This window comes from Pinus tabuliformis, chromosome 4_2, assembly GCF_031772625.1.
Source record: "Pinus tabuliformis cultivar Carrire ecotype Pingquan chromosome 4_2, CPIR1, whole genome shotgun sequence".
Lineage (NCBI taxonomy): Eukaryota > Viridiplantae > Streptophyta > Pinopsida > Pinales > Pinaceae > Pinus > Pinus tabuliformis.
The window spans coordinates 1,074,711,425-1,074,783,513 of NC_142304.1; the positions used below are offsets into that span (position 1 = coordinate 1,074,711,425).

A 72,089-nucleotide genomic window follows, 5' to 3' on the forward strand; every position below is an offset into this window, starting at 1 on the left:
GTATTACTGTTCAGATCAATCTATGCAAGTATGTGGTCCTTTATCGTTTCAAGTATCATTACATTGGTGATGTGCATAACTTGTGAATTTTGGGACTCTTTATGCTTGTTTTTGGTCTTTGAAGTTTAGTAGTCTTTTGTGGTCTCAAAAATTTCTTTGGGTTCTTTTAAAAAGAAAAAGACAAAAACATAGTTCTTGCCTTTCTTTTTCTTTCAGTTTTGTTTTTGGTTTCTTTGTTGTTTTTGAGCAATTGTGAACTTTTTTCGGTTGGTTTTGCTTGGTTTCAAGGGAAGCTTTTCATTGAATGTATGCCCTCTTTGTAGTCAAGTTGGCCTATTGATCTTGTAAAGAAACACATTTTCTTATTATATGAGCATTCATAGGATCTTGCATCATCATTATAGTTTGCATTAGGTTAGTTTGCACTGTAAGCATTTTTAGTCTTTTTGTTAGATTTTGAGTGTGTGGAGTGTATTTTTGAAAAAGAAAAAGAAATATTTTGCTTATATAATTTTTTTGTAGAACCAAGTAGAAATATCTTTTCATCGAAGAAAATAGTTGCATTTTCATATAGCTAAGTTTCTATTGATTTATTTTGCGTCAAAACACCATAAGTTTCACTCTCATTGTACCTGTGACTTAAAGAACAACCCTTTAAAATCAAGCTCTTAAAAGAAAAGAAATAGAACTTTTTAAATTTATCATTAATTACACCAACAAGTCTAGCTCCTTAGGGCCTTGCAATAGGTGAGTGGAGAGTTAACTCTCCAAGACCACTCAAACTATTAAACATAGATGTTGAATAATGAGTGAAATCCATTGTTGTTAGAAAGACCAGGAAAGCTCCATGACCTGAAGTCAAGCACGAGGGAGAGTGAAGGCAAGGAAGAGATATACCCCCTCTCCTACTTGTTGGAGCGTGCCTCGAGACTGCTTCGCCTGGATTTTGATACGAATTGGTGCCCGTAGTTGCTATTCCTAGGGATCATATAGGTGGTTGTAGAGGGGAATCCCGTGATACCTGAGGCAGACATTTCATCACATTCATTAGTACTTTTGTAGGGTACCCTTGCGAAACTGGGTGCTTGCACTGGAAAAGGATTTTTTTCTGGAGATCAACGTAATTATTTCTATTAACTTCGTTGGTAGGCGTGGGTCATCATTATCCCAGATTATTTTCGGAAGATCTTTGATTTCACTTTATTGTATTTTGGTGTCTAGTCCTCATTACCCACAGTGGAAATACTTGGAAGTAGCTTGATTGACTGTATATTTTAGGGACTTTGTTATAGAGTGATCTTTGCTCCTAGTTGGCCTAGCTTTATAAAATTTGTGAGTCTTTAATTAGTTCTCTTAAAAATAATTAAAAGTGGTTGATTAACCAGTTCATTGGTCTAGGAGGCTTCGTGGGATTTCACCTATGAGTGTTGAACCTTCTTCAAAAAGGCGTAGGAGAAATTCTACTGGTGATTTCTAATCAGTGGCAGTTGGAGAGGAACACGCCAGTCCTTTCTAGAGTCCTCTTCCAATCGGGAGACATTATAGAGGTTGAAGAAATCCCTGTCTCCTTTGACTCCTTCTTATCATATTCCTCCCGATTATCTGGATGTTTTATTATATGTCGGGACTCCGACCCATAGGACTTCGAGCCCTGGTGTATTTCGATATTTTCGTTCGATGGCCATTGTTGGAAGCATGGTTTCAACTATGAGTGCTACTAGTGTACAAACTCATTTATTAGTACAAGGAGGAGGTACAATTTCCATACCTTCAATCACTCATACACTGCAATTTTTTGCTCTACCTCCATTCCATCTTCGAGTAGGGGTACCCAAGATTTTTCCTCTGGCACTGGTTCTTTCCCCTATGGAATGCCTACCAACACAATTCCTTCAGTTCCATTAAGTTTTCCATCAACTGCTTCCACGTCTATGACTTCCATGGCAAGTGGGTCAGCTTATTTTTAGGGTTTCCCTTTTGGGAGTGGTCATATACCACATTCTAACCAAAACTTAGGATCAATACCTTTTCCCTCCACGGGTCAAAGTTATAATCCTTTCCAAGGATGGACTAACCCAGCTGTTAGCGGACTTGGAGCAAGGAATCAGTTCTTTTTCAGCCAACAAGGAAATATGCCGTATTCCTCTGTGAGTTCATTCCAGAGTTTTTATCCCTATGCTAATAGATGGAACCCTTACCAAGGGATCGCTCCTCCATTCAAAACATCTCTAGGGGTCAATTTCACTGGATATGGAAATTTTTCGGCAGGAGTTGGAAAAACTCTGATTTTTTCTGGGCCATAAGGTTTCCCTTATGGTTCAGTTTTTTTTTTTGCGAATTAATTCAGGTAACTTGGTGCCTTCACAAATCCAGGGCATTCTTTTCAGAATGTTGGAAATTTTGCCCAGACCGGGTGGAATCCTCAAGGTCCTCAGCGCTTACCTTTCCTGGAAACTTTAAACTTGCCAAATCTATTAAAATTGACTAATGATCGGATCCGATACTACCTGGCCTGGCCTCCGGTTCCAACCAAACTTCCATCGGACATACCCAAATTCGAAGGGAAGACCGGTGAAGATCCTGGTGACCATATAACCACTTTCCACTTATGGTGTTCATTGAACTCTCTGATAGATGATTCAATCATGTTGAGACTATTCCAACGTACCCTAACTAGGAATGCGACTAAATGGTACATCGAAATCCTAGGGAGAATCTTTGCTTCGTTTGGTGATTTGGCTACCATATTTTAAAACCATTTTTAGTTGCCTGTTCGTTATGATGCTAGAACTAAGCTATTAGCTAATTTCCACCAGGACTAGGCAACCCACATTTCGGATCATATCCAGGAATGGAGGAGAAGGAAGAGGCTCATTAAAGACGATATTCCGCAAGAATTCCTTCTTGAATGGTTTCTCAAATCTTTGCAACCTAAAATTTCTAAGGATGTATCACTCTCCGGTGTATTCACCAAAGAACAAGCTATTTTTAGAGCCCAACAACTAGAACTTATATATTCTCAATCTGGGGTTCTTCAGAAAATTTTGCTTGATGCTCCTAGATCTAAGGTTGATCTAGCCAAGCCAAAGCCAGGTCCCCATGCTGATGGGCTAGTCGGATCGATTGATCATAGCAAAACTAACATGCTAAATCAATTGCAACAATTGTCTTTACAAATTGCTTCTTCTATGCAGGCATCTCCATCAGGGCCCATGCCTTCTCAACCTTCATCTATAAATGTCGTTCAAACTTCTAACCCCAAAGGATGTTAATATAGGTTGTCATTGATGTCAATACGGCAGTGTTTGTGATGGAAAATTCTTGTGACATGTGTGTGTTACACAGTAATTTGTCACTGTCTCCCTGTCAGTCTCCCTACTGTGTCAGGAGTTCAAAATAATCAAGCTCATGCTCTCTAAACTGGCCAAATGAACCACTTTGCCAAAGTTTTCATCATCAGCGCGACTGTTATTAAAATAACCGCGTTGGCTGGCGCTTCATAACAGAACTCATGCGCTGCCAGCGCGGAAGCACACGGGTTTTCCGCGCTAGTCGAATTTCATGAGCCAACGTAGTCTCTGTTTGTATTAAGTCACGCTGACATGGGCCTGTCTATTATTACTTTGCGATGTCAGCGCTCCAGTCCAGTTATGCACTCGCGCTAATCCTGTTTGGGCGAATTTGTTCCAACAGCCAGCCTTCCAGATGACTCCAGACCTGGTTGTTAGCCTTGCAAATATCGCCCTACATTCTATGGCATGTCTGTTCGTCGTATGAAACCACCTTCCTTGAAGATAAGCTCGTCCTCCCACCATTCATGGAGACTCCTTCTCCTATTTAAACCTCTACCATTGCTATGAGCAGCTAGTTTGGATTGTGTGGAGTATATAGTACTCAGATTGCTGCTAATAGGTAGTTGGTGTGATAAGTGTGGGATTGCTAGATAGCTTAAGGAAGGTTGTGAAGTGTTGCTTGTGTGAGAGAGAGTTCTTGTCTTGGGAGATCTATCTCTAAGGGTGAATGCTTAAGAGACTTGCTGGCTGGACCCTCTCGAGAAGGATCCGACGTCAGAACATTTGGTTGTACTCTTCTCTGTTATTGATTAATAATAGATGACTACTATTATGGTTCCATTCTCATTTGTATCTGTAATGGTTAATGTGAATTACATCCTTTCTGACTGATGTATAATTGCTTTTATTAGATTTCACGCTTGTGTTTGTCTTTCTCTTCGTGTGTGCAGGTATCTAATCGCGGAGATCGTGGAAGATCGTGACCAGCCAGAGCGAAGGAGCGAGAGCGACATCTCTTCATCAAACAATAGCGTTGGAATCCAAGTAGGTGTCCATTTCCTACCTTTTAATTGCAATTAGGAGCTTGCATAGTAGCATTGACTGATTGTTGCTAGACCCGTTCTGGGCTAGTAGGGATCGCCTCTATTCGTAGAGGGGATTTACCTCTCCAACAATTTGGCGACTCCACTGGGGAGCTTGCTTTTGTCTCTTTTTGTTCATTCTTGTTTGAGTTTGATTTGTTCCTCTCTTTTCAAGATCAGGGGTTAGTCCGCTGTTTTTAACCTTCCTGGTTCGATCTGGGAAGTGACTTAATTGTTTGAAGAGTCATTGCCTTGGTTTGGGAGTTTTTTGCTTGTTTGTGCTTGTTTTTTAGCCTCAACGCGTTTTTAATTGAAACAATCGCGCTGACATCGCCTGCCTGTTTCTTGGGTCTCGCGGTCATCGCGCTTTCTCATTAAACAGTCGCGACGGTTCTGAAATCGAACCAGCGCGGATAACCCGTGTCCTTCCGCGCTGACAGCGCATTGTTGCTACGCGTGACCTCTCGTCAGCGCATTGTTGTTGAGTTCTACCCGCGCTGATCCTGTAGAATTCAATTTGTTTCAATTGGCCTCCTGAGCCTGTTGGTTTGACTGCCCCTTGCTCTTTCCACTTGGTTTATGGCTTGTTTTTCATTGTTTGAACTGTGAGACACTTGCTTGCGAAGTCTTGTCGGGCGGATTTTGTTTTGTGTCCGGTGACCTAGTGTTATCATCCCGTTTTCGCTGGATTGATTTTGTTTTATCACTCGTTCACAAAGATTCGTTGCTACTTGCCTTTGCTTTTGCGAAAACCTTCCTCTTTTGCTTTCTTTGCTTGGTTGTTTAGGTGATTGTCAGCGAACCAGTCCTTGGATTGTTTCGATTACTTCTCGCTACCCAGACACAGATTACAATTGCTTGGGTTCAACCAGCTCTTTTCACGCTTGTTGTGTTTTTCATTGAGTGGATTTGTTTCTCTTTACTCGGTGTTGCTGTCTCTCAAAATTCATTTTAAATGCATTGTGCCATTGAAAAAGAAATCGAACTAATATCTTTCGCATTCAATAGTTAATGAAAAGAAGAGCATTTCATTGATTTGTGTTCTCAAAAGAAAAGTCTCATTTCTTTGCCATTAGCTACATTAGATTGTTTGCTTGTTTGAGTTTGTTTTGTTTGATTGAAAACTCTTAACCCTCTCATAGTTAGAATTCATCGAATGAAATGGTGTTCTTTGGCATATAGCTTGCATCTAGGTAATTGTGAGAGATCACACGATAAGGCCTGAAATTGAAACTTAAATTCAAGATCAACCATAAAATAAACTGAATAAACCTAAAAACGCATTGGAACTTAACGCAAACATCTAGAGGTCTAGGTTAGAGACGTGTTCCAGCGTCTTTAAACATAGTCACTATTGTTTCACATTACGGTTGGGTGATTCCTCCTTTTGTGACTCGGTAGTGGTCTAACACGGACTATGCTCCCACGTACCGTCGCGTATATAGGGAGACCCCACTAGGCTTTTATCCTTGATCCATAGGAAGTCGAGTCTGCCACCTTGTGAACCGTAACGCACCGAACACAGCATTCGGGAAGATTGACTTCAGTACGGAAAGTCCTTGGTTCTCATAAGATTGCCAAGGTGTATAAGCAGTTTTACGGATTGCTTGGTAAACCCTTTACCTAGAGTCTCCAGAGCAGTCACTTTTGATCCTTTTCGGACTCTCTAAAAGAAAAGGTGCCAGTGAGCGTCTTGTCACTTCGTGCTCATTAAACATTCGAAGGAGATTGGAGTCATCTTTTCGTCCTTTTCTCGACTCTTGAAACATGAAAAGGTCAAGTTTAGTTCCTGTGTCTTAAAAATTTATTTGGCCATGATAACACTACCTGGTTAGATCTTGTGTGCGTTAGCTTGATGGAAGAGAATCTCGTCCCTACGACCCTAGAAGCCTTCGATGGAAGAGAATCTCGTCCCTATGGTATCCTCCAACGCTTGCCCATTTCTTTAGAAGGGAAGACCGTAGAGGTGGAGGTCGAAGTTGTTGACGCTAATCTCACCTACAACCTCCTCCTCGGACGTAGCTGGACATACGCCATGCAAGCCGTGGCTTCCTCCCTGTTCCGTGTCGTTCGTTTCCCTCACCAGGGGAAGATTGTCACGGTGGACCAGCTCTCCTTTTTCGCTTCTTCTTCTGAAGGTAATGTGCCATTCGTGGAGCATACCTCCAAGTCATTAGTGAGTGTGGGTGCCGGACTTTTCAAAGATCCCGCTTTAATGGGAGTCTTTCCCCTCCCACCTCCGAATCTCGCCCCTATCAACATGATCTCAGTACGTTCTGATCCGTGGGTTCTTCCTCCCGCGAATCAGGAAGACTCTTGGGGTGATATGATGCCGTTGAGTCCTGCCGAGCTCAACTACGTCGAGATTGTCACTGCATCGGCTCCCCCTGATGAACCTGCTCTTCCAAGCAGTGTTCCCGATTCATATGATCATTTCCCTTGGCTAGGTGATGAGGCTACTTCGTATCCGTTGAAGGAAATATTTCCTTCCGATGAAGCCATCATAGAGACCATGTCTCTCGAAGAGCTCCCTTGGTCAGATCACCACCATCGCTCTTCATTTCTCCCTCCACATTCGGAAATGGTCGCATGTCTCGAGTGGTTTGCTTCCTGTGTCCCATCCCCGCCCCTCCAAACACTTGTTCAGCTGTATCAAGTGTCTTCTGAGGGCAATATGGGCAACATCACGCAAACCCAACCCATCGACATCTCTGTCAAACCAGGGGTTGTCGAATACATTTACATTGGAGTCATGTGTACTCCAGAGGAGGTTCAACTCTATACTGCTCTATTTCGCGAATTCCGTGATGTCTTCGCATGGTCCTACGAAGAAATGCCCGGCATCGACCTTAGTATCGTGGTGCATGAAATACCGACATACCCAGGGGCTAAGCCTGTCCGTCAGCGCCTACGCCCAGTGCACCCTCGAAAGGCTGCAGCCATCAAGGCTGAAGTCGAAAAACTTCTTAAAGCTGGTTTCATTTACGCCATTCCCCTTATGGATTGGGTGTCTAATATAGTCCCTGTGAATAAAAAGCAGGGCACTATCCGGGTCTGTGTTGATTACCACGATATCAATCGTGCCTGTCCGAAAGATAACTTCCCTACGCCCTTCCTCGATCAGCTTATTGATGAATGCACAGGAAGTGAGATTTATTCGTTTATGGACGACTTCTCTGGCTATAACCAGATCAACATAGCCCCTGCAGACCAGCATAAGACATCTTTCATTTGTCCTTGGGGAACCTTTGCCTATAAGAAGCTCCCTTTCGGTCTCAAGAATGCCGGCGCCACTTTCCAACGTGTAATGTCTTACGCCTTTCATGTTATACGTCACATTGTACAACCATACATGGATGACCTTCTGGCTCATTCAGTCAAGCGTCAGGACCATCCCTCTCATCTACGCGAAATTTTTCTCCGCTGTCGACACTACTGCATTCGACTCAACCCTCACAAGTGTGTCTTCTGCGTAGAATCAGGCCGACTGCTCGGGTTCATCGTCTCCCGAGAAGGCATCCGTCTGGATCCCCTCAAAGTCGAGGCCATCTTGAATCTTCCTCCCCCTGCCTCTTTGCAGCAATTGCAGAGCTTGCAGGGCAAAGCTAATTTCCTTAGACGATTCATTCCGAATTATGCCGAGGTGGCTAAGGGTTTCACACGGTTATTAAAGCGAGACACACCCTTTCGTTGGGATGCTATCGCCCAGGAGTCTTTCGAGCGACTCAAAGACCTCCTTGTCTCGGCTCCGCTCTTAAGACCTCCGAACTACCACCGTGATTATACTCTCTATCTAGCTGCCGCTGACACCACCATCGGCATGGTTCTAGTGCAGGATGATGATGACGGCAACGAGCACGTTATCTATTACCTTAGTCGCAACCTTCTGGATACGGAAACTCGCTACGCGTATGTCGAGAAGTTGGCATTGGCAGCTGTCTGCGCCGTCCAACGTTTCCGGCATTATATCCTGTTGCGCACCACGACCGTGATTTCTGACTGCAACCCAATGACCTACATTTTGTCGCGTCAGCTGCTGGGGGGAAAATACTCGAAATGGATCGTAATCCTCCAAGAGTTCGACTTGGAATTTACTGCAGCCGAGTCCAAGAAGTCTCTGGTCTTTGCTGAACTGCTCTGTTCCTTGCCATCTCATTCTGCACCACCTCATTCGGAGGAGCATATCCCGGATGAAACATTGTTTCTCATCAGTGCCCTCGACCCGTGGTATGGAGACATTATAGTATATTTGCAGACCTCTTCCTTCCGTCCCAATGTATCGAAAGATGCTCGACGTCGGATTCGTCACCAATCTCAACCCTATCGCATTCTTGGCGATACCTTGTACCGCCTCGGCGCTGACTCTGTTCTCTGCCGATGTTTGACTCTCGAGGAGGCTGAGCGGGTGTTGAATGACTGCCACTCCGGTGCTTGTGGCGGCCACATGTCCGGATATGCTACCGCCCAGAAAATTCTTCGTGCTAGTTACTTCTGGCCTTCTATCTTCAAAGATTGCATCCTTGCCGTCCGTGCATGCCATGAATGCCAGGTTTACCACCGGAAAATGCGTGCACCTCCTGCACCACTGCACCTTGTTGTTACCATAGGTCCATTTGCCAAATGGGGCATCGATTATACATCCTGTAACCCTCGTTCGACTGGGGGGCATGGGTATATCATCGTTGCCATGGATTATTTCAACAAGTGGGCTGAAGCGATGCCTACACTGAACGAAGACGGTTACACAGCGGTGCAGTTTTTGTTTAATCATGTCATTACTCGGTTCGGGGTCCCTCAAGCTATCGTCACGGATCACGGAAAACATTTCCGTAATCACATGATGACGGAATTGACAACCCAGCTAGGCTTGCGTCAAGATAGTTCGACACCGTACTATCCCCAATCCAACGGTCAAGTTGAGGCCGTGAACAAAGTCTTGATCACTATGCTTCAACGTACCATCAATACACACAAGTCTAACTGGCATATGATGTTATTCCCCGCCTTGTGGGCCTACCGGACCTCTGTGAAGGACGCCACCGGTTTCACCCCTTTTCAGTTGGTTTATGGACTGGAGGCCACCCTTCCTGTTGAGTGTGAGATTCCTTCGTTGAAATTAGCTGTCGAGTTGCTTCCCAACACCACTCCGGTGGAGGAACGACTTCTTTACCTAGAACGGTTAGACGAGACCCGTCGTTTAGCTTCTCTGGCTATCGAAGCGCAAAAGAAGAGAGTTAAGGCTCACTTCGACAATAATATTCAACCTCGTTCCTTCGTTGAGGGAGATCTAGTACTGCTCTATGATCAAGCTAAGGATAAGCTGGGGGCAGGAAAACTCGAATCCATGTGGCTAGGTCCCTATATTGTGAAGAGAGTTTTACAGAAAGGGGCATATGAGCTGATTGACTATGAAGGAAATCCTCTTGACAAGCCCCGCAACGGGCTTTATTTGAAGAAATATTATGCATGATCTCGTGCACCTAGTTTGTACATACGTGTGTTTTTAGCAGGTGTGTGATGTGTGTATGATTTCATGTTTTGCTTTGGTGTGAAGGCGTGCTTGCCTCTTATTATGTTTTCTATTTCTTGTGCAGATGTCTAGTGCACCTTATGTTGGTTTCGCTGATGGTGCTTCCCGTAGCACTTGCAATTTGTCGTCTGCGGCGTGGGCGATCTACGATCCTCACGGAGAGTTGTTGGATCTTCAAGGTGTGTGCTTGGGACGTACCACTAACAATGTTGCCGAGTACAGTGCTGTGATTGAATTATTAGCTGAGGCAGTTGATCTCGGCATCCGTGCATTGGTGGTGAACCTCGACTCCCAACTTGTCGTCCATCAGCTCAACGGGCGTTATTCCGTCAGAGACCAACACATCCTAAGGTTGTATCTACGTGTAAGATTGTTAGAAAGGAATTTTGATTACATCACATATCAACACATTCCGAGACGATTAAACACATTGACTGATGCATTGGCAAACCATGTATTAGACAGACATTTGCGTAATAGATAAACATCATACAAGAAGACATAGAAAGCATAATAAGACCATAGAATAGAGCATATGTAAATAAAATCTTTTTCCAAGCATAGTTTGCATGCGTGCTGTGTGTGCTTTTAAGCTTGCATTTAAAAAATTAAAATATGTGGGTCGTGTGTTATGCAATTGATACATGAGATTACATTTGTATTAAACATTTGCATAGCATATAAAAACATCATCATATGTAAAAAGATCCACCCAAAATCGGTATGTATATATATCGTGTGGCGCACTAAGGCGCTAAAAAATAAGTTTATATGTCCAAGATAAGGTCGATGTCCTCAGTACATCTGAGACACGTGTCTCTCAAAAACAGCAGTGGAAATAAAACCTAGGAGACTACTGTGGTAGGTTATGCTCTCTATAGCATACTACCGCCCGTGCCACCCGCCTCAAAAGGCGGTGCATCCTGGGCTCTACCCCCACTGTGTGAATCTGGGATGCTATGGGGACCTCTTCGATCCCCTGGTAATCTGGGACTCCTTCCAGTAAGCCCTCGAGGTTCTGCACTACAATCTCGGGCGTGTTGACTCCTGGAGGAGCCAGGGCCAAGACTCCGTCGCCCTGTGCCTCTCTCCTCGCCTCTGGAGCCAAGCCAAGGGGTCTCACTAGTCCTACATCTGCATATCATAGCATTAATCATCAAGGCATGTACATGAAAAATCAAAAACATTACAAAACATAAAAAATTAAAAAAGAGATCGAGTGGCTTATCACCATCGTCCCACTGCTCTCCCGCAGGTAGTGGCATGTCTGGGTCACCTCTGAAATCAATCCCGGTATATGGCCAGTCCTCTACAAAGATAACCTGGCGATCCAGCCACTCTCGGAAATAATTCCCCCATGCCACTGGGCGGTCGCCACCTCCTCGCGGCATGATATGGCCCCACCGACTGGCCCTCGTCTCTCGGGGACCCCTGGGTGGATCAAGGGCCATGTCCTGCAGCTGTAACGCCGGCACCCCCTCCAGCATGAGCGGGACTAGAATGGACCCATAATCAAACTGCTTCGACTCCCCGCGTCGGTAGTTGCTCAATTGTCTCTTCATGCTAGTAGTTACCGCTGCCGCCCAGTTGAATATGGTGGGCTGAAGACATTCGAGAGCCAATAGTAGGTGGGTCTTTGAGGCCTCATGATTGGCCAAACAGCCCGCTGCCCGGGTCACCATAAAAAGTATGCTCCGAAGGACGATGTCCTCCACTGACGGAATGGATACCTTTCCACTCCGTGTTTTGCGTGCTCGAGGGCACACCCGAGCCATCAATATATCCAAGGTCTCACCACTGGGTCGCTGCCCCTCCAGAATGGGCATCTCTCTCCGGTAGGATAATCCAGTCAAGAAATAAATATCCGTGGAATCGAACTCGATGTCACGGCTTCGGATTGTGAATTTGCCATCAACTGGGTTCCAGGCTCTGATCAGGAGCTCCAGAAGATCGGGTTGCACTCGTAGGCACGAAGTGAGGAAGAATTTGAGAAATCCGCATGCCCGCATGGCATTGCGGCTCCCAGCATCGGCATAAGCAGCAATATCCTCGTTATCATGGGCTCTCTCTTGCCACACAAATGCCATCGTGCCCTGCATGGCCATTAAAAAACATTAGAAGCCTGACTATGAAAGTTTGTACATTCAAAATTGCAAAAATAAAACTTTACGGCGTCAGCGCGGCTGTTTTTAAAACAGTCGCGCTGACCATGGCAGTCCTTTGTTTTTTCCGCTGGGTCAGCGCGGAAGCACACGTGTTTTCCGCGCTGACCCGAAGGTGGCGTGTGTAAAAATAAATCGATCAGCGTGGACCCGATAGCGATTCCCGCGCTGACCGAGAGCGCATCAACGCTCCAAAAATCCGCCCAAATGGCCAAATCCCACCATGAAAAAGCTAAAAAAGGGACTCAAAATGGAGCGCAGGGAGAGGAGAACCTACCTGGAACAAGTTGCAGGATGAACGGTGCCCGAACGAGATGGAATTCGCTCCGTCAACTTCGCAGCTTCACAACGTTCTCCACAGCTCAAAAATTAACAATGGTAAGAATAGTTCTTTTACCCCCCTATTTATGGTAAAAAATCTATATTTGACTATGGTAGCTCATAAATGTGGGTTTTTGTTAAATTTTTGCCATATATTTCATGCTTATGTCGCTATACTATGATTTACTATGTTTTTTAACATGTCGAACAGGTTTTATGTGGGTAGTGTTCTTGTGCAGATTTTCGTCTCGGTGGAGTCATAATAGCCCTGTACACACTTGGTCTCGCAACGTCGTTTATAAGCTCTTTTTCGACAGAAAGAAAGAAAAAGATGGCCGAGCCCTCCTCTCGGTTCGTTAAAAGGATCAGGGGCGGTCGCTTTTAAAGATCTTTTTTCGACCGTTTAACTTAAAAAGATTACCGGGTGTTTGTCGTTTCGCACTCGTTATCGGCCCCAAAATGACGTACTTCCGACCGCTTTTTTACTTTTTCGGGTCGAAGTCACTATTTACGAAAAGTACTCCTCGATCATACTGGTCGGGTGGTTCTTTCGAGCATTATTTTATACTTTTTCGGGCTCGAGAGACACAACTCTACGAAAAAGGACCCCCCCTGGAGTTTTCTTTTCCGCTGTCTTTTCAGACTCTCTAAACAAGAAAAGACGCCGAGTTTTTCCTTTGTCAGAATCGTTAAAACTTAATGACATCAGGCATTGTCGAAATGACACTCTCCAAGCATATGCTATCCCCGTCAAGCTTGTCATCCAAAAATAATCGGGGTACCTGCCAGAAATGGTGGGGAAAATGGAACTGTAATAACTGTCGTGTCGGTAGTATGTCGCTCTTGAACATGGCACTGGTCTGCATTCGTTTCTGGGTGGGGATTTCTCATCCTGCTTCACACTAGCCTCCGTGGGTTCGGGTTATCCTATTTGGCCTCTCATGTGCTCATTGCCTTGTCACCATACCCTCTGCTCATTTGATTTCAGATACTGCCAAATCCACTGTCGTGCCGCCGATATGTTCAAGAGAAGTTGACCTCTGCAACAGTGCAACCTCCTCTACTATCTCACACAAAACATTTTACCTCTGGCTCGTGTCGATGATGTGGGAAACATTATGGCCCACCTTCGATCAAGGCACTTCCTGTCGACTTCAGCTCATTATCCAAGAAGGTGACTTAGAGACTCCCTTCAGGTGCCTTAGAGCCTGCATGCCTCAATGGCAGGTTCTTCGTGTTCGACGCGAGGTTTTCATCATTGGCCTCCGATCGAATAATTCTGCGGGTGTTTGACACCAGCTCATTGATTCACACACCGCGGATTGTACCTATAGTACCTTGAGGACCATTGTCATTATTGGTGGTACCTCTCGCGTCTGTTAACAATTTTCATCATGGACTGGTAATCAGACGATGTTCATGCATGTTCGACTCCAGCTCATGTATTCACATGCTTGGACTTGTACTTTGTTCGGGTCGGGACGGAGCGCAAGACCCTGGATCTCTGTCTGTTATGATCCAGGCTGCGATTTTGTGGATGATCATGATCATTACATGACTCATTGATGGATGGCTGCGCCCATACCTGAGTCTTCATGGATGGCTGCGACCATACCTTATCATCACTATGGTCTCTTTAGCTGGGTGGCTGCGTCCATTCCACAGACCTTCTTCGCATGTCTTTTGGATGGCTGCGCCCATGCCTAGACTGCATGTACTTGATTATCAGAGATATTCGGTCCTTCCTGGTGGTGTTCCAGTTCAGCGAGTTTTGTAAAGCATTTCACCCCTCCCACTCTCTCAGGCTTCATGCTTTAGGGGGCATCTGTTACACAGTAATTTGTCACTGTCTCCCTGTCAGTCTCCCTACTGTGTCAGGAGTTCAAAATAATCAAGCTCATGCTCTCTAAACTGGCCAAATGACCCACTTTGCCAAAGTTTTCATCATCAGCACGACTGTTATTAAAATAACCGCTGACTGGCGCTTCATAACGGAACTCATGCGCTGCCAGCACGGAAGCACACGGGTTTTCCGCGCTGGTCGAATTTCATGAGCCAACGCAGTCTCTGTTTGTATTAAGTCGCGCTGACATGGGTCTGTCTATTATTACTTTGCGATGTCAGCGCTCCAGTCCAGTTATGCACTCGCGCTGATCCTGTTTGGGCGAATTTGTTCCAATAGCCAGCCTTCCAGATGACTCTAGACCTGGTTTTTAGCCTTGCAAATATCGCCCTACCTTCTATGGCATGTTTGTTCGTCATATGAAACCACCTTCCTCGAAGATAAGCTCATCCTACCACCATTCATGGAGACTCCTTCTCCTATTTAAACCTCTACCATTGCTATGAGCAACTAGTTTGGATTGTGTGGAGTATATAGTACTCAGATTGCTGCTAATAGGTAGTTGGTGTGATAAGTGTGGGATTGCTAGATAGCTTAAGGAAGGTTGTGAAGTGTTGCTTGTATGAGAGAGAGTTCTTGTCTTGGGAGATCTATCTCTAAGGGTGAATGCTTAAGAGACTTGCTGGCTGGACCCTCTCGAGAAGGATCCGACGTCAGAACATTTGGTTGTACTCTTCTCTGTTATTGATTAATAATAGATGACTACTATTATGGTTCCATTCTCATTTGTCTCTGTAATGGTTAATGTGAATTACATCCTTTCTAACTGATGTATAATTTCTTTTATTAGATTTCACGCTTGTGTTTGTCTTTCTCTTCGTGTGTGCAGGTATCTAATCGCGGAGATTGTGGAAGATCGTGACCGGCCAGAGCGAAGGAGCGAGAGCGGCATCTCTTCATCAAACAATAGCGTTGGAATCCAAGTAGGTGTCCATTTCCTACCTTTTAATTGCAATTAGGAACTTGCATAGTAGCATTGACTGATTATTGCTAGACCCGTTCTGGGCTAGAGGGATCGCCTCTATCCGTAGAGGGGATCTACCTCTCCAACAATGTGGTTTCCCATTGATGCCCATTGATCATAATACTGCTCATGGAGGATCCAAGGATTGAATATAAACATAATAGAATTAGTGGAACCGAGGAGGAAAGATATCAGAAGCCATCAGAAGAGATAGAGAAAGAGTAAAGAGGAGAAGCCATCGTGAAGCCAAAAATTGAGAGGAAGAGTTCATCAGAAGCCATCAAATAAGTAGGTTACGGAGCAACAGAAGCAGGTTATCGCATATGCCCAAGGGTAAGTTATCGGAAGAACAAAGAGCAATAGCGATATCAGAGGAGTAAAGAAGAAAACATCGGAGGAGCCATATTGCAAGTATCACATGTAATATATGCCCAAGAAGAACCGATAGGAAGAAAAAAACGGAGGAGCATAAACAGAGCTATCAGAGTAGTGTATCAGAAGTCATAGGAGTGAAGAGAAGCCATAGGAGCGACAAGCCAAGACAAAGCAGATCTATCGCATATGCCAAGAGTAAGAGCCATATCAGAGATATCGCATGAAATATTGGAGCAGCTAACATAACGGAGGAGTTAACATTGCATTAGAGGAATTATATCGGCGGGTTATTGACGACTTTATCATGTGTCATGTTGTATCCCTCGACTGCGATATGTATTGCGGACCCAGAAACAGGTTATGGTAACCGCCCTATTGTAATATCGCATCCGCGTGTATCAGAACCTTCACATCACAAGTCTTAAAGGAATGTCACACTAAAACTGCGATTGCGATAAACCCCCGAATCGCCGACTGGGATAGCATTGCGGACCTGCTGCACCATTATAGCTTGACTTAATAAAATACTGCATCCGCAGTAATTGCAAGTTTCAAAGGGATGTCAAACCACTGATTGCAATAAGGTTGTGGACCCGACATGTTTATTAACAACTGCTTAAGATCATATCACATCCGCTTCGTCAGAAGTAGTGGAATCACTATGCTATGTGCAGACCTCTGAAAGTTGCGATTACAATTAATGTGGGACCTCTATTAATGTGGATTTTCATAAAGTTGCAATTGCGGGAGTCTTATAAAATTACGATTGTGATAAAGTGGTGGACCCAACGGGTTTATCAAAACATTTTAATATAATATCGCATCTAGTAGGGGGAATCGAGCATCAACTATGTTATGGGTACGACTTGTAAAAGACCTCTGAATGTTGCAATTGCGATTAATGTGATAACATGCCATGTGGGACCTCCTTGTGGATATAGCCTCTCTTATATGGGTTGCATGAATAATCAAGTTTGTGTATAAAATACTCTTCGATATATACTTTTAATATACAAGTCGGCCCCCCTCCAATAGACGTGTCCTTTGGTCATTGGTGAAACTCGTATAAAAACGAGTTAAAATGCTTCAGTTCTAAGAATTGATCTCGTGCATCTAACAGAGAGAAGAAGTAATAGTTCACAACTCGTGAACTTGAAGGAATAGAGGAAGTTGAAGGTCAAGTGAACGAAAGAAGAATTCGAAAGGTCGAGAAGCCAAAGGTCTAGTAGACGATGAAGGTACAAAAGAAGTCGAAGATCGAGTGAGAAAAAGGTAAGCAGTAGGAAAAAAGTAAGCTGTAGGTCCAACAGGACAGAAGGAAGCCGAAGGTCCAACAGGACAGAAGGAAGCCGAAGGTCCAGCAGGACAGAAGGAAGCTGAAGGTCCAGCAGGACAGGAGGAAGCTGAAGGACGAAGCAATTTTGTTGATTGGGTTAATCTTTGAAAGGCTCAGACCTGTGATAAATTAATCTATGGAAGAAGTACATAACGCAATTTGAAGAACAATTTTGTGAAAGGAAATAAAGTTTCATTTGTCATCGTTTGAAGGGAGCAGTAGACAGCACCAACATTGAAGTGTTTGTGAGTTTGTTTCTTGGAAGTAAGATATCGCGACAGTAAGAGGTAACTTTGCAGACTTTGTGTGGGCAATATGAAGAGTTGTGAAGACTCCTTCATATGAAGACAGGTTGTCATTAATGATGTAGCATGGAGACTACAGTGAAGCTGTAGATTGACAAAACTCAGTGAAGAAGATTTTGGGAGCAGATAATTACTACCAAACATATTGTTGAGCCTCAAAATTACTCTTTCCCTAGCAACTCTTCTCATTCCTTTTCTTTGTTTTTTTTCATAAGAAAGATGCATTCTCATCACCAATGATGGTATATATTGTCTTGAGGAGGATATTTAGTGATTTGCATGTTATGCTTTTATGTTTTGTTGTTTGAATAGATTTTTGTATATTAGCTACGGAATGCAGTCTATTCTGCAGCTAATCAGCTATTCCGCAGCTACCTTCATGCTCTAGTAGGTCCCAAGTGTCAGAAGGAGAAACTAGCTACATGGGTAGCTTGTAAATCATCGTGACATGGACCCTGTCCTATTCATTTAGCCCAGGTCGACAAAGAAGATGGCATAAGACTACAGTCATTAGATAAGTCAAACATAGAGAGACTGAAGGTAACAGGACTCTGTTTCGTGGTTAATTAATATGTTTCACAGTGATGGGAAGCGTTATCCAGAGCAACTACTTGTACCTACGGACTCCAACAACCACCTGTATAAATGAATCCAACAGCCACCATGTCTTGGATTTATGTCTCCAGCAGCCGAGGAAGAAATTCTGCATATTTGTCTTCTACGTGTTTGGCTGTAGCATGCTTTTCTCCACAAACAATTATATGATTTTTCTTATAAATACCTGTGTAAAGGACTGAAGAAGTTAGTAGTAATAGTAATAGTTTTATTGTGAAATACAAGTTCTAGACTCTATAATTTCTGGGCATTTTGTGTCCCTATTTTAATATGAAAAGACCGCATGTTTCAATAAAAATCCGAAGGAGTTTTCTTGGAGTTGATTGAGCAAGCATAGCCTAATCAGTTGCAGAGGGCCCTTGCACTAAAGAATGTTTCATACCATTTTATTTTTCTTCTTCTTGTTAACTGTAAATTCATCATTTTCTTTCACAGTGTTTATAATAATTTTCTTACTAACAATGTTTATAATGCAATTTCCATCATTTTCTTATTAACATTGTTTATAATTTAGAGCAGTTTCCGTTTGCTTGATCTCTTTTTAGTTTTTATCAGTAGTTTAGAAGATAGAACTCAATGGTGTAATCTTGTTTCTTCAATTAAAAACTGTAAGACCCTATCCTAGGGTCATCTAACAAATCTATTTCTATGGAATTTAAATGCAATAAGAGGCAATAATTTACTTTCTTACAAGACTTTTAAACAATGAAAATTTTACCATTTACATTCTAATCCTTATAACTTATAGTGAACATTTCATTTCGATAAATTTACATGAGTAATCTATATAGGAATACCTGTACCAGTGGCTGGTGGAGATGCCTTTGATTTGCTGCTCCTGCTGAATGCTCCTCTTGACAAGCCCAACTGGATTTACCTCCTAGCCAACTAGGAAATAATTCTTAGCCCAGGAAACCTCCACATGTTCCCTAGCCCTCCAAGCCCAAGTCCAACCAGATGTAGTGTGTGTCCAAGATGAATAATCCAAACCAAGATGAACAATATTTCCCTCCTCTCAACAAACCCAAGAAACCTCCACAGGTTCCTTAGGTCTTCAAAATCACAACATCCTAAAATCACAACCAACCCCCAAAATCCAAGCAAGACCCAACATCCCCCCTTTTCTCCCTTCCTCCTTCCCTTTTTATGCCCTTCCTCTCTTCTCCAGCTCAACCACCTTTCATTAATGTCATTAATTTCTCCTTCATCCTTATAGTTGACTTCTCTTCTCCCAAGTAAATCTGAGAGTACATTTGGAAATGTGATATAAATATAAAATTGGGAAATTAAATGGAGAGGATCATGTCTTCTCCAAGTAAATGTGAGAGCACATTTGGGAATGTGAGATAGATATATATATATATATATATATATATATATATAGGGAAATTAAATGGAGAGGACCATGTTTTCTCCCAAGTAAATGTGAGAGTACATTTGGGAATGTGAGATATATATATATCTATATATATATATATATATATATATATATATATATAGATATTGATTGATAATTAAATGGAGAGGACCATGTCTTCTCCCAAGTAAATGTGAGAGCACATCTGGGAATGTGTGGTGAATATTTATATATATATATATAATTTTAAATAATGGAAGGAGACCATATCCTCCCTAAGGTTCAACTTGAGATAACAAGTTGGGAATTTGAATAATAGCAACAATGAATTTTATATTAGTAAATAAATTTATAGTTTCCAAAATGAAGGTATTCACCAATACTTCTCAATATTTTCAGGTGATGTAAGCATTAATAAAATTTGCATGATAAGATTTAAGTGGGGCATTACATACACCCCTCCTTCAGAAAACTTTGTCTCGAAGTTAGAGTGAAAAGATACAAGGAGTTCGAAGGCAAAACAAAATAAAGAGAGTTGTAGTAGTAAAATTGATAAGTCAGACAATGACATTACTTTTCCCTAAGAGTCTCCAACTGCTTTATATCCTCCTATCCATCATGACCTACTTTCGTTCCCACCCTATCCATCCTCTGCTGCTTTATCAGTGGCAACAACCATAGTAACCACTGATAAAACTGACATGGTCTAAGCGTCGACTATATCGACCTAACTTCCCCAGCAAGCAATTGGCAATCATCATCACACGTCTAGGGGAGCGTGTCCACCATTGCCCTCCCACAATTCCAGGTTTTGGAGGATACACGGTGGGAAATGCCTCCACCCCTCCTTCACAACTATGGTCAATGCCCTAACACAGACCACACTACAGAGCTGGTTGGACTTGTCATCGAATAATCTAGTCAGGTAGTCTCGCCACCTGTCATTTTCATTTTACTCATGTCATATGAGTACATATCAAGCAGATACCAAATGTAATAGAATAATGTACATTATACCTTCCTCATGAGATGTCTCGACTTTCCCTCAATGGAAGAATAGATTTCGGCTATCATATAGTTCTTTCCCCCTGTGGGTTAGCTCTCATTCATGCATTTATATAACAACAAGACATATAATCCTCATGTTATTAAGTCTAGTATCCACATGTCAATCTTGCAGTTCATACTGGAAATAAATCATAAATTCACTAAGTCATTCGTTTAAACCAATCGTATCCACTTGAGCCATATATGAAACAAAATAATTCTGATAAGTCACGCACTAGATAATTCACCATTAAGTGAGTTATACATTTAGGTCATACATCAAACATTTCCATCATCAATATCAAATCTAACAATTGATTTATATAAGTAGTTTCACGTGTCCAACCAAATGCATCAATATTACATAATGTTCATAAATAATAACATGGGGCTAAAAAATAGAGTCCTAGCATGGGTAGTTATCTAAGTCAAAATGGGCATCATAGATGCTCATGTGACAACCTTGTGAAACCCCTCGATAACAATTAGAGTTGAAACAGATTCAACTGTCCACCATGGAAAATAGCATTGGAACCCGGATATGCTATAAGGTGGTACCAAAACCAAAGTATTGGCAAGCAACTGATTAGTGCACTATCAATTCCACTAGAAGGTGCTAGTATAAGTTTCATGCATATAAATACCTTAGTGAAAAAGTCTCACTCTTCCAATTTGTTGGCTTTTCATCTTCCAAACCAATTAGTTAACTTGAAAATATAAGACTCAAAACTTCAGAAACTGTTTCCCTCATGATTTTCATACTTTATTTTTTGTAAATTGAGAGAAATGTCCTCTAAATGTCAAAGGTTTTATATATTTAATCATTGTTTACTAGTACTAAAACAATTTCATGATATATATTGCAGCTCACAATATGACCAGAAAAATGAGAAATAAATAAACGAATGGAATAATTGCCTTTTCCTTGCTGCTATTAGTATTTCCTTTCTAAATGGCACTGCATTTCTAAAGATGCCTACTCCTTTCACAAGTGGCTAGTGACCACAAAAGTTGTGAAGAAAGTTGAGGGTCCTTTTATCCAAAAGTAGAGACACATTATTTTTCATGGCATATTTATTCAACACTAGAATAAGGGTAGAAGTGTATTCTAATATTTCCACTGGTCTTTTATTGACTAAATAAGCTTCCATTCTAAAATCCAAAATTCTCTACGAATTGATCTTCTCATTTAATTTAAGATTATTAAAAACAACTATCACAGTAAGCCTTGCACAAGTCCATGGTATTCAATCTATGTTTTCACTAGAAAATTCTACCACTCATAGAATAATCATTAACGCGACATATAGGATATTTCAACACATCCTAATCTGAATTCCCATGCTTCATAGATGTTTACTTCTCAAACTCGAGATTTGTTATTATGACTTCCTCCATGAAGAATGACAAATATACTATCTGAAAGATAATCCTACTATCCGAATGGAAATCTACTGTATCTTAAATAAGAATAATGATAATATGCTATGAACAGAATTAAAAGCCACCCTCATATGTAAAATATAACTGACTGCATTCTTTATATTGGGACACATTTTGGGTATAAATTACTGGCTCAAAAACTGCAATTTTCAGTGCAAATATTGTTCACACCATCCATATATTTAATAGACACTAAGGTTGGCAAAAAACAAAGACCTCAGGTACAGATTAGTGGGAACAAAACTGCAATTTTCAATGTAAATATAGTTCATATCATTCTTCAATCAAAATTCTGAGACCATTACAGAGTTTGTTCAAAACTTTCAAGTGACACATCCTTCAACCAAACTTAATCATTGTGATGTGGCAAACTTAACAATACAATTAATGAACTTGGGTTGCATGTTGCAATAGAATAGCTACATCTTCACAAACCAATCATCATAGCTTGACCATAGATCCCTCTGAATGTCGGAAGAGTGACCTTGCCCATAACCATCGATCTATCTGCAACCTGCTGATTTTCCTATCATTAATTCTTTGGTTCATGTGCCAAAGTCATCCAATCATAATCATATAGTTTCCATGCATCTTCTCGGATAACAGAGATATAACGAATCATCAGAGTCATTGGATCAACATCCTTCATCAATCTGCTCATTTTAAGATGAGACAATATCACACTACAATTACATCAACAAAATTCCAATCACCAAACCCAACAATACACATTCACGGGAACTCTCTCTCAAATGCTCTTCCTGTTTAACAACAACTTCTGAACAATAATATTTTCAACTGACAAACATCAATAGCAGTATCATACGTACATCAATAGTACCTTTATATTACTAAAATCACAAGTACTTCTGATTGTTTGAAGATGCTTAGAGACTTTGATCTGAATTTTGCTTTGGAATGATCTACTATGTTCCTTTTGAATTGTTTGCTTCGAGTCTGATTTTGATAAGGTGTCTGCAACACTGGTTCAGAGTTCTAGCCCTTATTAGCACTATTCCTAACATTTTCTACCTCACTCTAGATATTCCAAAGAGAACCCAAGCAATAGATCAATTTAAGTTATGCCAAGTTACTTCTTAGCCACAAATTTAAATTTTTAGAACATACTATCATAGGCTAGATCAATGACAAAAAAAAAAAAACATTGTTGGTGCTCTATTTAAGTGTTGTGTCCATTTTACCTGCCTACCTACACCTCATTTCTGTTTGTTGGGTTAGTGTTTGTCATGTAAACTGCTACAACTAAATTTCTCTCAAAACAGGGCTAAACTAATCCATTAGAATGATACTTAAATGTGAAAAACTACTTTAGCTCCCTCTTGTCAACCCTTGATCACATGCTTAAGTGTTTTAGAGTCATGCCATTGCTAGCTACGAGATACTGGAGGAGGATTGAAGATTACCAGAGCCAATACCCAGATATGGACTTGACACTGGACATCCATTCACCACTCTCAAATCGTGCATCATGAATCTGGCCCAATTCGTGCTATCTGTTCTTGACCTTATGTTTCACAATGGTGGCTCAGAAATTTTATGCAAAAAATAGTGAAAAAAAGTTTCTAGCGGACTATATCCTTGACACCTAAAAAAAGACTCCTAGGAAAAAAAAAGGCCTGATTAATTTTCCATCTGTCCATTTATAAATCGAATTTAGAACAAAGAGAAATCACTGCAGAATATTTCAAGTCCAACAAAATGATCAAACATTCTAATAGATGGCCCCATGGAATGCAGGCCATGGTTTTAGATGCCAAAGCTAAGATTCTACAATATTGTTATTTTTTGATAGATACAACTGTCATTGAATCATGGATCGCCCAGCTAGCTTGAGAATTTCGTAGTTGAAGAAAAAATATAATTTTAAAAAGATGGCATAAAATGAAATGGAGCTTAATTTCAGCACTACTGATTAGTTGAAAACAAGAGCTGTAAAACAATGCCATATTCGGCAATGGCCTTGAGATCTGTACCAAATCTGGTGACAGGTGGAAAGAAAAGCCAGAGTGCTGTTATGTAGATGAATGCGAGAGTAATAGGGATTGCAATGAAATTGGGTACTTTTACGTATGGAGACACTTTTCTTCTCAAACCAATTTCAATTGTCAAGCATAATCCGTGTAGAGTAAAGAAAGTTGTAACCTCCCAACTGGCTTTGGTCTCTGTCATGTAATAGAATATTAACTCATGCATTAGTCCAGAAACTACAAACACAAACAACACTGCAACTGCTCGGGCCCAAAGAGGGATCTTCCCTCCAACTTCCTTTGGCTAGTTCTTTTCATTAATTTTCTTGTATAACTTGATGTGGACCTTCCAGCAGAAATACAAGACAAGATCATAAACAGATGGGCGGAAAATTTTGGTAACGATAAGGTTCCACCTCTTACCCTAGAAATCTTGCAGGGATCTCGAAAGATAGGGTTTGTTGAATTGGGGCTCTAATTGCACCCCAAGACAAACATTTGCAAGAGCAGCAAGGAATACCTGTACGATATCCAAAGCTAAGTAAATATGCAAACAGTAAAGCAATACTATAAAACTAGGGGAAAACGAATTCCTGAATGAATATGAATATATAACTACTGATAACAAACATGCTTCCAGAGCTACGTTTCTCAATGTTTTGAATTTGCTTGCTGAGTTGGGTTTGGACCCAAACTCATGAATCTCTATAGGGAGAATGGAGACAGCCATGAAATTCCTTAGATTTAGCATTTTCCATGGCTTTTTTAGAGGACCAACATTGAAAGAAGCATTAGAAGCTTGAAAGCGTTGATCCACATAAACATAAAGGACATAATCCCTCTCATATGCATAGTAGAAACTTGCCATGGCAAAACTATGTACATACCAATGACAGGCAAGACTGCTACAATGCGTGGAAGCCCCCTCGGGAGCTTTGATACAACATAATATGAATAGATTATCCCGCATAAAATGGTACTTGCTATTGCAAAGCTGCTCTTGAGTCTTAAAGCATTCCATGCCAAACATCTTCAAGAACAGGCTCTCCAATAACATCAATGATGGTGGAAGAGCAGATATTCAACGACCTTGAGATTTTATCTGCGGATGCGGATGCACACAACTATAGTTGGTATCCTTGCTGATAAATTCACTGTTATTAGCGTTCTGAAATCATGTGGTATGTTGAAACTCATGGAATTGGGTGTTTAGCTACATGCGCAGGTAATTAAAAATGAACTCCAATCAGATGTCTCAGTTGGGGATGCCATCGTTACCATGTATTCAAAATGTGGAAATATCCGATGTGCACAAGCGGTGTTTGTCAATATGTATCATCAGGATGTCATGTCATGGAATGCTATGATTGCAAGGTATTCTGAGAATGGCCTGAATGAGAACGCTCTAGAATTATTTTGCAAAATGTAAGAAATAGGTGCTATTCCAGACCAGTTCACATTTGCCAGTGCTGTTAAAGCATGTTGTGGTTGTGGTATAGCCCAGACTATAGAACAATAGGGTAAGCAGGTTCATGCCTGTATTGTTAAAACTGGATTCGAATCAGATGTATTTGTTGGCAGTGCCCTGGTAGACATGTATGGGAAATGTGGAACAACGGAAGATGCACAGAATGTGCTCGACAATATGCTTGAACCAAACTTGGTATCATATAATGCAATGGTTGCAGGATTTTAAAGATTGAAGAAGATTTATTGGTATCAAATCTTAATTTCATAGCCAAATGAGTTAGACACTATGAAGTTTATTTTGCAGCTACAATATGTGGTTTTTGGAATGAAGTTTCAGATTAGTGCAGGTTTAGGTCTCAAGTTTTTATGGTATGATTGCATAGCCAGATAGAATAGAATGGGAAAATTTGAAATTGCTCATAGATTCAACTATAAGAGTCTTGTCACCGGTGAATATTTCATGGAAGGTTTCTTGTTTGCTTCTCAAGTAACCATTGGAAGAATTAAAGGTTGAATATTAGGATGGCATCTTCAAAGAAATCTCCTTTAAATTTTTTATTTTTGTAGCACAATATGATGCTCAGAAGTTTTCTCGACTTGATGATATTTCTGGTATAAAGGATAGGTTGAAGAAAAGAGGTTATGCCTGCCACCTGTAAGTGGAATTCCAACTAAGAAAGATGCTGGAATCGAGAAAATGTAACACTTCATAAACTTTGCAAACCTCAACACATAAAGAATATTGAAACATTGCTCCTCATGGATTCTGATCTAGGTAAACTAATGTTCCTCAAGGAAGCCATGTTGTAAAATATGTTTGTTTGTAGTTGACCAAACATATAATTTATTAGACCAGAGCATGCATTTTGGGAGTTGAATATTTTTCTAGATAATGCTGTGTAAAATAAAAAATCAAAGAAACAAAGAATATGGCTACCTGATGTTAGCCATAGGAGAGAATCAAAGAAACGATCATGACCTATCAGATGACAATTATATGCACCCTCAGAAGTCAACGTTTTAAGGATGGTGGAAGAAACACTAGATGCTTTGTTTTTAAATAAATAAATAAACAAATATTGTTATTAATGAAATAATCCAAAAAATAATAAACATAATTTAAATAAAATATATATTATGAATTACGATTATATGTAATGATATAATTAATTTGAATTTTAAAATGTATGAGAGGTTTTTCTAGCAGCTGTGTGAAAAATATAAAACAACAGATGTAGAGGGCCATTATGTGGCTTAAACTATCTTGGGAAAAAACAGTAGGAATGATAGAGGGACTAGCTAATACTAGACCAGACTTGGAGGGGGGCATTGAATCCCCAAAGAAGGGGAAGGTTGTAATGTAACTGATTCCGGGGGATTGAAGCTAAAAAGGGCTATACATATATAACTGAGAATTCCCAATTGATGCGAAAGAGCTGAGTTGGATTGGATTATTATTAATTTAAAAGTTGAATAAACCAGTGATGATAAGAAAAAAAGAGTAACTCACAGAATAGAGTTGTATGTATGTATTATTAATTTGAAAGTTTAATAAACCTGTCAAAAGAAAGGAAGGGTAACCGCAAGATGATAGAAGTGGGAAGTTGGTTCCATTAATGAGTTTGAGCAGCCAATAAATTTATTGGTGGGTTTAATTGACATGTTAAAAACCTTGGATTAAAGCAATGGACGCATAACACAATACAAAGAGACATGCGTACACAGGTAGTTAAGCTGAATCTGAATCTAGAGACATGCGTACATAGGTGGATAGAAATGGTATGGTTAAAATTATGGAGGAGGAAACAGAGCATTAAATGAAAAATTCATTGGTATGGTGGACACATCCAAGGAGGAAACACATGCTCTTAACATAGGAGAACATATCTCCCATTTGACGTGGGTCCCCATTCCCTCCCCGCTACAAAATCTCTTTCCCTACAAAAACTTCCACAGGTTTTTAATTATTTTCTTAATTAATAGTTACAAGCAGGAATCATTTCCTGTGGCTCAAGATGATTTCTGAGGGTCCCAGTGGCAAATCAGTGAATCTGCATTTCCAATCTACAAACGAAACCAGTTCCCAATTCTTGGGCAGTGAATTTGGTAACGCATAAGAGCGTTTGAAGAAATCAAAGAAAACCATTCATGAACAGAATTCCATTGGCTCTTGGGAGGACATCTCCTCCCCAGCAGATTCTCCTTCCCTACAAACACTTCCACAGGTTTTCTTTGTCAATTTTTTTTAATTAATCATTTGAGGCAACAATTATTTTGTGCAGCTGTAGACAGTTCCTAAGGTGCCTCCTGTAGCTGGAGATGGTTCAGATCCACCATCAAGTAGTGGATTGGAAAATCCACACAGGAAATAATTTCCCCACCTAATCAGTAACGGTAGGCCTATGGCCTTTTCATCTTACCAACATGGATCCATCTATTCTTTGAGGAATTAAATTGTATGTATCTGCATTCACTGTCAACTGAGATCATGCTTCTAAGATGCTACTCATTGAGAGACGTGAATGGCTCTGTTTGTATTTGGTTTCAATACCTAAGCTACTTGCTTGCTTTAGAATGCCAAGCTCAATGGAAACTATGAAACAAAGCCACTCTAATTGGGTTATGCCAAAATAAAATATCGCACCCTCTGCATGCTCCATATGACCGAGCATCAAATAGAATATGGTGCTTCTCTCTCTGATCTTTATTTTCAACAAAACCACTAGTCAACATACATATATTTTTGCATAAAGGGTTGTAGGTAGATATCTACGATACTGACTGCACTTTGAAGAATATAATATTTTCTGGAAACATTAGAGATCTAAGCTCTAGTTTATGAGGAATGTTATATAGCACAGGTGTGGATGGGCGGAATTTTTCAGGGATTGAAGAAAAAAATCATGATATATTTCTCCAATCTGATATATTTCTGAATAGCATCTAAATAATGTAATTCCAATTTTGATAAATAAAAGTAAGATTAAAAAAAAAGACCAAAATTGATTTAATTAGATTTGATAAGAAACCACATCCATTAATTTATTTTAGCAAATTTAGTTAATAGACAATTTTGTTTGCTTGGTTATGAATTTAAAGGAATCCTTTAGATTTTGGTGTTCGACAGTTTTAGGAGTCTCCTTAAAAAAAGGAAAGAGTAGGTTGCGAAAACTACTATTTTTGAAAGTAGTCTGTAGAGAGAATAGAAAAGAAAGAACTGCTTTTCATATTGACTTGTCGAGGCTGTCCATGTGTCTCTGCTGAATTTTCTTGCTGAATCTTCCTTAATGAGTTGCGTATTTGACACACATTTTGTCTGTTGTATCAAATAATTTTAACCCACATTTATTAAGCTCTAAAAGGGTAAAAAAAATACAAGATGCAAACCTCAGTCAAAGTTTTTAAAGTTAAAACAAGAAAAAGTTCGAATTACCATTGTTTTGGGTTATTACGAGCTTGCCCCCAAAAGTTTTTGTGAAAGCATTCAAGTAAGACACTTCTAAATAATGACAACTTTCAGGTAAAAGATATCTGCATTGACCTAAAAGAAAACTTCTACGTTTGCAAACTATCAATAAATATTGGCTATGTTTCTACCGTTTACGCTCAAATCTCACAAAATACCCTTACTGTTCTCGAAGACTTATCATAAACATAATGTCTATGAGTTTCAAAAAAATGAACTTAGAAGTTCTGAAATCACTGACGCTAAAAACAACATCTTTGAAGACCTGAAAAGGGGAAAAATCAAAAGCTCAGAGGTTTTTACCAATTTAGGATGCTGTAGTAGTCCCACGCTTCCAACATGTAGGCTTCAAGGTCCAAATTTTGAACCAAGGCTCTGATACCATGTGTAAGACCCTATCCTATGGTCTTCTAACAGATCTATTTCTCTGGAATTTAAATGCAATAAGAGGCAATAATTTACTTTCTTACAAGACTTTTAAATAATGAAAATTTTACCATTTACATTCTAATCCTTATAACTTATAATGAACATTTAATTTTGATAGATTTACATGAGTAATCTATAGAGGAATACCTGTACTGGTGGCTGGTGGAGATGCTTTTGAGTTGCTGCTCATGCTAAATGATCCTCTTGATTAACCCAACTGGATTTACCTCCCACCCAACTAGGAAATAATTCTTAGCCCAGGAAACCTCTACAGGTTCCCTAGCCCTCCGAGCCCAAGTTCAATCAGATGTAGTGTGTGTCCAAGATGAATAATCCAGACCAAGATGAACAATATTTCCCTCCTCTCAACAAACCCAAGAAACCTCCACAGGTTCCTTAGGTCTCCAAGATCACAGCAATCCTAAATTCACAGCCAACCCCCAAAATCCAAACAAGACCCAACACCCCCCCTTTTCTCCCTTCCTCTTTCCCCTTTTATGCCCTTCCTCTCTTCTCCACCTAAACCACCTCCATTAATGTCATTAATTTCTCCTTCATCCTTACAATTGACTTCTCTTCTCCCAAGTAAATCTGAGAGTACATTTGGAAATGGGATACGAATATAAAATTGGGAAATTAAATAGAGAGGACCATGTCTTCTCCCAGGTAAATGTGAGAGTACATTTGGGAATGTGAGATGAATATATATTGATAATTAAATGGAGAGGACCATGTCTTCTCCCAAGTAAATGTGAGAATACATTTGGGAAGGTGATATATATATATATATATATATATATATATATATATATATATATTGATAATTAAATGGAGAGGACCATGTCTTCTCCCAAGTAAATGTGAGAGTACATTTGGGAATGTGAGATATATATATATATATATATATGGAGAGGACCATGTCTTCTCCCAAGTAAATGTGAGAGTACATTTGAGAATGTGAGGTGAATATATATATATATATATATATATATATATATATATATATATATAATTTCAAAAAATGGAAGGAGACCATATCCTCCCTAAGATTCAACTTGATATAACAAGTTGAGAATTTGAATAATAGCAACAATGAATTTTATATTAGTAAATAAATTTATAGTTTCCAAAATGAAGGTATTCACCAATATTTCTCAATATTTTCAGGTGATGTAAACATTAATAAAATTTGCATGATAAGATTTAAGTGGGGCATTACAAAAACTAACCTTGTTTTAGGATGAGAGTAGGATTGAAGAATGATAAGGATACACTGTTGGATAGTTTACTTCATTCAGTATTCTGCTAGTTTAAATTCTCAATTATACTGATCAGCGTCATTTACTGTCTTTGCCATTTCATTTTTAGGTTACTGACTCATGGTGCTAATGAATGTTTATGGAAAACCCTTCAAGTTGATAATTCATCCTTAATTAAGTGGTTGAACATTTCATCTATGCAATGAGTTATTTCTGCATCTCCGTATTTGCTTTCTCTTAGATCAATGAAGTACATACTTACTCAAATGTCATCTCAAGGAGATTTTCTCCCAAAATGGAGAGGCATAGTAACCAAGTATTTCATTTAGTTTTATTTCTGTAATTAGTTAGACATCAATTGCAAATTTCACTTTCAGTTTTAATTCATGATTTGGAAATAATGGTAAAATAGGAATACAAACTTTGTTTTCATTTCTTTCTTAGTTTGCTTCCAAATATTTCTTAGCTCTGTTTTCATTTCTTTCTTAAGCTTTGTTTTCATTTTTAGATTTTGAGCAGTCTTTACGAAAGTTAGATTTAAGTTTTGATAATTACATTGTAAATCATTAGAAATTGAAAGACCAAAAACCCCCCAAAACAACATAAAACACAAAAACAACGAAGTAAGAAGGGTTAGCTAGCACAAACAGTGCACTAGACTTCATCAATTTACGATACTCGGATTGATAATTTATGTAGAGAAATTTAGGACACTAAATTGACTAGACATTTTGGCGCCGTTGCCGGGGAAGTGTAACTAGGTAGTCTTATCTCTTACATTAAAAAAAAAATGATATGAATAGAGAAAGAGACTTTAGGGGTAGATTTATAGCTAGGGGTAGAATTTCAACTCCTACAACACCACCCACTCCACTAGGAACAAGAAGAAACATACCTCCATCTCAAACTCATACTCCCAGCCATAGAACTCATGAAATTCCATGGGAAAAAATCCAGTCAAAAGAACCTCCTACTTCATCTACCAAGTCAGTCCTATGGGAGAAAAGTCTTGAATCTCCAACATCAGGGATAGCCTTTTTCACCTCCACAAGAGAACACATTCTAGTTGAAGAATTAGGAATACATGGTGAGGGAGAAGAAGTAGAACCTCTCTCCCATATCCCATTAACAGAAGAACCAGAAGAGGATAAAGTAACCTTGCAAGTTAAACCTTATACGGACTATGAGGAAACTATAATGGCAGAAGAAGGAGAAGATGGGGAATTCAGTCTATTTGGAGGGGGTAGAGGAAGAGGTAGAGGAAACAATGGGGGAGGTATAGGAAATAATGGAGGAGGCAGAGGAAATAGGGAAATAGATAATTCTTTTGGATTCCCTATAGTGGACGAGGAAACTAATGCCATAATGAAAAATATCTCACCTTCTATCCTCCCAAATTCTATGGGTTGAAAAGTGAAGATCCTGAAACATTCTTATTTGAGTTTTAAGCCTTGTGTAGAACTTATGACTATCTAGAAGACTCTCAAAAACTCAAATTGTTTCCTTCAACACTAAAAGGAGTTGCTTTGAAGTGGTTCATGGGGTTAGTCACTCAGTCCATTAGAACATGGAATGACATGAAAAAAATGTTTTTGGATAGGTATTTGGATTATTGCATGCCTACCAATCACAAAGATGAAGTGTTCAAAATGAGGCAAAGAGAGGATGAAAACTTAGAAGATTTGATTGAGAGATTCAACTATAATTTGAAAAGAGCAAAGATGAACAATTTAGATGAAGAAACCTTGAAATCTCTTTTATTAAAAGCCATTAGAGATGAGTGGATAGATATCCTTAACATAATGGGGAAGGGAGATATCTCTCAACTCCCATTAAATGATATAGGAGAATTATATGTTCATCTCTCAAGAGGGAAATCCAAAACTAGGAAAGCTCCAAGAGATCCTTCTCTTGTGGGAGTAAACAAATCTGCAACGGGATCTGTAAGTAGGGCAGAAATTGGTAATATGCTTGATGAATTTAAAAATGACATTCTAGGGAGCCTTAGTGAGCAATTAGACACCCTTAAAATACAAAACAAGTAGAAAACCGAGGCTGATGCTTTAGCCATTTTTTGTCCAAAATGCAGAAAAAAACATGCTCTAAGGGAATGCCCTTTAGTTGCAAAAATTGTAGAAACTTTTATGATTTGCTCAGAAAGCCATGAGACCAAGGGTTGTCCTTCAATCCCATGTCTTAAGGTTGTCTTTCAAGAGGAAACAATCTCAAATTCTACAGAACCTCTTTGTTTTTTTGCTAGAAGACCTTGGAAGGGGCCACAAAATCAGGGATTTAACAATCAAATGTATCTTCAGCCCCCACCAAACTATAATTCTTGGTAGCAACCTTGGCCTCAACCTCAATCTCAATCTCAATCTTGGGCACAAGGAGTACAAAATCCTTATGGGATATTTTCTCAATATTACCAATATCCTCCATCATATCAAAATTATCGTCCCCCACACATTCCACAACAAAATCAACAGCCACAACTTCAAAATCAGAACACTCAACTTTCATTACCATTTCCACAACAAATTCCACAACAAAACCTGCAACAAAACCAAAGTCCTCAACTCTTACTGCCATTTCAGCAGAAACCAAATCAGTTACTTGCCCAACCATTACCAAACCCCAACAATAAAAACCCCCAGAATGCTTACATGGTAGAAGGATAATAATTTCCAACTTACATGATTACTCCTCTAGATCTTAATGATGATCAACTAAGATCTGGTAGGATATTAGAAAATGAAAGACCTTCTGTAGTTATTCAGGAACAGGACAATTCTGAGGAAGATTCTTTAAAAGTTAATAAAAGTTTTGAGGGAACATCCCTCCAAAACCAAAATATCAGAAAAGAAAAACAAAAAGAATGAGTGAACACAACTCCTATCATTGAGCAACCAACATCTACTTCTACACCTCCCTTTCCTGAAAGACTACAAATTGATAGAGGAGTAGAAAAGCAGATTATGTTGCCCAATTATGATTTTCTAGATGAATTGAAGAATGTCTGTATCAAAATCCCTTTGCTACAAGCCATTAAAGAAATTCCAATTCTAGCCAAAACAATAAAGGAGTTGAGCATAAAGAAACCAGGGAGAAAAGCAAAAGAAACAAAAAGAATTCACCTGGTAGGAAAAATAGCAGACATAATGATGGGAAGAATTTCCATACAAAAATATGTGGATCCAGGAAGTCCACTTTTGAAAACACATATCAATGGAGTTGAAATTCCAAATACATTGATTGACTTAGGGGCAGCGATAAACATCATGAGTAAACAAACTATGGAGCAGCTTAAGCTTCCTAATCTTCTCTACACACCTACCTTACTGCAACTAGTAGATAGATCAGTAATCAAACCAGATGGTGTGTTAGAAGATATTTCAGTATCCTTAGATTCTTGGGAATATACTGTTGATTTCATGATCTTAACTCCCAAGAACAATCTAGGAGGACATCCACTCATATTAGGAACACCTTGGTTGGCCACAACTGATGCTTTTATTAGCTATAGATATGGTGACATGTATATTTATGATGGTAATTCAACAAAGAGATTTACTCTATGTCCTCCAACAAAAGCAATCACAAAAACAGATGATAAAGAATGGATTGATGATGAAGATGATATTCAGCCTCTCTTTACTGTTTCAGAAATTAGTGAAGATAGTCAAATTTTAAATACATTGGAAAATTTTGAAGCATCTTCAAAATATGACCATGAGAAATTTAAAGAAGAATCTAATATTGAATATTTGTCATCTAGGTAGATGTCTCTCTATTCTATGGAAGAGTTTGGTAGCTCTACAATTGAAATCTTTCCAGGTAGGACATTGAACATAAACAAAAACTTGGAGAAACTACAACAAGAAGAGCTAATCAAAACATTACAAAAACATTCTGCTGCATTTGCATGGGAATACACCGAAATGAAAGGCATTGATCCTAAGACTTGTATCCATCACGTCTATATTGAGGAAAAATGTAGACCTATCAGACAACCTCAGAGAAGGATGAATCCAAATCTTAGAGAGATTGTGAAAGAAGAGCTCCAAAATTTACTAAATATAAATTTCATTTACCCAATTTCAGATAGCCAATGGGTTTCTCCTTTGGTAATTGTGCCTAAAAATAATGGTAAATGGAGGGTGTGTATTGATTACTGAGAATTGAATAAAGCAACCCTTAAAGATCATTTTCCTTTGCCTTTTATAGATCAAGTGTTAGATACATTAGCAGGTAAGAATTATTTCTCATTCTTGGATGGTTTTAGTGGCTATAATCAAATTCAGGTAGCATCTGAAGATCAAGATAAGACCACATTTAGTTGTCCATGGGGAACTTGTGCCTACCCAGTACTTCCTTTTGGGTTATGTAATGCACTTGCAACATTCCAAAGAGCAGTATTAGGAATTTTTTTTTTTGATCTGATACATGATTGTGTAGAGGCTTATATGGATGATTTTACAGTCTATGGAAATACATTTGAAGAAGTTTTGGAAAATTTGGAAAAAGTTCTTAAAAGATGTAAAAAAACAAACCTTTCACTATGCCATGAAAAATGTTTTATGATGTTTACATAAGGTATTGTTTTAGGACATCACATTTCAGGAGATGTGATTAAAGCTGACAAATCTAAAGTTGAAGTCAACTCTAAATTATCAATTCCAAATTGCCAAAAGGATGTTAGAAGTTTTCTAGGATTTACAGGATACTATAGAAGATTTATAGAAAACTTCACTAAAATAGCATCCCCACTCTTCAAATTGCTTACCAAAGATTGTGAATTCAATTGGAATTTTGATTGCCAGTTGGCATTTGAAACCTTAAAAACACAAATTTCTGAAGCACCCATTTTAAGAGGTCCAAATTGGAAACTCCCTTTCCATACTTCAACAGATGCTTCAGATACAACTCTGGGAGCTGTACTAGGAAAAAAGATATGATTCCTTATGCCATTTACTATACAAGTAAGAATTTGAATCCCACTGAGTTAAATTATACTGTGATTGAAAAAGAATTTTTAGCTATTGTTCTTGCAATTAACAAGTTCAGACACTATATAACAGGCTATGAAACCTTTGTTCATACAAATCACTTTGCAATTAGATATTTAATGAATAAACCTATTACTAATGGCAAAGTTACAAGATGGATTTTACTTTTGCAAGAATTCAACATCACTGTGCTAGATAGACCTGGAAAACAAAACATAGTTGTTGATTTCTTGTCTAGGATTCAAAATATCAAAGAACATTCTCTGGTTGAAGGTAAGTTTCTTGATGAATATCTTTTTGCAATAACTAGTCAAACTCCTTGGTTTGAAGATATTGCTAACTATTTAGTCACAGGGAAGTTACCTTCACATTTTTTTCCTAGAGAAAAAAGAAAAATTATTCAGCTAAGTGCAAGATATTCATGGATCACTAACGAATTGTATAAAACAGGCCCAGATCTTATGATCAAAAGATGTGTCAGGGAAGTGTTGTGGCCACCAACAACCCCCCTTTTTGTTTGGAATTAGCAATAACACCAAGCAAATGGGGACCCTTAATAAAAATCCAAAAAACATTTTATGAAAATTTTTTGTTTTCAACTCCTTAAAGCTGTATCGCATCGCGAGAAGAGAATGAAACATTTTCCTATGAGCATAATAAATTGCGAAGAAGCGACGCGAAATTCATCCCATCGCATACGTTATGAAGCGCTCTTAAAATGAAAAATCTTAAGAAATCTCCGACGGCTGATATGCGATGTCGCATATCGCAACATCGCGTAAGCAACACACAATGATTGAATGACTAAGCGCGATCTGCGATCTACGATCTGCGATCTGCGATGAATGCGATCTACGATGAATGCGATTTGCGATAAATGCGATCATGAATTTCTGCGATGACACATATTGACGACGCGATCCGTGATGCTGCGATGCGAGTCGCAGAAATCACCCATCGCAAATTTTCCTCGGTGCAGTATTCAAGGAAAGCTGTTCGTAAACCAAAATTGGGCGCGCGCCTAAAAAAAATTAATGAATGTACGCCAAAGTATTCAAGAAGGACAGTTTTGTGTTTTTCGAAGAGTCAGTTCGTTATGGGTGTCATGATTATGCATTCATAAGAGCTTAAAGCTTTCATGTCAATCTTTATTATCATTACTCTTTTCCTTTGCGTAAACTATAAGACAGGAAATAACATAAAGCAATGTGCAGGAAACATCTAAGGAAAAGGGGAAAGCGTAAATGCTCGGAGAACAGAGAAGAGATGCCTTCGTAGACGGATGCCGCATGCAACAGGACCACAGATTCTAGAGTATCACTCAACAGATGATGATGTCAATAGGCCATACAAAACTCAGAGTCAAAGGCGCACAAAAGCAACATGTTCACAAAAGATCCTGAAGCTTATGCCCGGTAAAGGAAAAAGGGCACTAAAGAAGGAAAACGCACCAGAAAAGTCCGAAACAAAGAACGGAGGCAGTTTTCGGTGCAGAAAATTGTTCAGAGAGCAAAGTCCCTAACTTGTTCAGTCATTCGCAAGGCCGAAAATCGAAATAGCAAAAGCAGAATCAGTTTGCGAGAAATTTGGGTTATTACCAAGTGTACACGCAGTAAATACACCCAGCCAGAGAAAGATTCTCGAAAATATCTTCTAGTTTACCAGAAAGTGGTGCCAGCGCTTGTTATTTCTATTTTCATAGCTCAAACGAAAGCAGAAGGCGACTAGCCGACTCTTCCCAGGCGAATGTTGCATGCTTGCAGCACTAAGGAGCAAATACAGAAATGGTTAGGAATTGGATTCAATTTTTAGAAATAGTTTTGCTTTAGCAGAAGGGCGGTCATTTAAAACCATATCCTAAATTTATGTAATTAAGTTAATTAGTTAGCAGTATTTAAACCCTTCTCAGGCATTAGGAGAAGGGTCCAGAAATTTGTCAAAAAACTTGTCCTCAGAACATGCACTTTTGCACCCTTGGAGGGGGTTTTGATGAATGGATGGATCAAGGTTTATTAATGTTTGCATTTGATATCTGCTACTGATGTTGCACTTCTGTACTCTTAGTAGATGTTAGAGCAAGGAGAGATAAATCATTGTTGCTTGAAGCTTATGAGTGGAACCAGTCATAAATGGTACTTTTATCTCTTGACCGTTTCTGTTTATATTCTTAAAGTGATATACATTTTTCAGTTGTTTATATGTTACTGCATGAATTTATGAGTTACCATTTGGCACTTTTGTACGGTGGAGTCATTTATTTATGTTTGATATATGAATAACTTATTATGCGATATGCTGTTCACAACTGTTTTGCCTAACTTTTTATGCAAAGTGGTTTATCTTAATTGATTTCTATTCTTATGATAGCTGAATGATCTTTATTACCAGTTATTGTTTGAAATCTCTTTAGATTGCATAATAGAAGAAATACACCCCGGGTTAGTGTAGATTAGATCTGTTGTTTCTCATTAGATTACAATAGCATAGAGTTAGTTTAAAAGTTTGAATTAAATTAGCTTTAAGTACTCTTAGATACACATCATCCAACTACACCCACACATACACCCTTAGATTGGGAAACTGGTCCCATTATCCCCAGTCGGACCCGCTATACCAAATGGATAAGGAGCTGCCAACCAAGGTCCGAACCGGGTGGGTATCCCCCTTGTTGTGGGTATCCAGCCTCAGGGATCATCCTCTGCACTTTCATTTACTAGCAGCTCAACGATGGCCCAGTCTCCATGGAACAATCCTGGGGCAGTTTTAATGCCTCCACCCCTGAGCCAAATACCGGCCCATCCTGAGAAATGGCTACCCAAATTCAATCCAGAAGCAGGCATGCTAGCTGAAGAGCACATTAACAATTTCATGCTTTCTGTCAATCTCAACGGAGTTACCAACGAGGATGCTGTTGTCCAGATTTTTCCCTATACAATGCAAGGAACAACCGGGTCATGGTACTTTTCATTACCCTCCGGGTCTATCACAAGTTGGGACATTTTTCAAAGTCAATTCCTTACCAAGTTTGGTGATGACAGATCAACGACAACGTTAATTAATGACCTATCCAATCTTAAAGCCGAGGCTAGAGAACCCATCAAAGATTTCAATTTATGGTTCAATAAAATCCTCAACAAAATTCCCACTGCTTCCCAACCCAGCGAAGAAGTACGATGTGAATGGTATATTAAGGCCTTACCATCAAACTTAGCAATCTCCGTGGATAGGGCAAATAAAAAAACCTTAGTTGAAAACCTAACAGAGGCGATAACAGTAGAGAAACACGTAGTAGCCTTGGAAACGAGATCTGCGATAGAGGAACGCAAATCTAAAAAAGTCACCTTCAAGGAAGACTCCAAGAAGAAACAAACGAAAGATCCTTTCGATTTAGAAGGATTGCAAAAAGTATTAAAAACCATGTCCAATGAGATGCTTGACATAAAAAAAAAGTGGCAGAAACTTCTTCAAAAAAGCCCTACAGAGCTTTTAAAAGAGGCCCTTCAATGGATGTGAAACCACCCAACGCTATCTCAAATGTCGAATCCAAAGAAGAGGAAGAAGAAGAGAGAACCACTGAAGGGCAGACCGATGATGAAGAAGTTGTGGAACTACAAGGAATGTGGGATTTCATCCTCCCACAAGAAGAAGATCAAGAAGCATTTCCAGTTAGCACGCGAAGAAAAAATCAAATTGATCCTCCCCAAACTACCCCTAAACAGAAGGGCGCAAACCCTGCAGCAAAAGATAAAGTCGCAACAAAGAGAACAACCGCTAAAGCGACTCAATCTAGCCCAGTCCAACCAGATCAAACACCTCCATCAAGAACACTGATAGTGTCGGATGAAATGGAATACAATATTATCGATGACATGAAAAAGACTAGGGCTAATATCACCCTTTATGAATTGAGAAAATTGAAACATCAACAGAAGATAATGATGAAAGAATTACATGCCGTGCCTACTACATCTTTGCCTACATCTATAGCTTCCCACAACATGGGAAGACCTCCGACCAACACGATCAATAAGATTGATCCAAATGACATCGCCTTGATTGGAGGAAGATCAAGGTCTCACACTCCCCCTTTTCTTCTCACTTATGAAATTTTCAATAAAAATGTGCACAATTGTTTGGTAGATTCTGGGGCTTCAACGAATATTTTACCCAGATCAATATGTGCCAAGTTGAATGTTCAACCACAAAAATCCACAGTGCGCATAGTTCAGCTTGATCGATCTCAAGTCGAAGTGATTGGTGAACTTAATCAAGTGACCATAAGATTTTCTTCTAACCCGAAGGTATGTCAGGTTATTGACATTCTAGTAGCTGATATCCCAGAATTCTATGGCTTAATTCTTAGCAGGGATTGGTCTGAAAAACTCCATGGATACTTCTCAACCGACTGGTCGCACATGTGGTTACCCTACAATGGTAAACCGAATCAAATAAAGGTTGAACGAGAGTTACACCAGAAGTACATAGTAACGGAATTGGAGGGAGAAAATGAAGCAATAGCATACAACAGCAATATCATAGGCAATTACTCGGTAGATTCTTTCCTTGGAAATTTCAATGCTCATACATCACCTTACTTAGAAAATTCAGTTTTGTCCCAAGTCGAAATTTTTTCCCAAACTGATAATTCAAAGTGTGTTAATTTTGTAGACAAACCTGTAAATACATCTTTGTTTTTGAAATTATATTTTGATGGCTCTAAATCTAACGAAGGAGCAGGAGCAGGATGCGTTCTGATTAGTCCAGAAGGAAATAAGACCATGCTTACGTGCAGACTTGAATTCGATTGCACAAACAATACAATGAATATGAGGCCTTGGTGCAAGGCCTATACAAAGCAATCGGGTTGAACGTCAAGTATCTTCAAGTCTTCGGAGACTCTGAGATTGTCGTCAAACAGGTATGTAACACCATACATTGCCTATCAGGTCATTTGAAACACTATCAATCTTTAGTACAAGATCTGACAGAGAATTTCATAGCATTTAATATTTCGTCAATCCCAAGACTCCAAAACGCGAGTGCAGACCTTTTAGCTAACGTAGCCTCTAGACTTATTCCCTCCGAAGATTTTAGTCCAGATAGATTCTCAATAGAATTAATCTTTAGACCGTCCATCCCTGACAACATTAGAAATTGGAGAGTATTCAATGACGATCCTGATATTGTAAATTTCCTCACTTTTGAAGGATCCTACTCCAATCAAATAATTGACGAAGACCATCACGATCGACAAATACAACAAGATAGCACTGATAATGCTATACCTAAATCGGTGGTTAAGTTGGAAGACTTATACGATTTGAAAGTCGGTTTAAAAGGTCTACCAATTCTAAGCTCTACAGTTCAACTCTGAACTACGAATTAGTAAACCTAGGAACCGATGATAAACCACAAAACGTTAATCTAGGCCACGGCCTAGCCCCTGAAGAAAAACTAGCGTACATTTGTCTTTTGAGACAATACAAAAATGTTTTTTCCTGGAATTACGATGAGCTGAAGACATACGACGCTTCTATCATTCAAGATACTATCCCTATGATTGACAACGAAAAACCTGTCCAACAGAAACTCAGAAAAATCCACCCCAATTTAGAAAATTAGATAAAAACTGAGCTAAATAAGTTATTAAAAGCCAGAATAATTTTCCCCGTCAGACATTCCAAATGGGTCTCCAATATGGTACCCTTTAGAAAGAAAAACGGAGATATTAGAATCTGCATCGATTTTCAGAATCTCAACAAAGCCTGTCAAAAAGACAATTTTCCCCTCCCACCTATGGAGCAGATATTACAGGGAGTAACAGGCTCAGAACTAATGTCTTTTTTGGATGGATTTTCAGGATACAATCAAGTGCTGGTACATCCCGATGATCAGTTAAAAACCACATTCCGAACTAAATGTGGCACATATGCATATCGGAAGATGCCATTTGGTTTGATCAATGCCGGTGCTACATTTCAGAGAGCCATGGACATCGCATTCAAGGGTTTAGTCAATAAATCTATAGTAATTTATTTGGATGATATAACAGTGTACTCCAAGAAGCGAAGCGACCATCTCAAAGACTTGAAACAAATCTTTCAACGATGTTTAAGGTATGGAATTTCACTTAACCCAAAGAAATCTTTTTTCGCATTAAGTGAAGGAAAACTTCTAGGATTCATAGTGTCAAAATCTGGTATTCACATTGAGCCTGACAGAATCAAAGAAATTTCTGAAATATCCCTACCTCATAATAAAAAAGCCATGAAATCTTTCCTTGGTCAAATCAATTTTGTGAAGAGATTTGTCCCAGATTTTTCACGAATTGTTTCTCCTTTGCAAACCATGATTAAAAAGAATTCAAATTTTAAATGGGGTTAAGATGAGCATGAAGCATTCAACCTGATCAAACAAGCTATCATTAACGCTCCATCTTTAGCAACCCCGAATTTTTCAGAATCCTTTATCTTATACACATTTGCCTCAGAGAAATCATATGCCGCGATTCTAACTCAAGCAAATCAAGAGAAAGCGGAAGCTCCAATTGCATTTTTAAGCTCGAATTTACAAGGTGCTGAACTCAACTATTCAGACGTGGAGAAACAGGCATATGCTGTTTTCAAAGCGGTCAAATATTTCAGACCTTTCTTACTTAAAACCCATACTAAGGTCATAGTACCGTTTCCAGCGGTAAGAAATCTTCTAGTACAGAAGGATGTGGGTGAAAAAAGAGCAAATTGGATCACTGCTTTACAAGAATACAACCTTGAGATCAAACCAGCAAGCATTGTGAGAGGTCAAGGCTTCTGCAAAATGTTGGCTGGAGCATCGCAAATTCCTGAAAATTCATCTAAAGAGGTACAAATGTATGAGGTAAGCCTAAACGATGCAGAATAATTATATGCTGGCACCATTTATTATCTTAAGAACGGGTATGCTCCATCACACCTGGATCACACCAAGAAAAGAGCTCTGAGATTGAAAGCTAAACAATATCAGCTCATAAATGATGTTCTGTTTAAAAGGAATTACGATTCTGTGCTTCTTAGGTGTCTTGAGAAAACTGAAGCCGAAAAGGTTTTGCAGGAACTCCACGATGGACCAGAAGACGTACACTATGCTGGAGACACTACTGCACATAAAATCTTACGTGAAGGATATTATTGGCCCACGCTATTCAAAGACTCACACAGTTGCGTGAGGAAATGCCAAGTCTGCCAAACTACTGCAGGGAGACAAAAGAAACTGTCCATGCCACTACAGCCGGTAAACATCGAGCAACCATTCAGTCAGTGGGGCTTGGACATAATAGGTGAGATCGTTCCTCACTCTTCTAAGCAGCATAGATACATCCTCACGGCAACAGATTATTTTACTAAATGGGTAGAAGCAGTTCCTCTCAAGACAGCTAATTCTGAAAACATCATTGAATTCATAGATCAATTTATAAGCACTAGGTTTGGATTGCCAACGACTTTAATGTTTGATAATGCCTCATACTTTTCTGGAAATGCAATGACTGAGTTTGCACTTAAAAGAGGGTTCAAACTGAAATATTCGGCCAACTACTATCCGCAAGGTAATGGATTGGCTGAGTCAACAAATAAAAACCTAATCAGGATTATTAAAAGAACAGTTGACCATAACCAAAAGAATTGGCATAAGACTTTGGTAAATGCTTTATGGGCAGATAGAATAACGAAGAAAGCTTCAATCGGCACTTCTCCCTTTAATTTAGTTTATGGGAAGGAAGTGGTTCTCCCAACTCACTTAGTGATCCCCTCCTTGTCTTTAGTACAATACATCGATGAAGTATCTACTTCCTCCTTACAGTTAAGACAAATGGAAATAATTAAGTTAGAAGAACGATGAGAACAAGCTAAGAAAACCCATGCTCATCACCAAGTGCTAATAAAATCCTCTTTTGATTCAAGCATAATGACCAAAAAAAAAAATTTCAGATGGGAGATCTAGTTTTGAAATGGGATAAGGCTCATGAAGAAAAGGGCAAACATACAAAATTTCAGAAGATGTGGCTTGGTCCTTTTCAGATTGTAGAAGTCATAGGCCCATCAACGTTTGTGTTGCAGGATTTAGCAGGTAGAAGGGATTCTTTGCCTATTAATGGACAAATCCTTAAAATATATTTTCCATAGAAGATTATTCTTCTATTTTGTAGGATAGTTTTAGTTTTTTCTTTTCTTTCTTATAAATAAAACCAGTTGTAGATGGTTACTACAGGGGTTCACAAAAAAAGACACCAATTCTCTATCAGATTTTGATTTTTTTCGCTTGTACAAATAGTAAAAATTTTCAAAAATCTGATCTTTATTATTGACAGATAGAGTTAACTTTAGCCTAGATATGATACTAGTTTCAACTTCAAAAAATTTGATGAAAGCAACCTTTGGCAAAAAATTGTTTTATATCAGCACAATGAAAGGTATCAATAATAAAATAAAGATTCTCTGTAAAAACTGCTGTTTTCAAACTCTATTATTGTCGTCCAGAGCTTTCTTAAGGAAAAACAATGATTTCCTCCCTGCTAAAGAAAATCGCAGCATTCAGAGGAACAATCCGAGAAAACACTATATCTCAAAGAATAAGAGGTCTCATCACGAGCCGGCTTATCATGATCACAGATATTATAACTTGCTGACTTTGCCAATACTGTCCACCAAAACAGGGCAACGACTCAAGATTGTTGCAATCAAAAGACAAGGGGTCTCATCACGAGCCAGCTTGTTCAACAAAAGTGTAAATCAAGTGAATGATTGTGTCATAATTTGGCCACCAAACCAAGACATTGTTCTTTAGAGAATAAAAAAGGAAAAAGTGTCAAAATGGGTTTTTCTCTGAAAAGTTGTAAATAGCCTTAAGCAGGATAAAGGATCAATGCTGGGTAACAGGTAACCTTGTCAAGGCTATGGACGCCTGCTAGCAGCAGAGGCTCTACCTACGACAAATGAGCATATTTTAAAAAGCCAGCACACAGAGAAGACCTTATTTTATCTTTAAAAAGACCAAGTAAGGGCTGATGTAAATACAAGGACTAAGCCTGAGGAAGCAAACAATTGGAATAGAAAAAGGTTGAAACAAAATATCATTGATAGGATAAGGCATAATGTACCCTATCTGTCCATAACAAAATTTATACTTATGAAAATTTTTCTGCTTTGGAAGTTAAAATTCAATAGAAAAGCAGAGATAACTGGTTCTTCCCAGTGAATCGCCATTGTTGTGGCCACCAACAACCCCCCTTTTTGTTTGGTATTAGCAATAACACCAAGCAAATGGGGACCCTTAATAAAAATCCAAAAAACATTTTATGAAATTTTTTTGTATTCAACTCCTTAAAGCTATATCGCATCGCGAGAAGAGAATGAAACGTTTTCCTATGAGCATAATAAACTGCGAAGAAGCGACGCGAAATTCATCGCATCGCATACGTTATGAAGCGCTCTTAAAATGAAAAATCTTAAGAAATCTCCGACGGCTGATATGCAATGTCGCATATCGCAACATCGCGTAAGTAGCACACAATGATTGAATGACTAAGCGCGATCTGTGATCTGCGATGAATGCGATCTGCGATGAATGCGATTTGCGATAAATGCGATCATGAATTTCTGCGATGACACATATTGACGACGCGATCCGCGATGCGAGTCGCAGAAATCACCCATCACAAATTTTCCTCGGCGCAGTATTCAAGGAAAGCTGTCCGTAAACCAAAATTGGGCGCGCACATTAAAAGAAATTAATGAATGTACACCAATGTATTCAAGAAGGACAGTTTTGTGTTTTCCCAAGAGTCAGTTCGTTATGGGTGTCATGATTATGCATTCATAAGAGCTTAAAGCTTTCATGTCGATCTTTATTATCATTACTCTTTTCCTTTGCGTAAACTGTAAGACAGGAAATAACATAAAGCAATGTGCAGGAAACATCTAAGGAAAAGGGGAAAGCGTCAATGCTCGGAGAACAGAGAAGAGATGCCTTCATAGACGGATGCCGCATGCAACAGGACCACAGATTCCAGAGTATCACTCAACAGATGCTGATGTCAATAGGCCATCCAAAACTCAGAGTCAAAGGCGCACAAAAACAGCATGTTCACAAAAGATCTTGAAGCTTATGCCCGGTAAAGGAAAAAGGGCACTAAAGAAGGAAAACGCACTAGAAAAGCCCGGAACAAAGAACGGAGGCAATTTTCGATGCAGAAAATTGTTCAGAGAGCAAAGTCCCTAACTTGTTCAGTCATTCGCAAGGCCGGAAACCGAAATAGCAAAAACAGAATTAGTTTGAGAGAAATTTGGGTTATTACCAAGTGTACACGCAGTAAATACACCCAGCCAGAGAAAGATTCTCGAAAATATCTTCTAGTTTACCAGAAAGTGGTGCTAGCGCTTGTTATTTATATTTTCATAGCTCAAACGAAAGCAGAAGGCGACTAGCCAACTCTTCCCATGCGAATGTTGCATGCTTGCAGCACTAAGGAGCAAATACAGAAATGGTTAGGAATTAGATTCAATTTTTAGAAATAGTTTTGCTTTAGCAGAAGGGCGGTCATTTAAAACCGTATCCTAAATTTATGTAATTAAGTTAATTAGTTAGCAATATTTAAACCCTTCTCAAGCATTAGGAGAAGGGTCTAGAAATTTGTCAAAAAACTTGTCCTCAGAACATGCACTTTTGCACCCTCGGAGGGGGTTTTGATGAATGGATGGATCAAGGTTTATTAATGTTTGCATTTGATATCTGCTACTGATGTTGCACTTATGTACTCTTAGTAGATGTTAGAGCAAGGAGAGATAAATCATTGTTGCTTGAAGCTTATGAGTGGAACCAGTCATAAATGGTACTTTTATCTCTTGACCGTTTCTGTTTATATTCTTAAAGTGATATACAGTTTTCAATTGTTTATATGTTACTGCATGAATGTATGAGTTACCATTTGGCACTTTTGTACGGTGAAGTCATTTATTTATGTTTGATATATGAATAACTTATTATGCGATATGTTGTTCACAACTGTTTTGCCTAACTTTTTATGCAAAGTGGTTTATCTTAATTGATTTCTATTCTTATGATAGCTGAATGATCTTTATTACCAGTTATTGTTTGAAATCTCTTTAGATCGCATAATAGAAGAAATACACTCCGGGTTAGTGTAGATTAGATCTGTTGTTTCTCATTAGATTACAATAGCATAGAGTTGGTTTAAAAGTTTGAATTAAATTAGCTTTAAGTACTCTTAGATCAGCATCATCCAACTACACACACACATACACCCTTAGATTGGGAAACTGGTCCCATTATCCCCAGTCGGACCCGCTATACCAAACGGATAAGGAGCTGCCAACCAAGGTCCAGACCGGGTGGGTATCCCCCTTGTTGTCGACCCGATTTTCGGGGCTTCAACAGGAAGATAAAATGCTTGAGATTATTAAGGCATGTCATGATGAGCCATGTGGTGAGCACTTTGTTGATAAAAGGACAATTTATAAAATCCTTTGTTTAGGATATTATTGGCCATCCATTTTCAAGGATGATAAAGAATATGTTAGGAGATGTGACAGCTGCCAAAGGGTAGGGAAACCTGCTCCCTCGAATGAAATGCCATTAAAAACTCAGGTACTCATCAAACCTTTTGAAAAATGGGCCTTAGATTTTTTGGGCCAATTAATCCCCCATCCAAGCAGAAAAAGTATATACTGGTATGCACTGATTATGCCACTAAATGGGTAGAGGCCAAAGCATTACCTTTTGCTAATGAAAAATCTGTAGTTAATTTCCTTTTTGAGGACATCTTTACTCGCTTTGGTGTTCCAAGAGAAATTATGATAGATCAGGGATCTCAATTTACATCTGACTTGGTGGAAGGGCTTGTAGAAGAATACAAGATCAAACGTCGGAAATCTACTCCTTATCATCCACAAGCAAATGGTCAAGTGGAATCTACAAATAAAGTGATTGAAGGAATCCTCACTAAGATTGTGCATCTACATAGAAGAGATTGGGCAGAAAGGCTTCCTGAAGCATTATGGGTCTATAGAACTACATGGAGGAACAAAACATGACATACACCCTATGAACTTGTTTATGGGAAACAAGTCTTGTTCCCTATAGAGCTCCAAATCAGAACTTTCAAGATGGCAGTCTAACTGGGACTAGATTTATCAGAGGCACAAAAGCATAGGCTGGAGAAATTAAATTAACTTGATAAAATCAGGCAAGAGGCAGTTCAAAGGACTAGTATAGTCCAACAATAGAGAGCTAAATGACATGACAAATATATCAAGGACAAGAGGTTTCAAGTGGGAGATTGAGTGCTATTGTTTGATTCGAAGTTTAAAGATTTTCAAGGGAAGTTTCAAACTCATTGGCTTGGGCTATATGAGATTGAAAAAGTATTTAGTAATGAAGCAGTAAGGATAAGAACAATAGATGAAATTAAAACTCCTCTTTTTGTGAATGGTCATAGGTTAAAGATGTATCAGAAACCAATTTCAAAAGAGGAGTTCATTAAGATTTTCCAAGACAATTCTGAAATGAAGTTAGTAAAGAAGAATCCTTTGTCTCCACTAACTTAGTATTTATTTTTTCTATGGAAAAAAAGCAGATAAAAATAAAAATAAAATTGTATAAGGTTGAAGACCAATCATTGATTGGCATACTTATACAAAAAATACAGGGTGAAAATCAGAAGTTTCCGACACCCTATATTTTCCATTTTCTTTCTGTAATAAGTAGTGAAAAAAAGCTACAGTCACTTTGTAGTTTAGATTTTGAAAAATTCACCATCTCATCTCATCTCACTCTGTTTCTATTTTGTAGTTTCACTTCATCCTGTTGTCATATTTCATCAATAAATTTTTCAAATTTATATTTATCTATTTATTTATTTTTAACACAGTTTTCACTCCATCTTTATTTCATTTATTATCTTGTCTTACATCTCATTTAATTTCACTTACATAGCCACTTCCATTTCATTCACGATCCATAAGCCATATTTCACTTTCTGTTCACATTCTGCGGCTGATTCTGTTCTGTAGCTAATCTAATTATGTAGCCACAATTTGTTTATTAGTTCAAGCACAAGTGTACAGTTCATAATAAAATCATGTATGCAGGGAATTGAAGAAAAAACAATTTTTGAAGACCAACCATGCTCAAGGTACCTGTGGATCAACATCAAAAAATTAGCAAGTGAAAGGTAAAGGTTCCAAAGGTAAATGCAAAAATTTATTTCAAAAAGAAATTTGAAAACATAAGTTTGTATAGTATGTATAATCACATGTCTCCTTAACCAACCATCATTTGATTTGACCGCCACTATGTCTCCGCCATATCTTCCATCTTTAATGACAAACAATCTCAATGATTCTTTCATAACAAATCTCCGCTTCAAACTCCATAACCTGTACTCAAACGGTCCTCCACAACTACACCTGTTAACGGTCAAGATAACGATGTGACCTACCTATCTACGACTCTCTAAACCCTTACTGTCTATTTATTACATGCAAACTCTTAAGTTTTTCTCTCATATTCACGCAGTCATTTCATATACACAGTATTTCCATTTTCTATATACACAGTCATTCCATTTTTCGTATACACACAATCTTTCCATTTTCATATATACGCAGTCATTCCATTTCTTAAATAGCACTTGCTTTATAGACAGTGAGAGTAATTTTGAAGGTTAACCGAAAACAGGGGATATGGGGCTTATTTTTAGGATAGAGCTCGTAGGGGTATCCACAGCTTAAAGGGATGCTACAGAAGGCCGGATGGTTAAATTTTATTGAGAAATTTGATGGCTACCATAAGGAAATTACTAAGTATTTTGCAAGGTCATTTGATGGCACAAAAGTGGAGATATGTTGGGTCCCTATAATACTAGTGATTACCCCATTACTATTGTAGTTGTATCCCTTATTAATATTGTTGTGCCCCTATTGTCCCCATATTGTTATTACTGTGCCCCATAGAATCCCTCTATTGTTATTGTTGTGGCTTTATATTATTATTGTTAGGTCGGCTGGGTTATATTGTGACTCCTTAGACTCCTATATATAGAAAGGAGGTTTTTTCATTTGAATCATCCAAGAATTGTTCATTTATGTAATGTAAAGGAGGTTGCCCCCTCGAAGAGGCTGAATTCTAAGGCGTTGATCTATCTTTTCTATCCCTTTTTGAGTTGGTTCATAACATTTGGTATCAAAGCTTTGGATTCTAGGGTTTCATTGCTCCAAATAGGTCATCGTGGCATTTTCGCTAAAACTTTTTTTCTACGATGTTTCAGAAGCTAAAAAAAAAACCCATTTGAGAAGAAAACGCGCCGAACCTCGGATCCGAATTTCAGAGCTTTTCGCACTATATGTATGGAGATATGATATGAGGAAGTTGGTCTTTTTGCAGACTCCTGAATTACATTCCAAACAAGTGACCTGGGGAAAATCGTCATAACTTCCTCTTTGAGCATCAGATTGAAATTTCGTAAGAAGGTCATTGTGGAAGATTTCACATAACTCTTCCTTGGAGAATCCAATTTGGATCAGACTGGTGGCATTGGAAAGAGGACATAGAGGGATACTTTAGGTTGCAATTTCAGAACTGGATGATCTGAAAGTACAGAGATACATCAGAGGCAATATGGAGCTCCTACAAAGTGAAAAAAAGGTGTGTAGATTTTTTTAAATTTTTTCTTAAGCTTGGTTTGAAAATTTATTTTGAAGGAACTCAAAGGGCATAGAACAACATTATTATTGGTAACTGATGCCCCGAGGGAAGAAAATGAAAACACCTAGTAAGCAACCTGAAAGCTCTAGCATGACTCATGAAGAAGGGGAAGAAATGCTACATGATATATCAAAATTACAAGACCAAGTGCAACAAATGTCACTCTCAAAAAAGCTAACATAAGCTAAGATAAATGGCGTGGAATCTAAGATAAAGGGCGTGGAAGCTAAAATGGATGATTTGACGATAGATTTGAAGACAGATTTGAAGAGAGACATGGCAGATTTGAAGATAGATTTGAAGACAGACATGGCATATTTGAAGACAAATTTTACAAATTTTCTACAAGAAATACTTACTAATGGTGAAAAGGTAGTAAAGGAAACTCATGATGCGAAAAAAAGAAATGTTAATAGTGATTTCATAGATTCTAATGTGGGATCGAAGACCCACCATATTCCAAAAATCGATATGAGGAAGTTTGATGGCAAGGATCCCGCAACATGGATATTACAGATGGTGAAATTTTTCGATCTCAATAATGTGCAAAACACATAAAAGGTACGTATTGCAACTTTATATTTGGAACCAAATCAGTTTGTATGGTATCATTGGCTTTTCTCTCGTCAACAAATTATCACTTGGGCAATTTTTATGGAAGAATTGATAGCACATTATGAGGATACAAAAAGCAACACTTTTTTTAGCCAATTAATAAGTCTCAAACAAAAGGGTTCAATAATGGAGCACATTGAGGAGTTCCAAAAATTGAACATAAGGGTAAAAAATATTCCAGAGGAGCATAGGATTGATGTGTTCATAGGGACTTTAAAGGATAATATCCAACATGATGTTTGCCTTTGGGAACTTGATTCATTACAGAAATCATTCAGGTTAGCAAGAAAAATGGAAAGTAAAATTATGGAAACCAGGAAGCATACCACTCACAACTATAAAGATGGAAGCGTTGTTGCCCCTAGTCTTCCACAACCTATAAGGTTGACACCACAACAATTGGAAGAAAAAAGAGCAAAAGGGCTTTGTTACATTTGTGATAGCAAATACACTAAAGGTCATAAGTGTGCTGAGAAGAAATTATTGTACATAGATTGTGAAGGGGAAGAAGAAAATGAGCAAGAAAGGTCAAAAGAAGAGGATATACTCTAGGAACAAAGCCTAGATAAAGAAGAAATAAATCCGACCATATCTTGTAATGCATTGGCAGGAATTACCACTCCTCAAACCATCAAGATAGAAGGACAAATCAAGAAGAAAAAGGTAATAGTGTTGATTGATTCAGGAAGTACCCACAATTTTATTCATAGTAAGGTAGCAAAAGAATTGAATTGCTTCTTATGTCCAGCACTGGAGTGTCAAGTGATGGTTGCAAATGGATGAACAATAAATTGCTCTGGAAAGTGCAATAATATCAAGCTATCCATGGGAGAATATGTATTGACTAGCCCAATGCTTTCCATTCCAATGGGAGGTGTTGATGTTGTACTAGGAGTCCAACGGCTACAATCCTTGGGTACAATAGCTTTTAATTTTCAAGAACTTTTCATGAAATTTTCTGTGGAAGGAAAGAAAGTTGAATTAAGGGGTATTGCAGGGAAACCGAGAAAGATAATTAGCTTTAACGGTATGACAAAGCTTCTAAAAAAGGAACAAAGAGGTGTAATTGCACAATTATGTTTGCTAGATGTTTCCACATTGGAATCATCTATTTCTCCAGCCTTCCGAAAAGTCTTGGACAATAATTCCAAGGTATTTGAGACTCCCAAAGGTATCCCACCTATTCGTGATCATGATCATGCTATTCATCTAATTCCAGGAAGTGTTCCTCCAAACATCAGGTCGTATAGATATCTCTATGCCCAAAAGAGTGAAATTGAACGTATGGTTGCAGAAATGCTAGAGGCTGGTATAATTCAACTGAGTCAAAGTTCTTTCTCTGCTCCAGTAGTATTAGTGCACAAGAAGGATGGATCATGGCGCATGTGTCTGGATTATAGGGAGCTCAACAAGCTCACTATTAAAGATAAGTTTCCCATTCTTGTCATTGATGAATTACTGGATGAATTGCATGGATCAATTTACTTCACCAAGTTGGATCTTTGTTCAGGATATCATCAAGTCAGAATGAAGACTGAAGACATTCCGAAAATAACATTTAGAACTCATGAGGGTCATTATGAATTTTTGGTCATGCCTTTTGGCCTTACCAATGCACCTTCAACATTTCAAGGTTTGATGAATTCCATTTTCAAACCATTCCTTAGAAAATTTGTGTTAGTATTTTTTGATGATATACTAATCTACAGTAAGTCTTGGAAGGATCATGTTGAACATGTTGACAGGGTGCTATAACGATTGGAGGAAAAACAATTATATGAAAAAAGATCCAAATTTTTCTTTGGAGTATAAGAGGTGGAATATCTAGGTCATATTGTATCTCATGAAGGAGTTAATGTAGACCCTAGCAAAATTAAAGCCATTAAGGAATGGAAAATCCCCGCATCCACAAAGCATCTGCGAGGATTTCTCGGGTTGACAGGGTATTATCGCAAGTTTGTTAAGAATTATGGGAGAATAACAGCACCTCTAACAACATTATTGAAGAAAGATGCATTTTCATGGACTCTAGAAGCAACAGAGGCCTTCGAACATCTTAAAAAGGAAATGTGCCAAGCATCGGTCTTAGCTACACCGAACTTCGCAAAAACCTTTATTGTGGAATGTGATGCTTCAAGAAATGGAATTGGTGTTGTTTTAATGCAAGATGAAAGACCCATTGCCTTTGAAAGTCGTCCAATCAAGGGAAAGTTTTTACACAAAGCTATTTATGAGAAGGAAATGTTGGCAATACTCCATGCACTTAAGAAATGGCAACCCTACCTAATGGGAAGACACTTCAAGGTAAAAACATATCGTGATAGCCTTAAATAGTTTTTAGAACAAATATTATTCTCTGAAGAGCAACAAAAGTGGGTCACAAAGATGTTGGGTTATGACTTTGAAATCATCTACAAAAAAGGGAATCAAAATGTGGTGGCAGATGCACTCTCAAGAAAGGATGAGGATGTAGAAGCATTGTTGTGCGCCATTTCTATTATCCAACCAGATTGGATAAACAAAGCAAGGGAGGAATGGAAGAATGACGAAGAAGTGTGGGAACTTATTTGAAAGTTACAACAAGATTCCAGTACGTCTGATACATTTAGCTGGAAAAATGAATCATTATGGTACAAAGATCGCTTATACCTCTGTAAGAATTCCCAACTAAAACAAAATATTCTTATGGAATTGCACACTTCTCCCTTAGGAGGGCACTCAGGATTTTTAAAAACTTACCACAGGGTTAAAAAGGAATTTTTTTGGGATGGCCTTAAATCGGATATTCAAAAGTTTGTGGTGAAATGTTTGGTTTTCCAACAAAATAAAGTTGAAACAATTAAGACACTGGGTCTATTACAACCTTTATCCATTCCAAGCCAACATTGGGAGGAGGTTTCAATGGATTTTATCATAGGTTTACCCAAGTCTGAGGGAAAGAGTGTCATCATGGTGGTAGTTGATAGACTTACCAAGTATGCACACTTTTGTGCATTATCACATCCATTTAAAGCCAGTACAGTTTCTACTGCATTTATGGAAACAATTCAAAAGCTACATGGAAACCCAAAGATTGTTGTAAGTGACAGAGATCCCATTTTCACTGGAAATTTTTGGATAGAATTATTTTCTTGTCTTGGTACTCAGTTAGCTCATAGCTCATCTTATCATCCTCAATCTGATGGGCAAACTAAGATAGTAAACAAATGTTTGGAAGGATATCTTCGTTGCTTTGTATCTGATCAACAGACACAATGGGTCAAATGGTTGCCTCTGGCTGAATGGTGGTATAACACTTCCTTCCATACAACAACAAAAATGACCCCATTTGTGGCACTTTATGGATATCAGCCACCATCCATCACATCATATTTAAGAGAAAATTCTAAGGTTCAAGCAGTGGAACATCACATTGAACATCAACAACAAGTCCTCCAACTCTTAAAGGATAACCTTGTGTTGGCACAGAATAGAATGAAACAACAAGCAGATCAACATCGCAGCGAAAGAAGTTTTGATGTAGGTGAATGGGTTTTCCTACGGCTACAACCATATAAGCAAATATCCCTCAAGCAAGCTAAGAAGGATAATAAATTATCACCAAAGTATTATGGTCTGTACAAGGTGTTGCAAAAGATTGGTACTATGGCATACAAATTGGAGCTTCCTGCAACTTCTCGATTGCACCCAGTTTTCCATGTTTCATGTTTAAATAAGGTTATAGGTGACAAGCTCCTAGTTCAAACAATATTTCTAGAACTTGATGAGGAAGGAAAAATTATATTGGAACCGGAAGCAATCACAGAAACAAGAACTTGACAGCTACGAAATCGATCAATTTCGGAGTATATTATCAAGTGGAAGAACTTATTCGCTGAAGATTCCACATGGGAGGATGAGAATTTTATACAGAAGCATCCAAAACTACTCAAGCATTGGGGACAACACTTTTTTGAAGGAGAGGGGTATATTGGGTCCCTATAATGCTAGTGATTACCCCATTACTATTGTAGTTGTATCCCTTATTAATATTTTTGTGCCCCTATTGTCCCCATATTGTTATTACTGTGCCCCGTAGAATCCCTCTATTGTTATTTTTGTGGCTTTATATTATTATTGTGAGGTCGGCTGGGTTATATTGTGACTCCTTAGACTCCTATATATAGAAAGGAGGTTTTGTCATTTGAATCATCCAAGAATTGTTCATTTATGTAATTTAAAGTAGGTTGCCCCCTCGAAGAGGCTGAATTCTAAGGCGTTGATCTATCTTTTCTATCTTTTTTTGAGCTGGTTCATAACAAGATAGGAGATTGCAGTCACATAATCGTTCATAGCAGAAGCAACAAAGTTGCCGAGACAAGGAGAAAGATGGTTTAAAAACAAGAAATTTCATGGTGAATCTTGGAAAGTGATCCTTAGAAACCCAGGTATGGATGTTATAGTATTTAGGAAGGGAATTCCTATTTCAACAATCAAGAACAAATGGAGTAATATGCTGTTAATATTGAAAAAATTCATTACATGTGAAGGAAGATTTGGGTTTATGTATTGTTGGTACTATTTTATCGCCATCTTTTTCTTCTAAAAATCCATCATTTATCTATCATTTTCTCCCATAAACCCCTCACAGTCCATTGAAATTGATCAATTAAGCATTATAATTTTTATTTTACATTAACCTTAATTTATGGATTTTTATGTTAAAAATTGGAAATCCTCAACAAAATTACAGGATGTCATGACTTCCTGTAATTGGTTTATTGTGACACGTGGCATGGCAGGAAAATCAAAACAGAGGATAGGGACGTGATCGCGGATGTACATACATGATGAAATATCTATTCAGCATCGCATCTGGAGCTCCTGGATACATTCTCAATGCTGGTCAAACCCAGCCTTTTTGGTCATAAAAGCAACAAAAGGCCAAAGTTACCTAAACTGATTTCGTTTTGTTTTAGAAATCAGTTAAGATTAGGAAAAAAAAAATCGCCTTTTTGACTGTAAAAGCAGAAACATTTGTGTGATAATGTATGTACATTCGATTGTAAACCTTAAGGAATGTTAGTGAACAAAGGATAATAGATTTGAGCAGGCTTAAGATTGCGTATTCCAGAACTCTGTTCTTGCATGTAATTGATTCTCAGAACTTAATCACAGGCAATGTTTCATCGATTATGGTGTTTATGTGTTAACGTTTTTTTATCATCTGAAGTTTTCCTAAGTGTGCCATCAACACGTGGACGGGCCCTACGTGAAGATTGGTATACTTTCATTTCATTTTCATAGGATTTAGCCTTCAGATATGAATAGCGTTTGATGTTATTTCCTTGCTTGTGAGTTTATTAATTCAATTAGAAGTTCTGGCGAGTGTTATTGTACGATTCATGGTGATATCTTGAAAATTCAATTGCTAAATTATTGAACAAGATCTTGTAAAAGGTTTAATTGAACATTGAATTTCAAAGTATCTCTATGGACTCCGTTTTCATGAATTTGAGTTTTAATATGCTTAAAAGAGTTTTTGGTTTTCATGAATGCTTAGTGTGTTCGCTGGAAAGAGTTTTTTTTGAACTATATCCTTGTAAGAGGATTGAAGACTCAGACTAGTAACACTCTGTTTTAGAACAACTAATTAAATTAGAGGGTATAGGTGTTTAAATTGTGAAAGGAAACATATTCCAATCTCTTGTAAAAGAGTGTTGTAGCCTGTCACAATAGACACTTATTTAGATAGCTGAGATCCTTTTAGGTCTATAAACTTTAGACACGTGCCTCTAAGTTTACCTACCTTGGTTGACATTAAATTTAGTCTAATCTAGACCCCTAGATTGGTCACTACATGTATGTTTACCATATATGATTATTAATGAATTTCTTAGAAAATGGAACCATCAACCTTCCCTTCTTCCTTCTAAATACTCTGAGAAGGATGCCTACAAATGTCCAAAAAAAAATTGAATCCATAGAAGAAACTATGTATCATCATGGATTAGTGAAAATACTAGTTGAATTCCATTTGAAAAGTATAGGGGATAGATGGGAAGATTTCTTGGTAAGAAATTTTTTCTACGATGCTCCAGAGTCACCTGAGGAGAATCATGTTAAGAAAAATAGGAGGAGAAAGATCAACATTAATATTCAAATCTCCTAACAAAAGAATGATGCAGAGATAGCTTCTTAACCAGAGGTTAGGAATCAGACTAAACAGAAAGGAAACATGAAAAGAGAGCTGAAGAAATCAATGAAGAAATTCCTGAACCTTCATCACCACAAGAAGATGAACAATTACTCTATGAAAGAATGACCAAGATTAAGGAGCAAATTAAGAAAACTAAGGAGGTAGGAAAGAGGAAGGACACAAGAGAAGAAATCATAAGCTTTCAAAACCTGAGAAGAAGCTCTAGACTCCAAGGTAAGGTGAAGAAGGTAACATCAAAAGAAGTCCAGTTCATAAACTTAGAGGAAGAAACCCCAGTTCAATCTCCTGACCATATTCCACCTGAACACAGTCCATGAATCTCTCCTCCACGGAATTTTGAAGGTAACCCAAGCAGAGCTTCTCCTAGCATAGATCCAGTATAACAACAAATCTATGACTACATAGAGTCATTAGAGAAAAAATAATACCTCAATGGATCCAGGATCCTCAACCAATCTAGAGCAGCCTGTCAATCCACAAGAACCTCTAACTAGCTCTCTCAAACGAGAAATATTTGCGTTAGAGATTTTGAACAGGAACATTCAAAAAGAAAACGAAACCTTGAGGGAACGGAACAAGCTGGATAGAGTCATTCATGACAACACAATGTTGCACCTAGGATTATGGTACAAGAAAAATAAGAAGCTGAAGAGGAAAAATAGGAAGTTGAGCCGAACACTTATCAACCTCAAATACAAACTTCTTATGAAGAAGCCCAAGATGGTAGTCAGTGCAAGGAGAAGTAAGAAAAGGAAGTTGGATGTGGTGGCAAAAGTGTCAGAATAGATGCAATAGGAGAAAGTTTTGAAAATTGCATGGGGACATGCAATGATTTTGCAGTGGGGGTATGTTGAGCCTCAAAATTACTCTTTCCCTAGCAACTCCTCTCATTCCTTTTCTTTTTTTTTTTCCATAAGAAAGATGCATTCTCATTACGAATAACCGATATATACTATCTTGAGGAGGATATTTAGTGATTTACATGTTATGCTTTTATTTTTTGCTGTTTGAATAAATTTTTGTATATTTGCTACGGAACGCAGTCTATTCTACAGCTAATCGGTTGTTCCGCAACTACCTTCATGCTCTAACAGGTTCCAGGTGTTAGAAGGAGAAACTAGCTACATGGGAAGCTTGGAAATCATCGTGACATGGACCCTGTCCTATTCATTTAGCCCAAGTCGACAAAGAAGATGGCATAAGACTACGGTCAATGGATAAGTCAAACACAGAGAGACCGAAGGTAACATGACTATGTTTCGTGGTTAATTAATACGTTTCGCAGTGACGGGAAGCGTTATCCGGAGCAACTACTTGTACTTATGGACTCTAACAACCACCTATACAAACGAATCCAACAACCACCATGCCTTGGATTTATGTCTCCAACAGCCGAGGAAGAAATTTCACATATCTATCTTCTAGATGTTTGGTTCTAGCATGCTTTTCTCCACAAACAGTTATATGTTTTTTCTTATAAATACCTGTGTAAAGTACCGAAGAAGTTAGTAGTAATAGTAATAGTTTTATTGTGAAATTGAAGTTCTAGACTCTGTAATTTCTGGGCATTTTGTGTCCCTGTTTTAATATGAAAAGACCGCATGTTTCTATGAAAATATGAAGGAGTTTTCTTGGAGTTGATTGAGCAAGCGTAGCCTAATCAGTTGCAAAGGGCCCCTACACTGAAGAAGGTTTCATTTCATTTTATTTTTCTTCTTTTTGTTAACTGTAAATTCATCATTTTCTTTCACAGTGTTTATAATCATTTTCTTACTAACAATGTTTATAATGCAATTTCCATCATTTTCTTATTAACAATGTTTATAATTTAGAGCAGTTTCCATTTGCTTGATCTCTTTTTAGTTTTTATCAGTAGTTTAGAAGATAGAACTCAATGGTGTAATCATGTTTCTTCAATTAAAAACTAACCTTGTTTCAGGATGAGAGTAGGATTGAAGAATGATAAGGATATATTGTTGGATAGTTTACTTCATTCACTGTTTTGCTAGTTTAAATTCTCAATTAAACTGATTAGTGTCATTTACTGTCTTTGCCACTTCATTTTTAGTTTACTGACTCATGGTTTTAATGAATGTTTATGGAAAACCCTTCAAGTTGATAATTCATCCTTAACTAAGTGGTTGAACATTTCATCTATGCAATGAGTTATTTTTGCATCTCTGTATTTGCTTTCTCTTAGATTAATGAAGTACATAATTACTCAAATGTCATCCCAAGGAGATTTTCTCCCAAAATTGAGAGGCAGAGTAACCAAGTATTTCATTTGGTTTTATTTCTGTAATTAGTTAGACATTAGTTGCAAATTTCACTTTCAGTTTTAATTCATGATTTTGAAATAATGGTAAAATAGGAATATAAACTTTGTTTTCATTTCTTTCTTAGCTTTGCTTCCAAATCTTTCTTAGCTCTGTTTTCATTTCTTTCTTAAGCTCTGTTTTCATTTTTAGATTTTGAGCAGTCTTTACGAAAGTTAGATTTAAGTTCTGATAATTACATTGTAAATCATTAGGAATTAAAAGACCAAAACCCCCCCAAAACAACATAAGACACAAAAACAACAAAGTAAGAAGGGTTAGCTAGCACAAATAATGCACTAGTCTTCATCAGTTTACGATACGTGGATTGATAATTTATGTAGAGCAATTTAGGACACTAAATTGACCAAACACATATCTTGACAAGATAGGGTTGGAGCCCTTGGGGTTGGTGCCTCAGAATTGGAAGGATTGGTGTCCTTGGAGTTGGTGCTCCTAAATCCAAGGTTGGTACCTTGACAAGATAGGGTCAAAGCCCTTGGGGTTGGTGCCTCAGAATTGGAAGGATTGGTGTCCCTGGAGTTGGTGCTCCTAAACATAAGGTTGGTGCCTTGAGAAGATGGGGTTGGTGCCCTTGAGGTTGGAGCCTCACAAAAGGCCAAGTTGGTGCTTGGCAACAGGTTGGAGCCTTATATATATTGTATTTGATTTATTGTAAATATTATATTAATAAAACCATTTATTCCTATTATTCTTTTTGTGTTCTAAATATAAATGATTTAACTGGTAAAAATAACAATAAAAAATGAGCACTGATTCACCCCCCCCCAGTATTTCCAACAAAGGAAACCAACAATCCGATCGGAAGAAGAAAGGACTTGGTATGAAAAATAATCAGGATGGGAAGGGTAATTCAAATAAGCCCATCAATCATGCTGGAGGGGGTAGAAAAGAGTCTAAGAAGAAAGTAAAGTTTCCATGCAAGTTATGCAATGGTGACCATTTGACTCATCTTTTCCCTAAGATTCAAGATGCTCAAAACTTGTTGGTTCAGCAAGGGTCTTCTAGCTCCCAAGATGTGCTAACTAACCCTTTTCCCCAAGGGTAACAGTTGTTTGTTGACGCAAATTCTAGTACTGGTACCCCTGCTGGGGGCAACCAGGAAGGGGAAATACATCAAATGTTTATATGATGAGTTCACATATTGACATTTCTACATAGTCACGTGATTATGGTGAATCAGAATCATCTAAGGCTAAGACTACTCTTGATGTTGCAGAGCCACTCCATATTGAGAGACCCGTATTTGAGTCTATACTTCGGATGCCGAAAGGCTCTGCAAAACGTTCAACAATTAATCCTAATGCTAAGGCAGCTTAGAACTAGTCTATTGTAGAAGATCTGACTTAGAGTCCTTATGCCATGTTGGCGTTAGAGGTACTCCAGTCATGCCCAATGCAAAGGAGTGAAATACTCACTACGATTGGAGCGGTTGATCCAAAAAACTCTCTTATTCTTACATTCGACATGTCGAACATCAAGAAGAGACTCCCACATCATATGGCTTTTCAAATCAAGTCTACATATCGAAAGACCAATATCTTTTGAACTGTAGTTGATGAGGGAGCTTCCACATGTGTAATGTCTATATCATGCTAGAAGGTTGTTGGATCTCCTCAGGTCGTTCCTTCATCTACTATATTAACAACATTTCATGGTCATTCTCATAGACCGCATGGGATTATTCCAACCTTTCCCATTTGTGTTGGAGGTAAGGTTGTAAATATTGAAGTAAAAATAGTTGATGCAAATTTGGATTACAATCTCCTTTTAGGTAGAAATTGAATTTACGATATGGATGTTATTGTATCATCGTTATTCCGCATCCTCTGTTTTCCCCATGAAGGGAGAATTGTAACGGTTGATTAGATGGATTATTCTTGGGTGATTCCAATGCATCTTCTGAATCTATTGCTCTGTTAGTGAAAAATCTGAAGCAGCCTATAAAGAATATAGGAGTTGGAATGTACTCTTCCTTAACGTGTACCTTTGATTTTCCTACTCCTATTGCTAGAACTAATTTTATTTCATCCTCCAAGGTGCCTTCTTGAAGAGAGTTCTTTAGAGCTCATTATTTTTTGGACCATTGGCCCTTACCCTCTTCTACCATGACATTAGATGAGGGGCAGGTGGGTGGAATGGGATTTCCTATGTCTGCAGCTGAAATTTCTTATTAGTCTATTGTTAACACTGCAGACTCTGATCCTACTCCTTTTTCACCAAAAGAGCTGGATGGGGATGTGGCTCCGACTTGGACTCTAGATTCAAATTATGTTATGGATTGCTTAGATACCTTTTTTCCATCTAAAGAATCAATTCTAGAATAAATGATGGGTGTTGAGAGACTGTGGGATGATTTTCATTATTGGTCATATTTCCTCCCTCATTTGCGAGAAGTAAAATCAAGCCTGACCAGTTCTTCATCTACTAGTGATGTTCATGTAATTTTAAATCCTTTGGCTCCAACATAGTTTTCGGCTGAGGGTAACATGTTTGTCATTTCACAAACTGTTCCATTGAACATCTCTACGAATCCCAATGTTATCTAAAATGTCTTCATTGGAGCTGACTGTTCCCCTAAAGAAATTCAAACTTATACCGATCTCTTTAAAGATTTTCGAGATGTGTTCGCTTGGTCTTATGAGGGAATTCCTGGGATAGATCCATTTATAGTATAGCATGATATCAAGACATATGAAAATGAAAAACCTATTCACCAGAAGCTTCAACTGGTAAACCCTAGAAAAGAAACAACTATCAAAGCTAAGGTTGAAAAGTTGCTTAAGGTGAGTTTCATATACCCTGTTCCTTTAAATGAGTGGATCACGAATCTAGTCCTAGTAGACAAGAAGCAAGGAACGATTCATGTATGCATTAACTTTAGGGACCTAAATAAGGTTTGTGCTAAGGATAATTACCCCACGCCCTTTATTGATCAGATTATCGATGAATGTGCGGGTAATGAGATTTTCTCGATTATGGACAGATTTTCCGGTTATAATCAAATCACTATTCGTCCATAAGATCAACATAAGACAACTTTTATTTTCCCCTGTGGTACATTTTCATATAAAAAGATGCCTTTTGGCCTTAAAAATACTAGGGTTACCTTTCAACGGGCCATGTCATACGATTTTCACAATATCAAACATGTTATCAAAGCTTACTTGGACGATTTAGATGCTCGTTCTCGAAAGAGAATAGATCATCCTAAACATCTTTGATTGATTTTTGAACGATGCCATTTTTATAAAATATAGTTGAATCCGAATAAGTATGTTTTCGCCGTCGCATCCAATCGGTTGTTGGGATTCATCATGTCTACTGAAGGGATTCATGTAGATCCCTTCAAGGTTGAGGCAATACTTCAGTTGCCTCCCCCGTCCTCTATTCGTCAAATTTAGAGTCTTCAAGGAAAATCCAATTTCTTAAGGAGATTTATAGCTAATCACATCGAGATTACTAAAAGATTTATGAGATTTCTTAAGAAAGGGGTCCCATTTCTATGGGATGATTTCATGCAACGCTCATTTGATGCTTTGAAAAAAGCATTAACCTTTGCTCCTTTGTTGAGTCCACCTGATTATAGCAGAGACTTCCTTTTATATCTCGCTGCAGTAGAATCAACTATTGGTATGGTTCTGGTTCAGGAGGATGATGCTTTTTGTGAGCACGTAATCTATTATCTAAGCCGAGGCTTAGTGGGCCTTGAACTGTGCTATTCTCCCATTGAGAAATTAACTTTGGAAGCTATCCATGTTGTCCAACGACTTAGACATTATGTTCTACTTTGAAAAAATTTCATCTTAGCAGCAGTAAATCCATTTCAAATTTTTTTTTTTTTCAGCCGACGAGTGATTGGGGGAAAATACAATAGATGGATTGTCATTTTACAAGAATTCTTTCTTGAATTCATGTCGGCCAAGTCTAAGAAATCCTTAGTATTTTTAGAATTTATCTTAGAGTTGCCTTGCAAGGAAGAAATAGTTTATGAGGAATCTTTCTTGATGAACATCTTTTTTCTTATTTCCTCGCAATATCCTTGGTATGGAGATATTATTATATATCTCCAGACTTTGAAGTTTCTACTCACTTTTTCGAAGGATGAATGTAGAAAATTATATCACCTGGCTAAAAGATATATTATTATAGGCGACACTTTATATCGTCGTAGGGTTGATTCAATCCTTAGACATTGTTTAACTTTAGAAGAAGCTAAGTCTGTGCTTAATGATTGCCACAGTGGAGCTTGTGGTGGTCATCTATTTGGGCTTGCAACATCCCAAATTTTTTTGCGTGTAGGTTACTTCTTGCCTTCGATCTTCAAGGATTGTATTGAAGTGGTCAAGAGATGCCACCCTTGTCAAGTTTATACTCGGAAAATGCGCGCGCATCCAGATCCACTTTTCCCTGTGATCGCTGTCGGTCCTTTCACGAAGTGGGGTATTGATTTTACTACTTGAAATCTGCCTTCGACAGGAAATCACAAGTATATTATTGTAGTTGTAGACTACTTTACTAAGTGGGCTGAGGCTATGCCTACTTTCAAGAATGATGGTGAAACAAAAACCTTATTTCTCTTCAATCAAGTTATTTCCCGATTTGGTATTCCTAAAGAGATTTTCACTGACCATCGCAGTCATTTCCAAAACCAGATCATCTCTGAATTGGCTCTTAAGTTGGGTTTCTGGCAGGAGCATTCATCTCTGTATTATCCTCAGGCCAATGGGCAGGTTCAAGCCGTGAATAAATCCCTAAAAATAATTCTACAAAGGATGATTAACAAAGCTCGATCTAATTGGCACATTATGTTATATCGAACACTTTGGGCATACAAAATGTCAGCCAAGACTACCACTAGTTTTACTCATTTTCAACTATTTTATGGGTTGGAACCAATTTTTCCTGTGCAATGTGAAATTCCTTCCTTTAAATTAGTTGTTGAACTTATTCCAAATACTTCTAGTCTTGAAGAATGCCTCATTCATTTGGAACATCTCGATGAGCGGCATAGAGATGCAACCATAATTAACAAAGCTCATAAAAAGAGGGTAAATACTCAAAATGATAAGGCTTCCCGTCCTAGTGTTTTCTCTAAAGGTAACCTTGTCCTCATTTATGACCAGGACCAAGATGACTTGGGGGAAGGCAAGTTTAAATCTATGTGGTACAGTCCCTTCATTGTCAAAAAGGTTTTGAAAAAGGGAGCTTATGAGTTGATTGATTTTGAGGGAAACGAGTTAGTGGAGCCCATAAATGGGCTCTATCTTAAAAAGTATTTTTCTTAGGCTTCCGTCTAGCATTTTCTTGGTTGTAAATATTGTATATTTGTACATATCTATCTATCAATTTCATAGTGATGTCAATATTTTTGATCTGCTTTAGCAGGTATTGATGGACAATTTGATATATCTAGGGTTCGCCGATGGTGCTAGTAGACACACCCGGAACCTTGCTTCCACGGCTTGGGTGATTTATTATCCATTTGTCTGGTTCTTGGTTTCAAGAGGCATATGTATCAGCCTCGCTTCAAATAATGTCACCGAATATACTTTTGTAATTAATTTACTATGTGAGACAATATCTCTTAGTATTGATTCATTAGTAGATTAGTTGGATTCACAACTAGTGGTATCTCAATTAACTAACATCTATCATGTGAGAGATCCTTATTTATATCGCCAATTTTTGAGATTGCATTTATTACATAGATCATTTGTTTATATCACATCTATTCATATTCCACGATCAGAAAATTCATTTGCAGATTCTATCGCCAATCAAGCATTAGATTAGCACATAAATCATTCATCACATTAAAAATAAAATAAAAAATAATCGAAGTATCATCTGTATCTATATGATCATCACAATAAACCGTCTGTACATAGATAGAGTTTTATGTCCAAAATAATATTCAAAATTGGGACAAAAATTTCCTACAAAATTAGGGCTCATTCCCATAATCATGTCTAATAAAAAAAGATCCGGTCATCCATCTATGGGTCCTTCTCAGGGTGAGCAACATGGAATAAAATGATGGAACTTTCCACCCGTTGGAATAGCCGCACGCAATCGCATGGCACTCCGACCACACGTCATTGCATTTCCTTTGGAAGGTCTTCTATAGCCATCATAGGTACCTGGTGTGTCAACCTCACCAAGTTTCTCTGGACAACATGGAGGGTCCTCTCAGTCTCTGTTGTGCATCCTTCTGCGTCTCTTCCACGACGCCTGTGTCGAGGTAGACCCTCAGGTCTTACTGGTCCAACATCTGTGTCATGATCAATAATTTTGTAAGTATTTGTCTCATCAAAAATATTTTCAGTTCATTTATACTTAAAATCCAAAAAAAATTAAAATCCAATTTTTTATTATTATTAAAAACATTTGTACATGTTAGGGTCCTATAATTTATAGGATCTCAAGGAATATTATATCTTAGGAATCCTATTTTGTAAATACGTGTCATTCTGCCAATGATTTCCAAATAAAAATAAAAAATAGAATAAAAAAATGAAAAGAGGGTATAGAGAAGAAAAATAAAGAGAAAAACAAAAATATTAAAAAGAAAGAAAAAAAGGATTGAACCCCACCAAAAGAAAGAAAGTAAAAAAAGAATAATATTGAAAGTGTTGCAAGTCTAAATGCCACTACTCAAACCTAGTTTTTGCTTCATTTATGTAAAATGAGTTGTGTACAGCTTGTTCAAAATTCCACAATCACTAGCTTTAGTTTAATCATACTATTGAATCATGATTAAACTTCTTTAAATTTCTAAAAATTAGATAGAGAATAAAGGTTTATCCAAGAGTTTAATCTGGGTAAATCATTAGTTAGGTAGAAAATGACATTGACCCAACTGTTTAATCTGGGTCAATAGGAGAAATAAGGGATAGGTTAGATAGTTTTTTCTTTCTGCATAAAAGAAAACAAAAATGGGTTTGCTATTATAAGTGCACCTTGGAGACATAAATAAAGAATGTTAGTCTAGCTAAGGGTAGGTAGACTAGGTGATTGAGTAAATAATTTTCCTTTGAAAATTTTATCCTAAGTCCGAGAATATAGCAAAATGAAAATGTACATGATTTTTTTTTTTTTTTTTTTTTTTTTTTTTTTTTTCTGAATACGACTAATTCTATTATCATACAAAACAGAGATACATATAGAGTACAGTGGGCAAGGCTATGAAGATTTTCCTATCAGCCTTTTTCTTGCCCTGATTACAGTTCCAAAATTGAGCAAAATCAAAAGTTGGAATTTGATACTCGGCCACTGAAGACACATAGACTCTGAACAGACACCAGGACCATGGACTGACCCAGACAAAGATAGACAGACACATGAACAATTACATCCGACACATTGACATAGATGCCACTTGGCAGAATCATAAACAGAAAACCCAAGAAATGCCGCTGAGGTTACCGGGAGCGAGCTCATTCTTCATCGGTGGTATAAGGCACCTCTTCTACTCGGCACCCGAAACGGAGAGAATCATCAGAGTCGGAGAGAGGGATGACCGCGCCAGAGGTCCCTCCCTGTGCTGGCCTACTCGGACCAGCAAGCGCTGAAGGACCGGCAGCAGGGACGCAATCCTGATCTGGGCGCGCGAGGTCAATTCCGAACTCTCGTCCAGGGGCCATACGACTAATTCCTGCCCCAACCGGAAGGCACGCGATGGGGGAATCCTCTCTACTGTAGCGTTGCCCATCCGGTAGAGGCTCTGCCCCTCGCACAGGATGGCTTGCTGCCATAATTGTCTCTGCCTCCGCGCTTTGAGAGACTCCAGGCTCAATCATAATGGAAATTACCAGAGTGGAATTGGCTTGAGGGCAAGGGAGCCTATACCTGAGCGTGGGAGGCTCCGTCTGACCCTCCTCTGAACGAGTGCTTCTACCAGCACGTCCGCCACCTTCCTCATTGCTTCCTTGGAACCTCTGAGGCACTGACGTAACTTCAATGGAGGAGGAAGGCGAATTGTAGCCTTGCCGTTGCGTGGAGGCCCTGCCTCTGGTTCCCCCTCGCCTGCTGCCCATGCGCGGCCTCTCCCTCTGCATTTCTAGCGTTTCCAAATACACCCTCACGCAGGCACCCGGAGCTTCTTCAGCGCTAAGGACAAACACAGTCTCAGCAAAGTTGCAGGGCGTGCTCGTCCCTTGCCCTGAAACCGGCAGGATGCACTTCAATTTCTCGCCCTCTTTCTCCTCTGAGCGCAGCAGGGCATCAACGTAATGCCAGCCCATATTCCTCTGCGGAGCAAACCCTGTCCCATTAAATTTCTCCATTGCACCATTAGCCAAGCAACTCGCGCGAGCTGAGAAGACAGGCATTAATGCCTTCGACCGTCGGACTGCATGCGGGTTGATATCCCGCCTCACCTGGTACCCTCTGTCATCGCGGGCCTGCCACCTGCCCACGTGACCGCTAACGCCACCAACGCGTGGTTTCTGCACCCGCATCCGGGAGAAAATGTACATGTTATGGGTAATGTATTTCAAAATTTTATTTACCTTATCCAAAGTTTGGAAAATCAAAGTGCGTTATGGGTAAAATATCTCCCACTTTCATTACTCATCCTTATCCTGAGTTTGCATAGCTAATATCAAAAAGTGCATAAGGACAAAAAATGCTTGTCATTTATAGTTAAAGGTTAGCGACTTTGAGTGCCTCAGATTCGATCCCACACTCCAACCACGAGCCTTGTCCTTTTTCATCCCCCTCTTCACGTTCTCCCTTTACCGCGGGGGGGGGTGGTGTTTGGAAGGTGGTTTCTCCCGCCAGGCCCTACCCCTTACATGGCACGTCACAGTGATTTCGCACCGCCCCCCCACCGATACCACTTACTGCACATCACCCCCTCTAGAAACTGCCTAGCCTGTATCTGTTCCTGTCGTGCCCTCACCACTCTCCGCCTGCCACCTATCAAGATCATTGCCCCAATTAAATGATTTCCCGCTTAATACCTGTTTCTCATTTAATTTTTCCCGGGTAACCATTCAGTAACGGTCTCACGCCATTTCCAATGGGACTTTGTCAAAAACGTTTAAATAAATCCAAAGGCCGTCATTCTCAATCTTTCACTCTTTCTACTATTCATAATTTCTTGTAGCAATCTCCATCAGAGCTTCTTTGCCACCAACATTTTGACATTCACTGACCTACTTGTTCTTTTTCGCCTGATAGATTGTTATCTTTTCTAAGCCCGGTAAGCCTTCTTTGTGTATTCATTTTGTTCAGAAAATTGCTACAATCATGCCTCCAAAAACTAAGACCTAGGACTAGGCCATTAATCCATTAATTCCACCTTCTATAGACCTAGATCATACCCTGTTAGTAGATAGGGATTACAGGATAACAAAAACTCTCTGTGATTGTGATTTCTTGGAGTTGTATTGTTGGTTAGCGGATAAACACACTGATAAGGCTAATGAGATAGGGCTCTTGGAGTCAAACCTACCCCAATATATCTTTCCTTTGACATTTCAAGCCCCATAATTTACCAGACAATGCCAAGCTTGTTATATCCCTACCCAAAGAGCTATAATTGCCCCTACAAGTGACATTTTTTTCACCATTACAACCAGATATACTGACCAAATGATGTTGGCCCCTTCTGTGGAAAATGCTGCCCCTTTCTCCTTAGAAGCCCTCACCAAGCTTTATCAAACGCTGGATTTTGCCACCAAAGCTAGAATTTTTGAGATTTTCTTGCCAAATAATTCCCAATTGCCCAAGAGGAATCCTCCTTACCCTTATCCAATTTTCCCTGATCAGGCCAAAAATATTATTTCCATTCTTTCTCACATTATAGGCTATCATTCTGATCAGTAGGTAGATGAGCCCATTTTAGGATTCCTTTCCACATTTTCCACAGACAACAAGCCCTCCACAATTTTCAATTTTAGTCATTTCTTGGCTGACAATATCCATGAGCAGTTCATCAAGTTTCCTACAGAGTAGGTGTTTAGTTACACCTCAGTTTTAATTTACATGTTCATCTATTATCAAGCATAAAAGTCCAGTTTTGCATTGCAAAAATTGGATGATGCAGGGGACCAACAACTAGTGATACTTGGACCTCATTGGTCATGAAAGAACATCAGGAGTTCACCTACAAGAAATTTTTAGAAGACTTTGTTCATCCAACTATGAACATTCTCCATAGAGCAGTGCAGCCCAAGATCAGTGAGGAGATCAAAAGAATTTTGCATCTATCAGGCCAAGTAAAGACCGAAGATTGGTACCTGTACCAAAACTACATAGAGATAAACTCCCCAAGTACCTCCCAATGAGGATATTTGCACTGGATTACATCAGGTAGATGTTGAACTCAGATGATATACACTTTGTAGTGGCCAATAAGAAGACACAATTCAGAATTAAAACACAGGTGGGCCCATTTGTGTGCAACACAAGAAAAACACATGAGGAGAAAGATAAGATACTGAAGGAAATTAATTTTAGTTTGAGCTTCACATGGTCTTATGACCCTTGTGGCATCATTTCAAAACTTAGAGTGGACAATAAGAACATTCCCTACCTTTATACTTTTAGGCTAGACATAGAATAATATGCCAATCAATTAGAATGGGTAGAAAATACCCTGCATGAAGTTAAAGAGAAGATTGTGTCCACTTCCAGTTTACAGACTCTTGTTCTTCAGGAAAAATCCAACAAAAGGCAGAGGGGGGAAGGTTAATCATCCACAACTAGGAGTGAAGCTAAAGAATTTCGAATCAGTTACAGAAAGAGACCCAAGGTGACTCACAAACTAGAAGTAGACAAAGAGATTGAAGAACAGGTAGCTATCATCATCACAGATTTACCACCGGCAACCACCAAGTTCACTACATCTCCTTCTGAACCTTCATATTCATAGGGTCATTAGGAGACTGAGTTAGAATCACATATTGTCGAGACAGAAAAAGAGAAGACATTGTTTGATAGGTACATAGAAATAAAGCTCAAGAATGAAATCTTGAAGAACAACACTTACAACCAATTTTCGAAGCAAACTTCCAGTTCAAAAAGTAGACTTCTGTCAGTGTTTGATAATGAGCATGGTAGAATGCGGATGGCCTTTCTTGAGGCCCAAAATTCATAGCCCAAATCAACAGCTGACTATAAGAGCACCACCTTTGAGTTAAGTACAAAGGACATACATCCCATTGATCAAATGGAGATGCACAAACAAACTGGTGAGATGATATCCTCCACTCTAACTAATACTACCATGTCCTTATCCAAATTGTAGGTTTATTTTGCAAATATACAGTCGCAGTTAAAGATGGAGAAGGTCTCCTCCTTGGCCAAACATAACATGATCAAGTCTTGGGAAGAATTGGTGATCAAGATAGGGTATGACCCTAAATATGTAAATGTTGTTGAGGATATTATCAGGAAGAAGAACTTGGACATTACAACATTGAGGAAATAGCTAAAGCTTCCAGTAGCAGAAGATCTAATGACCAAAGACATTGAGGAAGGTGAAGCTAAGAAAGAAGTCATGATGAAATTGATTATTGACCAAAACATACATATCGGGTAGATGGAATCAGAGTTGGAAAAGATGATAAAGGAGAAGGAAGAGAACTTGAAGATGACTATTTCTCCCTTGGATGTTGTGCCTCTTTCCCAACTACCATCAGTAGGAGCAATTGCTACACCTACCACTTCAACTCAGACACCCAGTGCTGAATAGGTGACACAAACACTGCAAAACATGTCATTGCAACCAAAGGAAATTGAGACCTTGTAGGGCCAAATCAAAGCTTTGGAAGTCCACAACGCCAAAAATAATGCTGCTCAGACTACTGAATTGGACAAATCTCAGAAAATTTTGGAAAATCTGCGCTAGGTAGAGAGAGACACTTCAATTGGTCAAACCTTAGCCCAAGCTAAGGAAACAATTTGCATGAACATACTTGACTCAATGAATGAGATTTGGCCTTATATCCAAATTATATTTGAACAAAAATAGTTAATAGAGAAGGCCACTGAGACCATTGTGCAAGGAAGGGAAAAACTCAAAGAAATGCCAACTAAAGTTGCCAATATTATCAGGTTCTTAAATTCAAAGTCTAGATATGAGCTGGAGGAAGTGGGAGCCAATGATAGAGCTTCCACTATTCTGGAAGTCATGAAATTCTTGACTAAGAGAAATCTGATTGAGCAGTTGGAGGAAAGGTGTGAAACCTTGGAGCTACGATGAATAGATTTACAAACATGTTTGAAGCCTTAATGCAAAAGGGATTGCCTAATATCTATGTCGTCAATGACAAGTTGATCACTCAGGAGGAATATATCTTGAAGATGAAAGAGGTAGCCAAAAGCAACATTAAGTTAATTGGAATCAAAGGGAGTATGACAACAAAGGCATTTTTGGAGACCATGTCAAACGACTTCCATGTGTAGAATGAGGTAAAACATATTTTTACTGTGAAACCAACTTTTGCTAAATATACAGAGGTAAATGAAATATACCGCAGGGTGACAAAGTAAACAGTGCCACATGAAAAGATATGGGAAGAGTTACTTGATTTACTGGACTAAGGAATAACTGAGGAGTAGTAAAAAAATTTTCCAGTGCAGCAGCCAGCACAAGATTCAGTTCAACATCGCATTTTGTTTTGGATGACTTAGCAATAGAAACCACCAAAACAGGGCCATCGCTTTCGTCAATAGCCTACATGGCCTATTCTTTTGCCAATATTAGATGATATTAGTTTGTAATTAGGCTAATAATACTTTGTCAGTTTGAAAATTATTTTGTAAAGCATTGTTGTAACTTTTATTATAAATACTTCACTCTTTGAAGTATAGTGTTGA

At 38.5% G+C, this 72,089-nt stretch overlaps 1 pseudogene; it reads right to left on the reverse strand.

The window, feature by feature from the left end:
* Window positions 1-23,659: 23,659 nt before the first annotated feature.
* LOC149173368 (acyl-CoA--sterol O-acyltransferase 1 pseudogene) lies at window positions 23,660-24,993 on the reverse strand (annotated as a pseudogene).
* Between the last annotated feature and the right edge of the window lie 47,096 nt (window positions 24,994-72,089).